This window comes from Terrapene carolina, unplaced genomic scaffold (genome assembly GCF_002925995.2).
Source record: "Terrapene carolina triunguis isolate 2854851 unplaced genomic scaffold, T_m_triunguis-2.0 Scaffold95, whole genome shotgun sequence".
Lineage (NCBI taxonomy): Eukaryota > Metazoa > Chordata > Testudines > Emydidae > Terrapene > Terrapene triunguis.
In genome coordinates this window covers 1,454,175-1,524,649 of record NW_020664446.1, presented here as the reverse complement: position 1 = coordinate 1,524,649, position 70,475 = coordinate 1,454,175, and the positions used below count along the sequence as shown (strand labels likewise).

The window sequence follows — 70,475 nt, the reverse complement described above, 5'->3', positions numbered from 1 at the left end:
ATACAGACCATGACTTGTTCATACTGCTCCATATACTAGACACTGAAATGTCCGTACAGTATTTATAGTCCAATCGATGTATGTAGAATTAGATGGTAAAAATGAGAAAGTCGGCAATGTTTCAGGAACAGTGCGCTGGACACTTGTATTTTTAGGTCTGGTTTTGTAAGCAGGTCGCTTTTAAGTGAGGTGAAACTTGGGGAGAAGCCAGATTCCTGAAAGGGGTACCATAGTCTGGAGAGGCTGAGAGGCCCTGCTCCAGAGTGTGAAACAGAAAGCTTCAGCCTCAGTCACCGCGGACACTGCAGGGCATTTGGGGGAATTTAGGAGATATTTCAGGTCTAGATTTTGAGCAGGGGGCGAGAGAAACCAGGCAGCACAGCGTGTGCAGTGAGTCAGGGGCAGCACGGCTGTCTCCAGCGCCAGGAACCATAAGGCATTCGTGCTGCTCAATCGTCCCTCCGACAGCCAGCGATTGAAGTGTGTGTGTGTGGGGGGGGTGTGTGTGATCTGCAAGGGGTCGCAGGCCCAGCCACAAACCCCGTGTTTTCCTCGAGCCGCGGCGCTGAGGGGCGTGCTGTCAGCACTGTCTTCCCAGACCTGTAGCTCCCACATGATGACAGATCCCCCCCATTTCTCCCAGACCACTTTAAGCATTTCCAGCCTCGTGCAGCAGCTACCACCCCGTTTGCAGCGTGTTCGGGGGCTGGGCCGTGCTCACAGCTGCACACTGACCTGACCATCATCCCACTGAACCGTCAGACTCCCCTCGCCTCTTTGTTCGGGGGAACGGCAGCCTTTGAGCCCAGAGGGGAATCAGCAGCAGGTGAAAGCGTGTTTCAAATGCTGCCAAGACAACAACGCTGCGATTTCACTTCACGCCACTTTCTCTCCCCCAGTGCCTCAGATACTAAATTACAGCCTGTCAGGCCCAGGCCTCTGAAATTCTTGCTGCTCGGTAGCTAACCCTTTGCCTTGCTGCCCTATTCCAGCAGAGTAAAAAATACCTCCTTGGCCGCGAACCATGCAGCTACCAGAGCTCACCGGCGCATCCCGAGGCCTGTGTGGGCACCTGCTCGAATCTCCTTGGCTGGGAAATAACAGCCAATAACTTGCTCTTCCTTGTCGTTCCTAGCGGTAAAGGCCAGAGGCAACCATTACGGGCCTCTTGCCTGACCTCCCCTATAACACAGCCCCAGTGCTTCCTGCCTTCAGGCCAGAACTGGCGGCTGAGCGAGGACACGGCTGAGACAGAAATGCCCAGGCTCCATGTGAAGACGTCAGGTGATGGCAAATCCCCCACATCCCTTGGTAAAATCAGTTCAAATGAATGAGCCCTTTGTTACCACGGTAGCAGGTCACACCCTGCGGTTTATTGGCTTACAGTTCCTTGTGGGTTTGCTGGATTTTGCCCCAGCCGCTTGGAGGGTTTGGGGGCTGGCTCACCCTGTAGCAACTGAATGGAATGGAAACGGTGAAGGATAATTAGACACGGTCACAATCAAATCTATTCCCTAGGGACTTGATGGATGGGGAAAGCGGCGCAAGGCAGGCACGGCGATCCGATCGTCCGTAATTCCTGGCAGTGCATGCCCGAAGCCCAGGAATGCCGAGTGTGCCCACCACGACAGGGGCTGGCACACACTTGGCTCTTGCCACCGTGTTGACCCATTTAGTTTTGCTTTCTTGCAGCAATGCCCGATCGATTTGGGGCTCTCGGGGCCACACATGCAGCCGGCCTTGATTCAGCCTCTGAAATTGCCCCAGATACGGGCGTGGAATGAAAAACCTGCCTTTGCAGGTGGAAGTGGTGTGACGTCTCACGACCCAATCGGCGCGTGCCAATGCAGAGTGCGAGCCCCAGCATACGGGGCTGCCATTTCAGAGGCATGTTGTGAAAGATCTGGTGCTTAATCCGTCACCCGTCAGACGTGATCACGTGGCTCTCGCTTCGACTGGGGCGGCAACGGCCCATCTGTCCGGCCAGTCCATTGTTACCGGGTGCTCCTCACCCCCAGCCACTCTCTACCTGCCTAGGACACCCTTCTGCTTACACTTCGATTGCAAGCTCCTCTCGTGAGATGTGCGTGCAGCGCCTGGCGCCCTGGGCCTAGTCCCTGCCTGAGGCTGGGTGACACCACGACTCGATGATGATGCCTGAGCAGCTGCAACTTCACAAACTCCTTCCATTGCATTCTGTAAACCTCCCCAAGCCCAGTCGGCTTCTGGAACGTCACTGCCTGCGTCGGCCCAGCCCTGCCCCATGCCGCCAGGGGAGCCCTGTGCCTATCCCGCACGGTGAGGAGGCGCCATCCCTAGCTAGTGCTGGCAAGGAGGAGCTTCCATGCAGCAGTTGGCCCCGCTCTCCCAGGGCACCCGCCTGCAGCTCCCATAGGCCCAGGGGATGAAGGCTGCCATCAGCGAAGGCCAGCCAGCCAGGTGCCTCCTGGGAGCACGCCAAGGAGCAGAGCCCTTTCCTGGGGCTCACAGTAGAGCGGCCGATGATAAACTAGCCCCTAGCAGAGGGCGGAGCAGCCAGTGAACGCTGGGGAGCAGAGGACAGGCCGGAAGAGAGTATTAAACCAGGCTGACACCACAATACACTTCTAAGCCTCACAAGCAGCCCGGCTTGGGAAACTAGTGCTGGGGAACAGGAGAGTTTTATGCTTTTCTCACTTACCTCTGGGGGGTTCGTGCCCCCGCTCTTAGCCCTTCCTCCCCCTGGGTGGGCTTTGCACAGACACAGAGGAGTTCTTTGTCATCCTCCGATTTCAAAGCCCTTGATTTAATACAATAATGGCTGAATGTCATTATCCCCATTCGAAAGATGGGGAAACTGAGGCACGGAGCAGGGAAATGACTTTGTCCAGCTGCACAATGACTGGCAGATAGGAACAGAACCCATGAGTCCTGACGACCAGCCCTGTGCTCCGTCCACTAGTCCAGCTGGACACACTAAAGATTTGAGTTCTGCAGTTACTGCCTTTGCCACGCCTGTTTCCCAGATACAGGGGAAGGATAGCCCAGTGGTTAGAGCACTACCATGGCACTCAGAGCTGGCTTCTGTTCTCAGCTCTGCCACAGACTGCCCGTGTGACCTTGGGCACATCACTTAGTCTCTCTGCCCCACCCCCCGTCGGCAAGGCGAGAGCAGCAGCACATCCCTGCCTCGCAGGGGGCGTCCGGAGAGCACACGGAAGATTAGGAGGTACTCAGTTGCTATGGCGATGGGGCGAAGCAGGACTCCTGTCACCCCCGGTTTAGGAGCGGCAGGGATCTGCGGCCCCAAAGGCTGCTGGGACAGACTCCTGCGGGAAGCCTCGGCACCCAGATATGGGGGTTCTTGAATGATCCACATCCCTTTGCTCTCCTGAATCCCCACATCTCCCAGCTTTGCCCCCTCCTCCCTGCCCCGGTTAGGGAACCAAGAGACCCCGTTTCTACTCCAGGCCCCAGCCTGGTGACGCATCCTCGCTTTGCCAAGCTCCGGCTCCATCGCTGCTCTTGCCGTCGGCGCGGTGAGCTTGTATTCCTCCGCTTTCAGAGCCCAGTGGCCTGAAAAATTCATTTCTCTTTTTCCTAGCAGCGCCTCTGTCCCCATGGGCACTGCCTCTGCTGTCTGGAGCTGCGTTTGCATCCAAAATTCACGCCGTGAAAGAGATTCTCAGCAAAGCCTCAGGAAGCCTGAAATGGCCCCGGCCACAGGCCAGGATCTGGGCCAGATCCTCAGGTGTTGTAACGCAGCCTGGCGGCAGCGGGTGCAAGGGAACTACCCTGATTTACACCACGAGGGGTCTCTGTCTCACACGATTTATCTGCTCATTTAAAACAACACCGTGAACTGAACAGCCACGTTCTCGACAAACCCCTGCCCCTGTCTGTGTTACCAATGGGCCCTCGACGTTAACGCTGGGAGAAATCCAACGCGTCACTTACAGCGTCTCTCCCGGCTGGGACAGAGGGATCCAGGGAGCCCATCGGCCCTTGCTTTAGAGTCAGTCGCACTTTCAGCTTCTTAGCAACAATCTGGGTTTCAGACCCTGCAGGGGAAGAGCCGCTTGCTGGCACTCAACCAGCTCTATTCCTTGTTCTTTGAATCCTTGGGAATGTTTCTATGGCCCCTTGGCTTTATGAAAGCTCGTTTACAGAGAGTTAAAAAGGCAGGACCCCATTTAAGCTGGCGGTGCTGAGCACCTCTCGGAAGGGCACAGAACCAGGCAGGATTGGGCCCCACTCGGGGATGCAGACTCTGTTCCAGCATTTCCATCTCGCCGTTCTCCCCCATCCACGCACATCCCCTTCCCCCTCACTTTACGCTCCTCTGCTCCTAGTGATGAGCCTGGCCCTGGCCAGACTAAACCCCTCCCAAAGGTGGGCTTCTCTTCCTTCGGGGAATACACTCTATACACTGCCCGCTCACCCAGGAACCTGCGCAGAGCTCTGTGATTTCCCACGTCGCATCGCACTCTCCGAACGCTCGCCTGCTCCATCCTGCGTGGCCTCCATGAGACGCTCCAGCCCTGACACTTCATTACACACCGGGCAGAGACTGCCTCGCCCCCCGCTGCTTCCCAGCTTCGGGGGAAACAGAAACGGAGCAAACGCTGAAGGAAAGGGAGCATGAAATTAGAAGTAAATGCAAATACTGTAATGAGCTGGCTGGAGTGTGTGTGTGTACGTGCATGAACCCCCTTGTCACATTTTCAAACAAGCACCTTTGTGTTTCCTCCCCGGCTGCCCCTCACACCTGGGAGAAGCTCCCTGTAAACATTGGCAAAGCCACCTCATTGTCCTCCTTCGAATCCCTCCTCAAAACTCTCCTTTGCCGCAATGTCTGCACAAAACTCAGCAACGGTTCGGCCGCCCGCACCAAGCCCCCTGCCTGCCCACCCGCGCCGAGCCCCCTGCCCACCTGCCCACGCCGAGCCCCCTGCCCGCACCGAGCCCCCTGCCCGCCCGCCCGCGCCGAGCCCCCTGCCTGCCCGCACCAAGCCCCAGCCCGCCCACCCGCGCCGAGCCCCGTCCACCTGCGCACGCCAAGCCCCCTGCCCGTACTGAGCCCGCCGCCCACCTGCCCACACCGAGCCCGCCGCCCACTCACCCGTGCCGAGCCCCCCGCCCCCCCCCCCCCCCCCACCGAGGCTCTCTCATTGTTTCCTGCTACTCCTCCATCTGATCCACTTGTCATCTCCCGTCTTACACTTAAATTGCCAGCTCTTTGGGGCAGGGACTTTCTGTTCTGTGTTTGTCCAGCGCACGGCCCAATGGGGTCCTACAAATACTAAACAATAACACCGCCTGCTGGACGGACTCTGAACTGTTCCACTGGACATCACTGCCCCTCTACTGCGGATGGGGAGTCTCTCTCAGCGCCTGTGCTTTTGGAGCCAGAGGGCCCGGGTGCTGCCACTGGTGAGAATTGCAGCGAGACCGTGCCAAGGGCTGGGCGTGCGGTATGGGGAAGTAGCAGACAGACAAGAGCCTAAATAACAGCCCCGTTTTGAAGTGATTGTACAGGCCAACCGATTCCAAGTGCAGACAATTCTCGCTCCCAGGCGCTGTATCGGCTCAGAGGAGCCGACGGCGGCAGAACAGCACCACTCCGGGGGAAACAACGCAGCAGCACATGTAAGACAAAAATATGTATCTGAAACGGTGCAATAAACCCGGGATGGATCAGACTTTCCCGGGAAACCACTGCTGCTTGGCGTGAAAAGTGGCCACCCGGGGCCAATCCGAGAGGCTTTAATGTCTCTTACCGGTGACTTTTCCCAACGTGGGGACAATAGATTCTCCGCTACCAGCCTCAGCTCCAGTCAAAACAAACACGACATAGTTTTTTAAACTAATATTTTTCCAGCTCGCAATTCCATGGGGAGAGAGGCCCAGCGTTGCCATGGCAATATATAGACAGCATCTGCCTTGGAAGGAGCTGAAGGGAGAAATTGGAATAGAATTGCAAATTTGCTCAATCCTGAGGAGGACTCCAAGGGAATCCACCGAGCAGCAGCCTGGCTTCCAGAGAGAGCCCTGCCCAGGGCAGAGCCTGGCACAGCCCGCGACCCTGGGGCTCCAGAGGGCAGCTCGGCCTGGGGAGCGGAGCCATGCTGGGCGCTCGCTCAGATGGAAGCTGCTCTCCTATTCTGTCCATCGAGCCACCTGAGGAGAGGCAGCTCCTTGCACTCCCACGAACAGCCACAGGGCTCCAGTCATCATCTGCATCTCCCTCTGTCCCCCCCTGGGCAGACACCACGCTGAGCGCCTCCATCCTCTTGGGTAGCAAATACCCCGGGGGCAATTCACTGCACTCACGCAGTGCATCCCCCTTTGTCCAGCGAGCGGGGCCAGCGCCAGCTCTCTCTGCACTTGCCTAGAGCAAGAGGATCCTTGGCAGCTGGCTACAAGCCCTTCACCGGGTCCCAGAGAGAAAGGGGAAATTTCCTCCTTCGAGCTCTCCTGCGCCAGCCCCGACGCTGCTGACGACAGCTCTCCCCAACCAGCCCGTGGAGACCCAACGCTAAGACTGGTGCTGCTGTCAGACTAACTTAACATCACTGAGTGATGAGGTTACAAGTCTGGCTGCCCAGGTAGCAGTGCTGCCGTACCGCGGTACCGCACAACGTCCCTGGCACGACACAGCACACACGGACTGGCTGAACAGCTGCCGGCTGAGAGGTCTCAAAACGGGGGATCCTCATCGAGCCCGTCAGGTTCCAGGGGGGTCCTGAAGGGTTCTTAGCCCCGGGCTCGTTAATAGTTTTATCAGTGACCCAGGCCTGAGGAAGTCTGCAGATGACACGACGACAGGGGAAGTGGTACATAACGCAGAGGTCACGGATACAATCCGGATCCCGTGGGAAGCTGGGTGCAAGCAAACAACGTGTGTTTTAATGGGGCTAAATGCAAAGTCATACATGTAGGAATGAGGAACGCAGGCCACACTTACAGGGTGGGAGTCTCTGTCCTGGGAAGCCGCGACTCTGACAAAGATTTGGGGTCATGGTGGAGAATCAGCTGAACAGTTCTGGTGTCCACAACTGAAGAAGAATTGAAAGAAGAGCGACAAGAATGATGAAAGGGTTGTGCAATCTGCCTTGCAGCGAGCGATTCACGGAGCTCAGTCTCGTTAGCTGAACAAAGAGAAGGCGAAGGGGTGACGTGGTCACACACTATAAATACCTACCTGGGGAACAGAAATGTGATCGTACAGGGCTCTTCAATCCAGCAGGAAAAGTTATAACAAGACCCAGTGGCTGAAAGCTCAGTAGACAATTTCAGACCGGAAATAAGGTGTGCGGGGGGGCATCACCCCAGGAAGAGCGGACCATGGGCTGGGGGGGCGTCTCCATCGCGGGAAAGGTTTAAATCAGGATCGGATGTTTTTCTAGAAGTTATGCTCTAGTTCAACCCCAGCGACTGGACTTGAAACAGGAATGGACTCAGGCAGGTCTCGGGCCTGCCCTCGGCAGGAGGCCAGCCTAGATTATCACAATGGGCCCTTCTGGCCTTAAGAGCGATCAATCTATGTCCTGCCCTCCCATGTAAGCGTCTGGCCGCCTCTGAGCCAACAGCTGAACACTTCCAAAGCAAAACCAAATCCAAAAATCAGGCAGACGCGATCAACAATCACCAGCAAATCCCAGCAGCAATGTGAGGGTGGGTCGGAACCCGCACGGATTCTCTGGCCAATGGTCAGCGCCCTGCTCGGACAGAAGCGGCGTGGCTTTCTGCAGAAGATCTCAAAGAACGAAAATTAAGAGGCCAGGAAAACGTCCCCATCTGTCCACAATGTTCTACAGCAGCCCAGACGCCGGGCAGCTCTCAAAGCGGTTAGACACGGTCATGCTGAGGCTGCCTGCCAGGCCCTTCGGCAAAGGCCGGGTCCTGCAGCCTGTCCTGCAGCGCTGCCAAAGGCCTGGCCAGAAGCCCAGGAGGCAGCCTTGCAAATCTCAATTCAAGATTCCGGGGCGTCCTTTCCTCCGCAATGGAAACCTCTCGCATTCATCTCCAGAGGCTGATTCACAGGCCACTTGGCCTTTCAGTCCTGGGGCAGGATGAAGAGGCTCTGAGGCTGCCTGAACTCTGCCATCCTGTCCAGGCGAGCTCCTACCCAGCACAGCACCGGTCAGTGCTGCCAGCGTACCCGGCTTGGAGCAGCCCTGCTTGTGGAGAGAGCAACGTGACACCCGAAAGTCAACTTGAGCCATTCTGGCCTTTCTAGCCCCCCTTTGTCTGATGCTCACAGACTGCGAGGGGACCATCAGGATCGTCTAGTCTGACCTCCTGCACATCACAGGCCTCCGGCGCCCAGGACTCTTATTTCCCAAGGTGTGCAGGTGACAACCCACCTTGCACCCGGCAAAGCCACTGCCGATCCGCAAGAGCCACACGCGCTCCTGGGCTGCGGACGCGAGGGGCCAGCAAACGGGAAGGATTTCACACACTCCGGAGGCACTGGACGGGGGCAGAGGGAATGGAACAGCGCAGCCGGGGCTGGGTGGAGGGGGGTCTGCTAGACACACATGGGGCTGATTCTCAGCGGTGCTGACCATCTGCAGCCCCCACTGAGCTCAGTATTTATGAGGATTTGTATCATGGTCGTGCCTAGGACCCTGCTGCGCTAGACTGCACAAACACAGAGTAGACCCTGGTCCCTGCCCCATGGGACGCTGGGGAAAGTTAGACAAGAAGCGCCCTGGGAAAGTAACTTTCTTTCCCCCGAAGGTGAGGGAGATGGAATAGAGCCACGCAGCGGCGGCGCTGGGCAGCTTAAATTAAATTAAATGGAGACATCCTAGCTCCTAGAACTGGAAGGGACCTTGAAAGGTCATCGAGTCCAGCCCCCTGCCTTCACTAGCAGGACCAAGTACTGATTTTGCCCCAGATCCTTAAGTGGCCCCCTCAAGGATTGAACTCACAACCCTGGGTTTAGCAGGCCAATGCTCAAACCACTGAGCTATCCCTCCCTCAATGAACGCCTGTCCCTGAGCCCCAATTAACATTACTAGGCGCACATGTCTCTACACAGCAGCGGGCAGGAGGCGCACACAGGGCTTAGAAACACACCTGCTCTCACAAGGCAGGCACGGCTCTCCACCCTCCCGCAGCCGCAGCTCCTGGCTCAGCTGGGTCCAAGAAAGAAAGCTCGGGAGAATTCACAACTCTGCTAGGGAAAAGGCAAGTCACCAGCCCAGATCTCCAGCTGGGCTAAACCCATGTGGCTCCGCTGCCTACAGCTGAGGATCAGTCCAGCGAGGCGGCTCCGGCATTAGATCCTAGAGCCAAGTGAGGCTAAGGGCTCCCCCAAGAGAACAAAGGGACCAACGGGCCATGAAATGCCAGGACACCAGGATAGGAGGCTGCAGACTGGCTCAGGACATGACAGCAGGGAAGCAATACCCGAAGGGCCTTCCTGGGAGAGGTGAGAAGGGTACCTGGGGAACACAGGGCTACTTGCCTGGAGCAAGGGTGGGGCAATCTGGCCTAGTTCGTTACCCGCTAATTAAACCCGAAGTGCCCATCGATTACGGGAAGCAGGCGCCAAATGAAAGTAGCCCCCTGACCTGAAGGTGCAGCGTGCTGGGTAGAGTGCTGATGGGGAGCGTGCCCCCCCAGACCCACACATCAGGGCCTCCCTGCCTCAACTTCCCCCTGCCACTCCCAGACCCGACAAGCAGAGCACCCCCGGGACTCTCCTCGAGCTGCAGCAGGCAGTGAGAGGGGCTCGCGGACCCCTCCAGACTCAGCCACAGCGGCCGGCTGCGACATGAACTGCCAACAGGGGTCCCCTCTGGGAGCTGGCAGGAGCCCCCAGCCCACAGGGCCGAATTCACAGCTGGCAAAAGCAGGCACAGCTCCACTGAGCCCAATGGGCTTTTCTACGCTCAGCCCAGCAATTAATGTGGCCCAAGGACTCGAGTCAGGGCTGGCTCCTGGTTTCTCTTGGCCCCGTTCGCTGGAAAACGTGTCGGGCGCCATCAGACCCCCACAGCCTATGCATCTGACGGGGGGGCGGGGGGGAGCCGGTCAGGTGGGGGAGTTTGGTGAAAAATTGGCATTTTCCCAGCATGCCCACTCTCTGCCCCCTCCCCACAAGGCTCCTGGGGGAGTTCAGGTGACCCCGCTGGGGGCAGAGAATGGGGGCAGGCCTGTTCCAGGTATAAATGCCATGTGCCCATGGCTCGTCAGGAATCAGGCCCCGTTGGGCTCGGCTGCCCCATGGAGTTTACAGGCTCCATGCAGCGTGTGAGCTGCCGCGCCAAGGAGTGACAGAGCAGAGGGAGAACCCCGGCTGCAGAGAGCCCCGAAGCCTAGCGCGTGGGGCTGGGAAAACCCCCAAACGGCACCTGCGAGAGACGAGAGCTCCCAGCCCAGCTCTGCCCAAGGGCCCCAAGTGTGCCAACGGGCTCAGTGCAAAGGAAGAACCCCCAGTACGAGACGCTGCACGTGGCAGGCTCCGGGGCACAAGTGGAGAGTCCAAGCTCTTGCCACCGGAGTCCATGGTAAGTGCCAGGGGTTCTCTGAAGTGGCTGGGGCTGGCTCCGGCCACAGCTGGGACGCTGGGCTGGATTCACTGCACCCGCGGGACTATTTCCAGCTCAGGAGTCAGAGCCCCGAGTAGGAGAACGTCTCTCGCCCCTGAGCAGCTGGGGGAAACGGCCGCAGGAGCAGCCGGAGAGGCGCTGAGACCAGCCGCTCCCAGAGATGCCAGCGGGCGCGTCTCTCGGGGCTGTCAGCTTCACGCGCTGCTCCGAGCGCACTGACGGGCGGGGGGCTAGAGAACAGACGCTGTGGGTCCTGCCAAGCTCCCAGAGGGACGAGCCTGGGGCTGTGGCAGACCTGAGTGTCTGTGCAAACCCAGCCCCGCGCCCCCTGCCCGAAGGTTTAGTAAAAGGTGGTTCGGTCATTAGAGTTTCCCTGTGTCCACAGCTCGCGGCAGACCTGTCACCGCGCGGTGTCATCATCACTGCTCCGAGGAGAAGAGAAAATCCCATTAAAGAGGCGCCCTGCAGGGCTGCTGACACGCTGGGCGCTGGCAGGGCCGCGGGGCTGCGCTCACACGGGGCAGGTGCAGAGGCTGGCTGCCATTCCTGACAGGCCCCTGACCTAATTAGGCTCAATCCCAGTAAATGACTTGGTCTGGAGAAGGACTGGTAATGAGGGCGCCAGTCCAGGATGGGTCTCTCACCGAGTGCGCTCCATGGGCCTGTGCAAGCCTCATCAGGCCGGCCGTGCTGAGCCCCGCTAGCCCAGGGTCCTGTCTTCTATCAGGGCGGTGCCAGGTGCCCCAGAGGAAATGAACAGAACAGGGAATCATCCAGTGATCCATCCCCCATCGCCCATTCCCAGCTTCTGGCAAACAGAGGCTAATGACACCCAGAGCAGGGGGCTGCATCCCTGTCCATTTTGGCTAATAGCCAGTGATGGACCTGCCCTCCAGGAACTGATTTCATTCTTTTCTGAACCCAGTTATACTTTTGGCCTTCAACACCCCCTGGCGAGGAGTTCCACAGGTTGACTGTGTGTTGTGTGAAGTACTTCCTTGTATTTGTTTTAAACCTGCTGCCTATTAATTTCATTGGGCGACTCCTGGTTCATGTGTTATGTGAAGGAGTAAATAACACTTCCCTAGTCACTTTCTCCACACCAGTCATGATTTTATAGACCTCAATCATGTCCCCCCTTAGTCGTCTCTTTTCCAAGCTGAACAGCCCCAGTCTTTTCAATCTCTCCTCATATCAGAGCTGTTCCATCCCCCTAAGCATTTTTGTTGCCCTGCTCTGTACTTTTTCCAATTCGAATATATCATGTTTGCGATGGAGCGACCAGAACTGCACGCAGTATTCACGGTGTGGGCATGCCCTGGATTTCTATAGTGGCATTATGATATTTTCTGTTTTATTCTCTATCCCTTTCCTAATGGTTCCCAACATTCTGTTCGCTTTGTTGACTGCTGCTGCACATTGAGCAGATGTTTTTAGAGAACAATCCATGATGATTCCAAGATCTCTTTCCTGAGTGGTAACAGCTAATTTAGACCTCTTCATTTTATATGTATAGTTGGGATTATGTTTTCCAATGTGCATTACTTTGCATTTATCAACATTAAATTTCATCTGCCATTTTGTTACCCAGTCACCCAGTTTTGTGAGATCCCTTTGTAACTCTTCCCAGTCTGCCTGGGACTTAACTATCTGGAGTAGTTTTGTATCATCTGTAAACTTTGCCACCTCACTGTTTCCCCGTTTCCCCAGATCATTTATGAATATGTTAAATAGGTCCCAGTACAGACCCCTGGGGGACACCACTATTGTCCTCTCTCCATTCTGAAAACTGACCATTTATTCCTACCCTTTGTTTCCTATCTTTTGACCAGTCACTGATCCATGGGAGCACCTTCCCTCTTATCCCATGACAGCTGACTTTGCTTAAGAGCCTTTGCTGAGGGACCTTGTCAAAGGCTTTCTGAAAATCTAAGTCCACTATATCCACTGGATCACCCTTGTTGACCCTCCTCAAAGAATTCTAGTAGATTGGTGAGGCATGATTTCCCTTTACAAAAACCATGTTGACTCTTCTCCAACAAATCCTGTTCATCTATGTGTCTGACAATTTTGTTTCAACCAGTTTTCCTGTCACTGAAGTTAGACTTACTGGCCTGTAATTGCTGGGATCACCTCTGGAGCCTTTTGTAAAAAGGTCCTGTAGCCACCCAGGGCATACTGGGGCAGCTCTCTGCAGCCATTCACACTCCAAGCCCCTCCGCACACAGCCCTTCCTTTGTTCCTGCCGCAGATCTGAGCCCATTAACAACAAAGCCCTGCACCCAGTGACAGAGCCAGCCTGTGATGCCCCTCACTGTGATGCCCCGGGGAGCTGGCTCTGCACCTGAGCTGGTGAGCTCCCAGACAGGTGCTGCCTCTGCAGACAGGTGGGAAGTCACGGGAAGAGCACACACCCCACCAAGGACTCACAGGGGCCACGCACACCTGAAAGAGTAACTAGACATTCCTGCTAAAATTTTAACAACCATGACACTTATGCCACTGCCATCATTAGGTTCCAGGGTTATCACTCCATTCTAAGGTGTGCAGGTAGCTCCCAGAACTGCTCTTTCCCACGGCCTGCAGACACCATGGCCCAGCCCTGTATCGGGATCAAGTGCCAAGGCTAGACATGTAATATGACTCTTACACCAAAGCTGTAATTCTGGGGCCAGAAACGTGCACCCCCCCAGCCCAGACTCTGTGCCAATGCGGCAGGACTGGCTGTGCATGGAGACAGAGAGCTGATAGGCCAGGGTGGTGTCTGCCTTGTGCAATGCAGAGAAGATTAACTAAAGCAGTCATGTCTCCCGTCACTTCCTGCTGGGTCAGTCGCAGGTGGCCAAGGAGCAGGGGGCAGCCCAGAGGAGCTGTGGAGACGCTGAGATGCCCCAAGACACCCATTTCCTGGGGGCCTGGCACCCGGAGCTGATGCACAAGAAACTAGGCGTCACCAAATGAAATTAGTAGGCAGCAGGTTTAAAACGAACACAAGGAAGTATTTCTTCACCCAGCACACTCACCGTCAGCCTACGGAGCTCTGCCAGAGGATGTTGTGAAGGCCAAGACTATAACAGGGTTCAAAAAAGAACTAGATAAGTTCCTGGAGGACAGGTCCATCAATGGCTATTAGCCAGGATGGACAGGGATGGTGTCCCTAGCCGCTGTTTGCCAGAAGCTGGGAATGGGTGACAGGGAATGGATCACTCGATAACTGCCTGGTTCTGTTCATTCCCTCTGGGGCACCTGGCATTGGCCGCTGTCGGTAGACAGGCTACTGGGCTAGATGGACCTTTGGTCTGACCCAGTCTGGCCGTTCTTATGTTTCACCCACTTTACAAATCTCCCGGCCACGCTTGCCAGAGTCATCCTCAGCAGAGCTGCATTGGCTCACCCCAGGGCAGGGCTTACCCTAGTGCATTCAATACAAATGACACCTCATCTCCGCCGGGAACAGACTGAGGTCCCCTGGTGGGGCTGCCTGGCCACCTGGCTAAGTGGGAGCAGCTGAGCAGGCCCCCAGCTGGAGACAGTCAGCAGCAACACTGCAGCACACCAGGTCTAGGATGGTAATAACTGGCCAAGCAGAGAATTCATGCTCCCGCCCCCGCCTCCCTCCCACTGGGGTTCAGATCCTGGCTAGGGGCCCAGGGCTGGAACCTCCAACAGACCGGCAGAGCTGCAGGAGCCTAGGGTGGAATTTGCACCGGTCAGGATGGGGGGGTCCCAGAGAGCAGGTGACTGGGGTGCAGACTCACAACCCCCAGCAGATCCAGCCCGGCCCCTTCTCTGCCGGGGCTCGCCCAGCGAACACCCCTCCAGAGAACCCAGCACTGTGCTGGAGAAGGGGGGGCGGCCCTCACGGGCTTCCCCCAGGGGCCGGGGGCGGGCCGGGCAGGCCGGACCGCCGGGGGGCGTCCTCCGGAGGTGCCGGGGAAACTCCCCGAGGACAGAGCGCGACGCTGGCTCGCTGGGGCTCGCCCCGCTCCCTCCGGACCCGAGCCCCACGTCCTGCCCCGCGGAGCCCGTTACAGGCCGGGCAGCCCCCCCGCCCCCGGCTCCGGGCCCGTCTAGACTGGGGGGCGGCCCCGCTCCGACGCAGCTATTGTCCCCAGCCGCTGCTGCGCCCGGCTGCCCTGTCACCGGGGCGGTCCCCAGGTCCCAGGCGGAGCCGCCCGGCCCGGGCTGGGGGTCCCTGGCGAAGCGAGCGAGGGGAACCGGCCGCCTCGGCCGTGCGCCCCGGAGCGGACAATGCGCCCCGCGCTGGGCCGCGGGGGTTTAATACGAGGAAAGTTGAATCGGAGCCGCGTGGGTCTGTGGGGAGCCCGTGACCCCGTCCCCCAGCCAGCCCCGTGGGAACGCGCGGGGAGGGAGCGTGGGACGGACCCCGGGGGGAGCCCCGAAAGCCAGACGTCCCAGGCGGGCTCCGCAGGACACAGCGGCCCGGGGGGCTGGCGCACGTGTGCGCGGCCGGAGAGAGTGCGGAGATCCACGCGTGTGCGCGGAGGGGTCCCGCTCCGATTCCATCCCACAGCCCCACGCGCGGAGCCACAGACGCAGCCCCCCCCCCCCCCCCCCCCCGTAACAAAGACAATTGGAGGCTGGCTCAGGAGCTTCAAGACAAAAATCCCTGTCTGGCTCCCCCCCCGCCCCCTTTTGTGCGCCCCGCGCCGGGACTGTCACCCCGCGGGGGTCCCTGCAAACCGCTGCACGGCGCCTTCCCCGGCCCGCCAGCCCGGCAACCGGCCCTACCCCACACCTGGGGGGGGGGGTGTTGATCCCGGCCCCAGCCCCTATCCCACACATGGGGGGAGCCCGGCCCTACCCCACACATGGGGGGGGGTCGATCCCAGCCCTACCCCACACATGGGGGGGCTCGATCCCAGCCCTACCCCACACATGGGGGGGCTCGATCCCGGCCCTACCCCACACATGGAGGGCCGGGTGAGTAGCTGTGACGCCAGCTACCAAAGCAAGAGCCCAGGCCCCCCGTCCCGGGGGCAGGGGGCAGCGCGGGGGTCTCTGCGGGGCGGGGCGGGGCGGGTCCGTACTCACAATCGCTCCGTGTTGCGGGGGATGTTTTTGGGGACGCCCCGGAGCCCGGTGCCGTGACAGTCCACGGTGGTGCCGCTGCAGGTGCAGAGCGCGGGGCAGCCGGTGGCCCGCACCCCGCACGCAGCCGCCCAGGCCAGCAGCCAGGCGCCGGCTCGCAGCCACCTGCCCTGCGGGGCCATGCCGGGGACCGCGCTCGCCGGGACGGGGACCGGGACCGGGACCGGGCTCGGAGCTGCGCCGCCGCCGAGCGCCCTCCCCAGCCAGCAGCCGGCTGCGTCTGAGCGCAGAGCTCCGCGCCCCCCACCCCCCATCCATCAATCGCAGACACAACCCCCAGCCCCGGCCGGCTCCTCCCCCAGCGCCGGCCCCTCGCCGCGGGGCGCAGCGCCCCGGCGCGCACACAAAGGAACTGCCCCCTCCGCCGGATCGGGCCCGGCCTGGGGCGCATGCGGCTGAGGGGGCTGCAGGAGGGGAGGGGGCACCCCGAGGCTCTAGTCGGAGCAGGGGGTTCAGCCCCCCCGCCCCACCACATGGGGGGTCATGGTGTGTGCAGAGCCTGGCCCTGCTGGGGACAGGGCGCCGGGTGCCAAAGGTCACGGCGGGCCTGGGAACAGCATCAGCTCTGCCATGAGCCACCTGGCAAAGCGCCTGGCGTGGCCCTGCCCGAGTCCAGCCTTCGGCCCCGCAGCTGCGCCCGCCGGGAACCCTGGTGCTGAGCAGAGCGGCTCCAGGGGGCTCCGGGAGGGCTGGGCTGTGGCCCTCTGGTGGCTCCGGAGTCCGCCCAGCCCAGCCCACGGCTCCGGGTCCACGATGTCAAGTTCCTCCGAGGGAAGAGCAAAGGGAGCCTCCCGCGGGCCTGGGCTGCAGCGGCTGCTCCTGGGAGCAGCGGAGGGGCCAGTGGCTCCCAGGGAGCTCAAGTCACTTCAGAAGCAGTTGGACTTGGACGGGCTCCAGCGGGGAGACGAGTCCAGCCTGCTTGGGACAAAAGGACTGAGCTGCCACACTGATCTCCGGCCCCTGAACTAGCCGGCTCAAGTCCTTATCTAGCCCCCATCAGCTCGGTATCTGAGCACTGCCCAACGCCCAACCATTAATGTATCTAGCCCCATGCCCCCAGCTGTGATCCTCACCGTACAGATGGCACCAAGGCACACACAGGTTCAGAGGCTCATAAGAACGGCCAGACTGGGTCAGACCAAAGGTCCATCTAGCCCCGTATCCCGTCTCTGACTGTGGCCAATGCCAGGTGCTCCAGAGGAAATTAACAGAACAGGTAATGATCAAGTGATCCATCCCCTGTCACCCATTCCCAGCTTCTGGCAAACAGAGGCTAGGGCCACCATCCCTGCCCATCCTGGCTAATAGCCATGAACTTATCTAGCTCTTTTTTGAACCCTGTTATAGTCTTGGCCTTCACATCCCCTGGCAAGGAGTTCCACAGATTGACTGTGCATTGTATGAAGAAATACTTCCTTTTGTTTGGTTTAAACCTGCTGCCTATTAATTTCATTGGATGACCCTGGTTCCTGTGTTAGTGAATAGGGAAGTGTTATTTACCCCTTCACATTTCTCCACACCAGTCATGATTTTATAGCCCTCTATCAAATCCCCCCGCCCCTCCTTAGGTGTCTCTTTTCCCAGCTGAACAGTCCCAGTCTTTTTAATCTCTCCTTGTACAGAAGCTGTTCCATCCCCCTCCTCATCTTTGTTGCCCTTCCGGGTGTCTTTCCCAATTCTCATAGATCTTTGTGAGATGGGGCGAGCAGAGCTGCGGGCCGTGTTCACGGCATGGGTGTACCAGGGATTCCTACACTGGCATTAGGATATTCACTAATGATCTAGCCCTTTCTGCCCGTTCCGTTAGCTCCGTTCACTCCCCCGAAGCTACACAGGAAGTCTGTGGTGGAGCAGGGATCGAACCCGGGTCTCTGGTTAGTGTCTGGATGTAGAAATTAGTCCGGGGGGGGTGAAGCTCCCAGAGGGGGATCATGTTAAGCCCACACTGGAACCCCAGATCTGAACACCCCAACTTTGGGGAGACTCAGGGCTGAATCAGAGCTCTGCAGCTGGCCTCAATAAACTGAACCAAAAGCCTGTCTCCTCCAATCAGGGAACAGAAACAGTGCCACATGACTGGTGCCCGGGGCCTGAGTTTCGAATCCATGCAGCAGCACCATCCACGCAGTATTTCCTGATGCAGTTACCTGGGGAATGATTTCAACAAACAAAAAACTCTCAGTTCATGAGAAAGGAGGCAAAAACCACCCAATGCCAGTGTGGCCAGTGCCGGTAATCCTGAGTCATAAGAACGGCCAGACTGGGTCAGGCCAAAGGTCCATCCAGCCCAGCATCCTGTCTGCCGACAGTGGCCAATGCCAGGTGCCCCAGAGGGAATGAACAGAACCGGGAATCATCAAGTGATCCATCCCCTGTCACCCATCCCCAGCTTCCAGCAAACAGAGGCTAGGGACGCCACCCCTGTCCATCCTGGCTAATAGCCATTGATGGACCTAGCCTCCATGAACTAATCTAGTTCTTTTTTGAACCCTGTTATAGTCTCGGTCTTCATAACATCCACAGGCAAGGAGTTCCACAGCTTGACTGTGTGTTGTGTGAAGAAATACTTCCTTTTGTTTGTTTTAATGCTGCTGCCTATTAATTTCATTTGGTGACCCCTAGTTCTTGTGTTATGAGAAGGAGTAAATAACACTTCCTGATTTACTTTCTCCACACCAGTCATGATTTTACAGACCTCGATCATATCCCCCCTTAGTCGTCTCTTTTGCAAGCTGAATAGGCCCAGCCTTATTAATCTCTCCTCATACAGAAGCTGCTCCATACCTCTCATCATTTTTATTGCCCATTTCTGAACCTTTTCCAATTCCAATATATCCTTTTTGAGATGGGGCGACCACATCTGCACGCAGCATTCGAGGTGTGGGCATCCCAGGGATTTATGTAGAGGCAATGTGATATTCTCTGTCTTCTTATCTCTCCCTTGCTTAATGGTTCCCAACATTCTGTTCGCTTTTTTGACTGCTGCCAGCCCTCCCAAAAGACTGGCTTCAAACTCATGAGATCTTACACAGTAAGCAATGGCGTTCTTTCTATCCACCTGCTGCTCTTAGAGCCTCTGGGATGTCACTTCCCAGCTTTTCTCCTCAAGTAGCAGGGCTGGAAACGTCCATTATTGCAGTGAAAGCTGAGAGTCTCACAGAACCCCAGGACCCCCGAAGCTGGGGTTGTAAGAAAAACACCCAACATTGTGAGGTTCATGATAAAATCAGGAGTGTTTGCTGCACCGAGATCAGCTGCTATGAATGATCCGCTCCGTTCTAAGCGTATCGCCCCAGAAAACAGATGCCACTAAAAGAGACAAGGCTGGGGCCCTGTTAGGCTCCATGCAAGCGCCTGGGGCCAGACGTGGATTCGGAGCAGGGCTCTGACAGCGTAGAGGGAGTGAGTTACAGCGACGGAGGGGCAGTACATTAACCCTCCCCGTGTACCATTCCGCCTGGACTAGCCCTTTCCTCGCTCCCCTGCTGGGGGGCTTCCTTCCCCTCTGGTTTCTTACCTAGGTCAGGGCGCTGCCTCTCGGGACTCTGCGGTCAGTGGTTATTTCCTGGCTGCTGCGTATTGCTAAACCCCAGGGACCGGCTCCTCACAGCAGTCTGGGCAGCACCTAGTGTGTATCAGAGGCACCCTGCCAGCTTCCCCCCCCCCCCCAACTCCTTCCCTCCAGACCCCACGAGAGCTCGGCCTTTTACCAACACACAGTCCCTGCCCCAAGATGGGCCTGATCCTGGTCCCATTGGAGTCGCACCATTAACTTCCAGGGGCGCAGGATGGAGCCCTGAAAGGGGCTCCTCTTTCTTCCTGCGTCTCTTCCCTCCCCCTGCTTTTCCTTTGCACCTGCTCCTTGTGCTGGGGGGCAGGAAGGCGGATACTCCGCAGAGGCTGAGCGGTGGGTGCTCCCCACGTAGCTCCCCAAGCCAGCGCTCCTCCACCAGACACACGTCTGCGCCAGCTCCGGGGAGGGCAGCCAGGACACACGCTTGGCCCACCAGAGCATCCTCCCCCCAGGCCTCGGTTACAGGCTCCTCATCTGTCTGTGTCTGTGACATCTCCTTCCTCTGGCCCCAGCGCTGGGAGGGAGCCGAGGCCCAGATGCATGAAAGGGGGGTTTCTTGTTGCTACTCAGAAGCCCTGACCTTAGGGAAGCAGCGCTTGTTCCCAGCCTCTGGGAGCTGCTCCGGTGCTGGCAGGGCCCCAGGCCGAGCTGGCCCCAGGGAGGAGGGAAGCCGAGCGGTGGCTCAAGGAAGTGTCCCAGCTGGCACAGAAGGGGACCCCAAGGAGGGCCGGGCGCTGGGGGAGCCCCACGGGCTCTACCTTCTCTCTCTGCTGAACGTATCCTCCGCGCCCCAGAGCCCCTGGCCTAGGGCCAGCCTGCCTGGGCCAGCCTTTGCTCAGACAGAGGGGTCCTGCCCCAGCAGGTGAGAGAGGGAAGCTAGCTCCCCCAGCCATTCGGGGCTCCCTGTCCAGGTGAACCTGGCAGCGGGACCAGGGTGGGAGCAGAGCCATTGCCAGAGTCACTCAGCCAGGGAGCACCCTCCCGATGTGTGGGTGAATGGGCCCCCAGCCAGCATGTCCCTGCAGCAACAGAGCGAGACCTGGCACATGGGTCCAGACGCTGCCATGCCAGGAGCTCAGGAAAGCACCGGGGCTGCAGCAACAGCCCAGGGAGCCGCTCAGCAGGAGCGGCTGGGGAAGAAGGGGTCAGGCGCTGGGCTGGGCCTCGTGTTCCCAGCTCTGTGACAGACTCCTGGGTGTCCTTGGGTGAGTCACTTAATCTCTGGGCCTCAGCTCCCTGCTGGAACTTGGGCTCACCGATGCTGGGAGGGTAAATGCACGGTATGCGCAGGCGCCCAGAGGCTCCGGTGATGGCACCCATGTAAGAACCTACTTACGTAGGGCTGGTAGCCATTGCCAGCTGCTACCTCAGCCTCAGCCTTGCCCCCTGGAGGGCAGGTGTTCTGAGTGGGCTGAAGGAGTGACTCCATAGCTAGGAGGGGTAGAAGGCTGTTATCCTATGTGGACAGACAATACACAAGTAGGAGTGTGTTGCTACAGCTGGTTATTTTGAGAAGAGCGAACACAGGAAGGGCCTGGTCTGGGAGCTGTAGTAGAAAGCGAGCCTGAGACATAAGCCCTCGTATCAGAGGCCCGGTGTGAGGCCTGAGGCCTGAACTAAAGTAGTGGTCATGCTTTGCTGATGTAAAGCAAAGTTGTAGCTCAGTGGTTTGAGCATTGGCTTGCTAAACCCAGGGTTGTGAGTTTAATCCTTGTGGGGGCCCATTTAGGGAACGGGGTAAAAATCTGTCTGGGGATTGGTCCTGCTTTGAACAGGGGGTTAGATTAGATACCTGCTGAGGTCCCTTCCAACCCTGATATTCTATGATCTCAATTTTAAAGTGAGCAGAAGTCAGGCTCTGCCTGCTTGCAAGGAACGGGGCTGGTATTGCAGAAACACAGGTGGCTACGAATTGCTAGGTACAGAACATTCACACAAACACGTTCCAGAAGGGCAGGACCAGCCCGCCCCGAGACCAGGAATGGTACAAGGGCGCTCCCCAGAGACAAGAGGGACCTGCTGACCCAGCTTAAAAGTGTCAGGGTGACAGTACGATGGGTAGAGGTGCTGGACAGGCAGCGAGCTCGGCCCTGGCAGTCCTGCAGGTCCCTCTGGAGGGAGACAGCAGCGTCCCCAGCTGCTCAGCACTGACCCCAGGAATCCAGCATCCCGCGGATGCTCCGGGAGAGCGTTAGACGCGGAAGTCATTGTCCAGTCAACCTGGACCAGGCCACTAGGGCCAAGGGCTCTTCGCTTGTGGGGGTGCTGGGGGCTGCGGTGCCCAGGAGCTGAGGCTCCTGCAACCAACCCAACAGGGCGCCAGCTGTGCAGAAGGCAGGTCCCATGCGCCCCAAAGGGATGCAACGGGGGGTGGACAGGAGCTGCCCTGTCGGCAGCAGCCTGGCCCGGGGTTCTAGCAGGCGGCGCTGGAGGGAGCTGACAAAGATCTAACATCTGGGCTCCCTGCAGAGCCCCGGGGACCAGCCAGCGGCCCCATCACTGGAGCCCCCTCCCCATGTGAGGATCTGTTCACTGGCTGAGCCTGCCACCGCGGAGCGGCCTTGGGACTCCTCTTGGCAGCAGCTGAGGTGGTAGCGTCACCGATGACCCTCGCTCCCGTTGTCCCCAGAGATCCCGTGGAGGGGAGCCAGGCGCGGCCAGGCTGCTGTGCTGAGCTCCGCTAGCCTGTGTCAGGCCCTGCTGCCGGGAGCCCAGGGCCGGAGCTGTGCAGGCGTCTGCATCGCCAAGGGGCAGAGCGGATGGCCGTTGAAAAGAGATTCGATTCGGGGGTCCAGACGGAGGAACTGCAGAGCCCCGGGCCCGCGGGAGCTGGGCTCCGCACCGCACGGGCAGTGGGCACGGACCATGCCAGCCTGTGTCTTTGCAGGAGTCAGGCAGGGTGAGCAGGGCACCAGCCAGGGGAAGGCTAGAGGTGAGGCCAGTGCAGGGTGAACAGGGAGCCAAGTGCCCAGTCTGGAGCCAGCAGCCTGCAGCATGGAGCTGCTGCTGTCGCCCGTGGACGGTCACCTCGAACCCGCCCCAGGGCAAGGGTCAGGATTTCCCTGCTCGCCATGGGACACCGTGCCAGGGACCCCGGGTACCAGCAGGGAGTGTGGGCTGGTGGACCCCCGGAGCCACCCAGGAAGCTCCCGATGGGAGGGGAGGTCTGGCCACGGCTCACTATTTAAGCCAGAAGGAGGCACAGGAAGTTGTCTTGACAACCATGTGAATCCTTGGCCGGCTGCTCCATTAGACCCTGCGTTCCTGCCTGAGTCCCGGGCCCTGCCTTGTCCAGATCCCTGCTCCTACACCCCACCCCTGCCTACGGACACCGTCTCCGACCCTTGGCTAGATTCCTGACCGGATCCCTCTCCGACCCCCGTCTCAATGCCTGCCTCCTGCTCTGACCCACAGGCCTGACTGCCCACGTCCCGCTCGACAAGCTGCACGGCCCAGCCAGCCACGAGCCTGTCGCTTGCCAGGCGGAGCCAGGGTCCCGGGGAGCTCCACTGCGGTCGCTAGGGGCATCAGGGACTCACCGGTTACAGCCGGGCCAGGCAGACTGCAGCAGAGAGGCCGGGGTTACATGCAGGGGCCTGTTCATCCAGCAGCAGCCTGGCCCAGGGCACTCGTGAGCTCCAGGGGTTGCTGAACTGGGTCCCCCTCCTGGAACCTGATCCGATTTCAGGCGTCTCGCTGTACTGGAGTGAGTGAGGCCAGCGCTGCTCAGCTGCCTTTGCAAAGCCCTGCGAGATCCGGGGGAACGGGCTGGAAATCAGCCAAGCCCCTGGACTCAGGTGGAGCCTGCAGGTTCACACCAGCGGGCTCTGAGCCAGGGAGCGAAGGGTTGGGATTTCCCCCAGCCCCGTTGTCCAACAAAGGTCCTGCCATGGCCCCCACCCCTCAGGCTGGTGCTACATTAGCCCAGAGTCCCCGGCTCCGGGGCGAATCAGAGAGGGGCCCGGCTAAGCCAGGCCCCTGGAGCCCTTTGCTAAGATCAGGGAGGATCCAGGCTGCAGCCCCTCGGGGGCAGCGATCCGCGCCCAGCCGCACTGCCCGTGCAGGGGAAAGCGGGGGTCCTCGCCTCCACGTGCTCTTTGCATTTCTGTTTTATTCACAGCCCAAACTCCCTCCCTCCCTGCCCTGCCGGGCCGGGCCCTCAGACACTAACCCACGTCAGAGCGAGCGGCTAGGGCCCGAGCCCTGCCCCTCGCATCCCCCCAGCCTGCCCCACGTGGGGCCGACCCTCTGGGCCCGGGGGGCTCGTTTGCTCTGCTCTAGCTCCCCCTGGTGGCCCCGCGGTAGAAAGGCCGTGTGATGGAGCGGTGTGGTCCAGCCGGGAGCAGATGGATTTTACACAGGTACCCTCCCGAGGAGGGCCCCTGGCTGCTCCCTCCCCGGGGCATGGTGAAGAACCGGCTCTGAATTTCGATTTCGTAAGGCAGCGTTTTGCAGAAAGTCAGGCTCATCCCCATAGGGAAGTGCGTGGGGTCTCGCTCGCTCTGTCACACCCGCGTACACATGTACAATCGCACACCCAGCCCTATTCAGGGTGACGGGAAGAAACGGTTACTCACAACAAGACGCGTTGCTCACGTCCAGTCCAATGAGCTGTATGCGCCACGTGCACACTCGTCGGAACGTTTCCCTTAGCAGCTCCCTCAGGTCAGCTGTGGAGCCTCTGGAGTGGCACCTTCACGGCACTGAACATAGGCCCCTGCCGACCCGGTCCCGCCTCAGTCCCTCCTTGCCGGCTACTCCGACGGGGGGAAGGGGGAGCAACACACCTCGAAGAACAAGAGTTATGAGAGGGGAGGAACTGTTTTCTCTTCTTCGAGGGATTGTTCATATCGATTCCAATTAAGTGACTCCCAAGCCCGACGCAGGCGGTGGGGTCGGAGTTATGGAATCGCTGATTGCAGCACCGCTCTGCTGGAAGCCGCGGCGTCTCTGGCGTGCCGGACGATGGCGTAGTGAGAGGTGAACGTATGCACTGAGGGCCAGGTCGTTGCCCTGCAGATTTCCTGTACTGGGGCCTGGGCCAGGAACGCCGCTGAGGCCTGGGCACTCGTGGCATGCGCAGTAAGAGCCGGGGTTGGGCCCTTGGCCAGCTCGTAGCACGTGCGGATGCAGGACGGGATCCAGGAGGATATTCTTTGAGATGAGACCGGGAGCCCTTCCATCCGGTCCGCCACCGCTACGAACAGCCGGTTCGACTTCCTGAACGGCCTAGTGCGCTCGATGTAGAAGGCTAGTGCCCGTCAAACATCCAGGGAGTGCAGCCTCTGCTCCTGGCTCCTCGCATGGGGCTTAGGATAAAAACAGGCAGGAAAATGTCTTGGCTAGTATGGAAAAGTGACACAACCTTAGGAAGAAAGGCCGGGTGAGGCCTGAGTTGCACCTTATCCCTGTGGAAAACCGCTGCGGCAGGAAGAGAAATCTCCATCAGAGTCAGACGAGACCGATCTCGACCGTGATGACCACGGTGGCACTGAAGGGTATTGTGCTGGGGACCAGTGTCGAAGTGATGATACGGGGGACCAGTGCTGAGGTGACCGTGCCGGGAATCCGGTGCCAGTGATCAGTGCCGAGGGTCCAGTGCTGCTCCTCCCGCGGTGCCGGGGAAGGGGAGCGTCGCCCTGCTGGTGCCATGCCCAGAACCCAGTGCCGGAGAACGGGGTCTTGCCAACAGTGATCGGGAGCAGCGTCGGGGCAAACGGTGCCGGACTGGCAATGGTGCTCTCCTCAGCATGGCTGGCTTGCCTCTAGACGGAGCCGGATAATGCGGTGCCGGAGAATTGTCCCTGACCGCTGGGGGCTGTGGTGCCATCATGGCAACAAGATCCCTGGCAGCCTCAAAAGTGTCCGGGGTGAAGGGCAGCTCTAGCTTCTCCACCTGGCACTGCTCCGGGGAGTTGCCGGGCACTGGACTCGACGGTCCCCTCAGGGGAACCGAACTCAACGGTGCCGACTCCTGCTGTTTTGGTGCCGAGTGCTCCTTTGCGGGACGCACTAGTGATGTGTCTGCTGGTCCCGCTGTCTTTGGCACCAAGGAGCGCCCCGTCGGTCTTCCTATGCCGCTTGTGAGGCACTGGTGAGTGGGAGCAGTGCCGGGCTAAGCTTGCAGTGCCAGGGAGCGCCAGTGCCGAGGGTGTCTTAGGTTAGAGTCCTTCCTCGGCACCATGTCACAGACCAGGGCGCTCCGTACAGACGCGCTCGGTGCCGGGTCCTGATGGTCCGCGGCAGGCTGTGGCCGAAGAAGAGCAGATTCCATCCGCAATTGTTTCAGTCGGAAGTCTCGCTCCTTTTTCGTCCTGGGGCGGGAAGCTCTGCAGATTTTGCACTTGTCTGTTTGGTGCGCTTCCCCCAGGCACTTCAGACACGAGTTGTGGGGGTCGCTCGTTGGCATAGGTTTGCTGCAGGCTCTGCAGGGTTTGAACCCCTGGGCTCGCGGCATGTCCCAGAGCCCAAGGGGGAAGGGGTTAGGGATTGGAGAAAAAAACCCCACTCCCCAACCTTATCTATCACTATAGCCACTAACTAAGAACTAAACTACAAGTATCAGAAAGTACACGAAGGGAAGCACTTGCTAGGCACGCGGCCGCAGTTCCAACGACTGTCACTGGCAGTACGAAGGAACTGAGGAGGGGCCAGGGCGGCAGGGTCGTATATTCAGCGCCATGAAGGCGCCACTCCAGAGGGCTCCACAGCCGACCGACAGGAGCTGCTAAGGGAAAACGTTCCAACGACCGTACACACAACACGCACACTCATTGGAATCGATATGAGCAATCACTCGAAGAACTCCACCTTCCCTCCCAGCATCACAACTCCAAACACGGCAACGAGCCCCAGAAAGGGAACTTTACGCCGTGACACATGGCGGGAGGCTGACTCCTGAGATGAGCCAGGCCAGACAGGAACAAGCTACCCCCAGAGGGGGCAGGAACGGTGGGTTTTAATTCTTCCCTTTTAATGCAGGAGGGTATTAGTGGGATAGGCACGGCGCCACCCCCTGTACATTACTTTTTAACTGGATCTTGTTCCCGTTTCCCCCCCTTATTCCCCCTCCATCTGCGCCTTGCTGGGACTGGCTGGGCTTCACGGGGCTATGGGGCAGTACAAGCAGTGTCTTCGCTGTTAACTGAAAGCCCTGGGAGAAGCAGAATCACAGACACTCTCCCTGGACATCTGGCAGTGGGAGGTTTGGAAACGCCACTCACTCAGCCAGCTCCTGCGACACCGTGCGAAATAGGACGGGGCAAAGTCCTTTGCAAGTTGCTCCATGATTCAGATGCACCCGGCTGGGGCAGTGCCAGCCTCAGACTGCCAGGCGGCTTCCTCCTCCCCCAGCAAGGCACAGACCAGTCTCTGACCCTGGAGGGAGACAGTCCCAAGCCATGGAAGAGAAAGAGAAATTAACCAGCGAGGCCAGAACTCTATCCTCATGACAAGCCTGCGCCTGCTCCCATTGACGCCAGTGGCAAAGCTAACATCGGGCCAGGCCCAGCCAGCTGCAGCTCTGCCTACTGCCAAACAGCGAGGGGCTCTGAGTCCCCTTCCCCCCAGCATGGCCCTGGGCCCCCAGGCGGGGAGGAGAGACCTGAGCACGCGAGGTAGGCCCAATGCCTGAGCGTCTGGGAGGAGGAAGCACTGACTGGCTGGCTAAGCGTCTCAGCCCACTCTGCTCCCCAGTCTGCATTTGACATTAATGGTTTGCACTAAAATCAGCCCCTGGGAAGTTCCCGCTGAGAGGTGCCACCATGGAGCCCAGCACCAGCTGAGCGCAATGCTGGGCACAGCTTCCAGCTGGCCTCCTCACAGAGATTAGCCCCGGAATTAAACTCCCAGAACCCCTGAACACCCCCTCCAGCTAAGAGAGGATCAAAGCAGGATGGAGACGGATGCAGCCTCAGAGATGGGGTCCCGCAGACGAGCTGCCAGCCAGACATCGGAATCTCAGACGAGGCTCCGAATTCCATGGGAACACAGCCCAGAGCTGTCTGCATCTATCTTCATACACAATTTAGCAGCCCCAGCACAAAATCTAATGCCCATTACCAAGGGGATGAGAAAAAAAAACTCTGGTCATTTATTCACCCAGCCAAAATTATCACTTGTTCCAGGCAAACTACACTGTAAAAATGATTTTATAGATATAATCTTGTCTCCAATCCACGCAATGCAGCCAGTGCTGGGGTGAAACATAGCAGCTGTTTGACAGCTTCCAGCAACACCACATGACCATAGAAGAGATTAAATGAAAACCACACGTCAAATTGAAACAAGAGGGTGAAGTGATTCAAGGCAATTTTAATCATTGATTTCAATGAGGTTGCGGTTTCATAAAACTAATTTGACAATTTGTGCTGTTAAAAATGTAGATTAAAATGTATTATGAAGTGGGTTTTTCCCCCCAGTGCAAGTACAGGCTGGGTATCTCATCTAAATTTACAAAACTACTATTGGCAAAAACCAAAATTTTGGAAACTAAGGCGGCAGTTCCTGTAACTTTCCTCACGCCCAGCCCCATCGACTTCAATGCCCCGGCTCGGCTGTGTAAGCGGAAGCACAGGCGTAAGTGTTTGCAGCATCAGCAGCTAAATCTGTATTTTTATTAAAAACTTCTCTTTGTGGCATAAAATCGCTGTCACTTTGAAACCAAAATGTGTCAGAGTTAACACTGCGAAGGGAGTTCGATTTCCAATACACGAATAAAGTCACGGGGGGCCTGTTTTTAAACACACAGGCTGTGAGGAAGTGGGACTGTTCTTAATGTTTCCTCTGAATACTGTGTGGGTGCCTCAGTTTCCCCTATGCATTTCTTAAGTCTCTAGGTGGTGGGGAAACGCCAGTGTGCATAACTCACTGACACTCCGTCTCCCTGGCAGCAAATGGCCAGGGCCCCTTCCCCCCCTGCAAGGAAATAGCTAAAGGTGAACAAAGAGATCAGGTGACCTCCTGGCCTGGGAAAGAGACAAAGCCCAGAGAAGGAGGGGCTGGAGGGGTTTTCAGAGTTGGAGCTGGCTGGGGACGAGGAGCGAGAGCAGACGTGGGTGTCTGGCTCTCTGAACCCCAGAATGGACCTGGCCGAGGGGTCCCGTTCGCCGCCGTACCTACAAGCTCTGTTTTAGACCGTGTTCCTGTCATCGAATAAACCTCTGTTTTACTGGCTGGCTGAGAGTCACGTCTGACTGCAAAGTGGGGGTGCGTGCAGGTCTTCTGGCTTCCCCAGGACCCCGCCGGGGCGGACTCACTGTGGGAAGCGCACGGAGGGGCATATGCTGAATGCTCCCAGGAGAGACCCAGGAGGTGAAGACATATGAGCTTCTTGCCCTGAAGACCGTCTGCTCCGAGGGAGAGGAGGCTCCCCAAAGTCCTGCCTGGCTTTGTGGGGAGCAGTTCCAGAGCATCGCCCGGGGACTCCGTGATACAGGCCATCTTTGGGTAGACGTTTCAGACTTAGGAGCACAGGACCCCTGATTCCAGACCGCCAGCTCCAATGAAGGAGGGCAGCCTGGGCGAAGCATTACAGCTCTCTTGCCTGGTAGAGACTCACTGTATGGGAAGGGAGTGTTGGTTGCAAATGGTCCACAGGCTGTCTGCTTCTCCAGTTTGTCTGAGCTCTTCTCACAACAAGGACATTAATGAGGCCCTGGGTTGGTCTTTTACAGCCCAGAGGAACATTTTAAGTGTGAAGGTTCTTGGCAGAAAAAGAGACTCTAGAATCCAAAATTCTACTAAGAATCAGGAAACGAATTAGAGAAACAGGCACAAAACATCCACTTCAGCTATTTAAGATGATGAAATGGGCAGAAAGCAAAGAATGAGCAGCGTACACATTTAAAAAAAAATAGTTTACATTTTTTAAAAAAAGATTTAAATAAAAAACTCTGATTTTCATCCACCCGGATTAAAAGTGGCGGGGTGCTTATGGAGGTCAGCTGAAGGAACACTCCATCAGCATGTGTGGGGGACCCCTGCCGCTTGCAGGAAACCTTTAAAGACCCCGAATGGGTAGGAGCGTGGCTTCACAGTGCCTCTAGGGATGGTGGCCCTAGCCTCTGTTTGCCAGAGGCTGGGAATGGGTGGCAGGAGATGGATCACTTGAGGATTCCCTGTTCTGTTCATTCCCTCTGGAGCACCTGGCATTGGTCGCTGTTGGAAGACAGGATACTGGGCTAGATGGACCTTTGGTCTGACCCAGTCTGGCCGTTCTGATATGCCTCCTCCCCTCCACCATCCCGCAGGATCAGTGCTGCCCAAGTTACCCCGCCCATGCCCAGCTGCTTGACTTGTCAGAGCTGACAAGACCAGATGAAGGGACTGGCTTGGTAAACAGCTATCCCCCCACCCCGTAGCAAACAAACCCACCCCCAAATCCTCACCGAACAGCAGGAGGTGACCCAGTGAAGCCGAGAATAAGCCACTGAGTGTAGAGCGCTAACAAGCCTTTAATATGGGAACTCCCCGTTAAGGCATGGAGAGGAGACGCCAGACTGACAATCATACACTGCACGTATAAATAAGGACAGAGATTAAAAATGACACCGAATGCCCGGGCTCCGGGGCCGGGCTCGCGAGGCCGCTTCGACAGCAGAGCTACTCCCAGCACAGCCCAGGCTAGGGGTGCTCCGTAGCTACTCCAGCCCGTGCCCATAAGTGACGAGTTGGCACCCAGTGGTTTCTGGCAGCTCCTGTGGGCTCTGCAGCTGGTCTGGCAATGCCCAGAGACACACCACGAGCCCCCTCTGCCCACAGAGCCCACAGGACAGAGGGTGCTGCCAGCGGGGCTCTGATCCCTTGTGTCCTGCACTGAAATCCCCACGGACAAAGTCCCGGTAGAACAAACAGTATTTCTGTGGAATCCAGAAACCCCGCACTGGGGCCAGCGAGAAGTAACCCAGTTAATAGCCAGGCCAGGCTGGGATCTGTCAGGGGCCTGAACTCTGCCCTCCTTCCCTGGGGAGCTAGGAGACGGGCAGTGCCCCTGCGCAAGCACTGAGGCTAGGAGCAGAGGCTGGAGGGAGGCACTAACCGGGCACCTGGCCTGTCCCTCACTGGGTAGTGGCCAACGACCTGGACCGGAGTAGCACCAGGCTCCAGTGAAGGGGCTGCCCCCAGCACAAGGACCACGCTGGCTGTTCAGTGGGTCTCTGGCTCCGTGGAGTGTTTGAATGGGGGGTGGGGGGCGCAGTCAGGAGGGTTGTGCTTTCCCAGGGTCACCATTCAGGGCAGGGGCACGCACACGTCTCTCCTCACAGGCCCTAGCGCCCCATCAGGCTTTCCAGCATCACTGCTAGTCTGGTTCTCTGGGGGAGCTCACCTGCCAGCAGCACCTGCTAGTGCTCGCTCCAGCACCCCACGCACACAATGCTGCTTGCTTGGTGCAATAACCGTTAGCTCATCTGCTGCTAGGCGGAGTTATCCGTCCGCCCAGCTGCGTATTTGGATACAGGCTATTTATAAAAGGGCTCCTGGCGGGGGTCTGTACGGGGCCCATTTACCCCGGCACGGCCTCGCAGCAATACGAGCCCCGGCTCTACGTGCTGGTGGACACTGCACTGGACACACAAGCCGTGTCCTTACTCCCTCTCTGGACTCTCCCTGGCCAGAGCGCTGGTCGAGAAACCCCTTCCTGGGCCTCAGCTGTTCCAAATAACGTCACGGGACAGAGGCAGCCCACGGCAGGGCTGGGGCAGGCCTGGCCCCCCGAGCAATGCCATGCAGTCCCATCTAGCTGAGGCAGAGAGAAGCAGGACAGGGCTCCAGCCCTGGTGGAACTGAGCCAGGCCAGTCGGGATCCCAAAGGGTTACCTGGCAAGTGCCCAGACTGTCCAGAGCCCCAAGGCCATACGTCAGCTGTCTCTGGGAGGGGCGGGCCATGGAGGATGAAGGATCCGATGGAGGAGAGCATGCTGGGACCCCAGTATTCATTGATTAGAAAGGAGGGCAGGCATGGGCCTCATCCTTCCCCAGGACCTCCAAGCCCCCCCACTTCGGTACCGCAGCCAGAGGGTGGGGGGTTTGTGAGCCATGCAGAATGCAGGGCTAATGCTGTTCAGCTGGGAAGGACAGAGACAAACCTCTCCTAGCTGGAAAACGAGGCTAAGCACAAAGACACAGCATGTCCTTGAGCCAGGTAAGGAGAGGCTGCTCCTCTCTGTATGCCAGACAGAGCCCCGTGCGTGGCACCGCTTCGGGGACATTTGAAGGGGAGCTAAAACCCCACTTTTCCTCGTAGCTGCCTGTGAACGTGAAGCAGTTTTGAGTCTTTATGAGTAAAGTGACTCACTGCTCCATTAAAAGGGGGGGGGGGCTGGAGGGGTGGAGTTATTTTAGATTAACACACAAATCCAGTACCTCCAATTGACTCTCTGTTGGCAGGGTTTAGGGATCCAAAGAGGGGACTGGGAGTCCGGCCATACCCACCTCTGCCACTGTGTGGGGTGTCCTGGGCAAGTCACGTGCCCGTTGGGTGGCAGCACCAGGAACAGAACTCTAGCTCAGTCCCCAACCTCCACTAGCAGTGCCTTTCCCACTGGGCCACGCTACTTCTCTGACACTGGACAAACCGGGGTTAGGGACCTGCACGCACAGCTCTGCCCCTTGCCTAGAGCTGGACTCACATCACTGCTCGGGTCTCTGTTCACACCTGATGTCACCACTCCTCAGACATGGAGAATCTGCCATGGATGGAGCTCTACCCCTGCTGACTCTTGAAGATTAGGAGACAATTATAATTGGATTGCAGTGATTATTTGCTCCATCTAGGAGGGCTGAGAAGTGTTTAGCTGGCTCCCCTACTGATTAAATCTTTACTTCACAGTGGTGATCTGGTGTATCTCCATATTCCACAGTGCTCGCAAACAGACATGTGGCCGAGGTATCGGCTTAGCAGAGCACTTCAGCTTAATGAGCCAGACAGCTGCCAGTGACCAGCTGCGACTGGGGCTTATTCTGCGTCTAGGTGATTTCATCCCGTTTCTGCAGCTCTGAGCCGAGATCCAGTCTCCTCCCGCACCTCAGGGGACAGCTTGCTAACTGATTGTGCAGGCAGTCTGAAGTCCCTGCCAGTCTTAAAGGTGTATGTGATCAGCATATTGGTTACAAAACACAGGCTGCAGGCCAGTCTTCGGTACCACTGGCAGAGGGAGGTACGTATCCCAGGGCACTGGGCCTGGCAAACCTACCTCCAGCCATCACTTGGAAAGCTGCCGCCAGCTTCCAGCACCCACCAAGCAACACCCTCGCCCCTGCACAGCTCCCATGTGGACTCTGCCTGGCTGCCATGGCCACCTACTTCTGAACCATGGGAGGTCACACCGCCATGTTAGCCCCAGACAACCTGTCTGCCCCCCTCCAACCCCATTTTACATTCGAGAACTTCTGCCTGGCTCAGCACCTCCTCGACAGAGACTGTGAAAGGCCATTAGCTGTCCCCTACTTGTCCTCCAGAGACCTCGACCATGGAAACAGCCGGGAGGTGACAAGCAATGCTGAATGCGTCAGGCAGCCGGCGGCTGATTAGAAAGGAGACAGACCTTCCAATGCCTCAACAGTCTTGGCAATCAGCCGTGATGGGAGAGGAAGCACAGCAAAGGGAGGTGACAGGTACATGGAAACACAATCCACTCCAGATGCAGTGAAACCTGCCTTCCAGCACGAGACACGGCCCTTGCTTAAACAAGCACTTTAAAGTATCCGTCTATAATTATGTCTGACCTTTAGTTAGAGACCACGCAGTCTGTTCCCAGGGCTGGTTTCACTGTGCGCTTTCTACAGACTATCCTGTAAGTAGCAGGGACTGCGGCTAAGGGGCTCTGTTAACATCAAGATGACGAGAGTTTATTCTGGAATCTGCTTCTTCGCCATTTGACATGAAGATGTCACCCCCCAATTCCCCTCCTCCCGCTGCCATTCCCCACATCCCTGCAGCTGCCCAGGGGCTGACATGGCCAAGCCAGCATGCAGCCTGTCAGGAAGGCAGAAATGACCCCTGGGGTTGGGGATCCCCCCTCATCGATACCCGCAAGGAGAGACCACTGCACAAGAGCTAGTAAGACAGGGTTAGCTGCCGGGACGTGGCTGACCGTTCTGGTTGTTGATGGGAGGCAGGGAGTTAAAAACAAGACAAACGTGTTAAAAGCTCAGAGAGCGAGAACCCGGAGCACTGAACAAAACCAGTGAATACAAAGCTCCTGCCTTCTTCCAATGGGCTCTCCGGCCCTTCCTCAGACCCAGGGTCAGATACCCTGCAGGTGCTTGGTTAGATAGTGGTTTGCCCATATTAACAGAAAGAAGTCAGAGTCCTCACTATGCTCACAGCAGGCCCCATTGCAAGCCAAGCCCCGGTGAGCTGGGTTAGAGGGATCGCTGGAGGCTGAGGCACTCGGTCCTCTCACAGCTTGAGATGCAGCAGGCATTATTCACAGCTTACAAGTCCAGATGTCTGCCGCACACACGGGCTGGTGCCTGGCTGCTCAGACGGACGGCTCCTTGGTGGAAGGCGCAAGGGCCTGCAGATGTTTACGGGAGTCCTGGGCCAGAGGAATTACAGCGGTTAATATGCCCGAAACACGGAGTATAACTGAGCATGAAGGGGTCGTGTTTCTCTCCCCACAAGCCCAGGTCTCGGGGCAGCCCCAGTGGTGGGTCTCTCAGCTATTCAGCGTCTCCTGCGAGCTGGCACACTGTATGAACAATCCCTACAGGGTCAGTAACTGGTCACCCTCCTTTCTCCTCCTCTAGGACCCGCCAAGCCAGCACCCATCTCCTAGCAGGCCTCATCTCTACCACCACCATGCTGCTGCTGCTGTCACTCTGTCCCTCCCTCGGACACCCGCTGCCAGCCCAGCAAGTTTCAGACAGCGTGTTTCCTGACAGCACAGTCCTGGGAAGTGCCTGGCTGGGGCTGACATTCGGTACTGGGAGCTGGGATGAACTCCCTTCCCAGGGGGCTTTTAACCAGGCCCTACAGCAGGCCCAGCACATTCCAAAGCACCACACCGGCTGCTCGCAGGCAGCCTGACAGCTGCACCTAGTCAATATGTTCAATCCTCCCCACTCATGCTGGGTGATGACGTTTGGAAGCCCAGCGTGAGACACCCCCGGCCTGACTTCCAAAGGGGCCAAGCACACACAGCAGGCCACAGCAACCCTCATCTTTAATACAGAGAGAAAGACCCAGGGCACTGCAGCTCCTGGGACGCAATGATCCAGGCACTGAAACCGAGATGCAGCATTGCGTGCTGGGATCGGTCATCCTGCAGGCCTCATGCCCATATTCAAGATGAAGGCAGGCACAGACCACAATTTAGAATGCAATGGGCTGCAGGGGTTTACAGGTACTGGAGTGGTGGGGAGGACAACATGTGTGCAGAATTTCTCACCTCTTTCCTGCCCTCAGACAATTTCAACTTTGCTCGGGTGCCATGACTTGCTGGAGATTCAGGCGGTCTCTGTAACTGGACACAGTTTAAATGGTGAGACAGAGGCAGAAGGGTCAGAGGGAGCAGGGACAGGCTGGGGGATGAACGGACACTCCAAGATCTTCCTTGCAGGCAGACCATGCTAAGTAGATGGTTAGTCTCTTACCCAAGTCCAAATTCACCCTGACTGGCACTGGACATGGTGTTACCGCACAAAGGACAACGATCTCCTGTACAGGGAGCAGATGCCTTTGCCTTTAACTGCTGGTTAGTCTAGATTAACCCACCAAACCGACCTGGGCCTGGCACTGACAGAGTGAGAGGAAAGATGCAGGGCTGGTCTGGAGGCCAATATGAAAATAATCTGAATTCAAATTGGAACGGTGCAGAGAAGGGCTCCTAGGATGATCAGGGGAACGGACAGCGAGCTTCCGAGAGGAGACTGGAAGACGGTGGCTTGTTCAGCCTAGCACAGTGCAGGCTGAGAGGGGATCAGTTACTCTCTATAAATACCCTGGGAGGGAGAAGAGCTGCTGCAGCTAAAGGACACTGCTGGCACCAGAACAAATGGAGCTAAGGCTGGAAATGAGAAGTGGTTTCCAACCCTCACAGGGAAGCAATCTGGAGCAGCCTCCCAGTAGGAGCAGTGGAGCAAACAACCTACTAGTTTGAAGATGGAGCTTGATAAGTCAATGATGGGGACAATCTGACAGGGCTTCCCTGCTTTATCAGGGACTGGACTCCATGGCCAGGAGGTCCTGTGCTCCTAACATGAATCTTCAGCTCAGTCCCTCAGAGAGCGCCATGGCAAAGATCCGGGGGAAGTGGGAGAAGCAGCTTTAGGAGGAGTGAGAGAGCGAGGCTGATATAATGGGATAAACTATGGAGGGCAGAGAAGCCAGGACAGAACTTCCACAGCATGACTGGAGTCAAAGGAGCACCGCCCAGGTGAGAACCAGCACTGAACTCCAGGGCTGTCGCCATTCCAAGCCTTGGGTTGCACAAAGGGCTGTCCCCAGAATGGCATCTTCTGGCCTCGTGTCTGATTGCAGACAGATCATCCACAGGCTCAGACTCCGGTAGAGCACAGCCAACACTCCCCCGGTGAAGCAAAGTCCCACGTACCACCTCCCCCCCAGGCAGCACACGCAGCCCCAGGCACAGCTCTTACCAGGTGAAGGTTCTCTTTGCTGGCTCGCTCTGATTCCGGTGTGGAATCCCTGCTTTTCCTTTCCAAGATCAGTGGGTTCCCCAGCATCCTCCTCTGAGTTAGAAAGAAGAGAGGGTTGTTGGTAAGTGCTGAGAGAGGCCTTAAGGGGGGAAGGGAGCGCTGGGACAGGATGAGGATTCTGGGTTGAAATCACAGCCTCACATGGCCAGCAGCTGGATGTTGGGAAAAGAAGCAAAAGACTCCCCGCAAACAGGACCAACCTGAAACCCGACCCAACAAGGTTTGCTCAAAGAAAGGTGTGGCAGGGCACCTCCTCCCAGCACTTCCCCCTCTGATGGTGGCAGGGCCTGGGGTAAAGCGGCCACACTTGGGACAGTGTTTCTCTTCCCCCCTGGGTTTACTTATCAGGATTTTGGAGATAGGCCTCGGGGCAGGCCCTAGGAGCGCTCCTCCACCAAACAAAGAGAAACCAATTTACAAACACAAACAAACCTTCCCCTGCCCCCTCGCTGGGGGGTGTTGTCCTGTTGTAGGCCCTGGGGTGTCAGTCCTTCCCCTAAACAGGCATTCAGCTCTCCTCTCCCTCTCTCACCAGAGGAGGGGTTTGTAAAGGTCTCCTGCAGCCCTTAATTGGACTCCGGTGTCCTGAACTGACCTGAGGTAACCCCTTCTCAGCTGGTAGGAAAAAGGGTCTTTATCATTCTAGGGCTAACATATCTCTCTGGCAGTCATCAGACTGACTTTGTCACAGAAGGATGAAAGACACTCGCTTCACTTTGCATAGGCACAAACACTGGGCCTGAGACCAGAATGGGCCCATTTAGCCCGATATCCTGTCCCTGACAGTGACTAACACAAGCTGTCCAGAGGAAGGTGTGAAACACCCCGGAGGGAACTGGGGAGTTAAACTTCCCTCGTGGTGGGTCTTTCCCAGCTGTCAAGTGGTGGCTGCCTCATGCCCTGGTGCAGGATGTTTCTATCCTCACAGCGACATTATTGTTACTCTTTCTAACGTACCTGCAGACGTGCTGATTATCTGGAGAAGCAGCTAGTCCCATCTCTTACTAGCTATGATAGCCTGGGGCAGTGAGTTCCCCAACTGGTTACGCATGGTGTAGAAAGGTCTTAGCAGTTTTACATTTAAATTAAAGCTCAGAAACGATAAGAGCAGTAGACCAATGGCACAGCCTGCCTAGGGAGGTCGTAGAAGCTGCTTCGCTGGAGGTTTCCGAAGGAGGCTAGACAGCCATCTCGCTGGGATGGGTTAGACACAACAAATCCTGAATCTCAGCTAGGGGTTAGACTAGCTCAGTGTTTCTCAACGACCAGTCTGTGGACCGGCGCCGGTCCCGGAGATCTCCCTGACACAGGTTGGGAAGGCAGCAAGCCGGTCCCTGGTATCACAAAGGTTGAGAACCACTGGACTAGATGACCCTTGCGGTCCCTTCTAACCCTATGATTTACATGTGTTGTCTCCTGATATCACTGCCCTGCCGTTACGCAGGGTAACTAGAGCACAGGCTGTTTTCTCTGCACCATTCAGTATTTCATATCCCTCTCCTGGCCCCTCTCTCCAGTACACGGTCCCAGGCTTTTCAGTCCCTCCAGAGCTTGTCGCCTGTTCCTGGACCCCTCTAGGCTGTTCTGGAGCCGGGGTGACCTGTTCGCACACGCGTACGCCCCGGGGCTGATGCAGAGGATTGGAACAGTCTCCGTTTTGTTTTCTACCCCTTTCCTCAGGCACCTCAACACTTGGTTTACTCTTCCGACCACTGCACTTGAGCAGGGGGCCTCACTAAGCCGGACCATCCCAACACGCTGCAAAGAGCCAGGCCTGAGAGAAGACTTGGGAGCTCCCCAAAGCATAGGAGAGGGCAGCGGGCAGGGCCAGAGAGGGACTTTGACCAGAGACCCGCAGCAGACAGCGCTCTGACGGGGAGCTGCAGTTACCTTAATGAGGCCGCTGAAGGAGCGGGAGCGGGTGCGCCTCTGGACCGGGGGTGTCGGCGCATCAGGCCCAGGAGTGAGAGTGCCAGGATGCTTATGGAACTAGAGAGAACACGCAGGGCACCATGTTAGGTGTTAAACCAACAACTACGCTATCTTCCAGTCACCCCCCACAGCTACCCGGCTCAGCTCCAGGGCAAAGCACTCCAACCCCCACACATGCTCAGGATCTGTGGGTGGCTTTGTGGGTGAGCCCTGCCTCTGGGAGCCTGCAGCCAGTGGTGTGCTCCCGCGGACTAGCCCCCGCTCCCTGAACACTACCTGCCGGATGAGCTTTTTCTTCTTCGCAGAGTCTGGCATGCTGTGGATGTGGTGGAAGAGCTCCTTCAGCGCCTCCTCCGTGCGCTGCTGCGTCTCCTCCCGGTGGGAAGGATCCAGCCTGCTCCGCTTCTGAGACTTCAGGGGCTGGAGTTCCTTGGACCCAGCAGATGTCAGCAAATCCAGGTCGTCCTGGGAAAGTTCAGAGGGGCACGGTCATGTTCCCATGTCACTCCCTGCCCTAGTGCCAGCCTGCTGCGCTCCACAGGGTGGGCATGCTGGCGATCCCAGGGAGCGACGCGACTCGTTACAAAACCCAAACCAGCCACTGTGTCTGAGGGCCCGCAGGAACAGCTGTGCCAGCTCCCGTGCAAGACTGGTCCCACTCCATTCCCACTGCTGTGCAGCAACGGTCCGAGCTGTGCCAAGCACGGGGGCGGCAGTGAGAAGGTGACTTCCACTGGCTCCTCCCGTCCCCTGGACGCCACAGGGCAGCAGCTCCCCCAGGCTGAGATGGGCTCGGTGCAGCTCTCCCTCCAGTGCATCATTCCACTTCCTTCAGCTAGACGGGAAGGACTGGTTTACTGGAGAGCGAGAGGAGAAATTCTCTTTCCCCATCTAGTGGAAGGTCTGATCTCCAAGCCCCCCTTGCTGCAGCAGCTTGTGCAGCTCCCGGACCAAGAATGGCCTGAGCCCAGTGGTTAATGTGAACGGCTCAGGTTGGTTTGAACGCAGCAGCCCAGTGAAGAAGTATCTAGTCACTACACATACTGTGCCTGGGGACAGAGAATAGGCCTGGTGTTCGATCTGGGGGCTGCCATGGTGTCTATGCTCCAGCTCCTCCCTCCAGTGCCATCACCCGGGTGATCCTGAGTCATGGTCCCATGGCAGCTCCCCCTCCCGTCTCTGGGCAGAGCCTGTTCTTGGCACTGTTTCAGTTTTCAGCTTCTCTCACTTGTAAAACCCTCTGCACAGCACCAGAGTGACACTTTCCTCCCAGCACCTGCCCCTTCCCCGTGGGCAGCCACTCATCTGCTGTCCTCACCTTTGAAGCGTGCACTCTGGACCCCAGGTAGTGCAGCCTGGCACATTCTCGAACGTATGCCGGAGCCTGGGCAGGAAGAGAAGGCAGGCAGTGAGCACAGACGAGAGCTGGCATTTCCCATGGGCCCTGCACCACACTGCACACCCCACCAGCCCCTCTGCACTCAAGGAGCCAGTGGCTTCACTAGCGCTTTTCTCTGTCCATGCAGTGACAGTGATTGTGGTACAATGCGCTTCTGCTGAGACACAAAACCAACCCCAGTGGAACAGAGAGAGTACGGCCAGCCCAACGTACCCTGAAAAGGGTCTCAAGTGCTTTCTCCATTTGCAAACAATTCCCCCAGCCGTGGGCACCCCGAGCCGGAGCCTGACTAAGAGAGGAGGAAATGCTCACCTAGAGATGGTGGGGCCTTGCAGAGAGAAAATGGGCATGCTGAGAACTGTTTTCCTGAAAACGGCAGCTCCAGGCCTTGGAGACCCTTAGCGTGACTGGCAAGTGTGCTGCATGGCCAAGACACAGGCTACCCTGCAAATGAACTCTATCCTCCCCGAGAGAACCTGGACTGGGGCAGAGAGCCCCTCAGCAATGTCCCACTAACCCACCCTGCACCTGGAGCGTGCAGTGCTGGGCCTCTCCTCCGCTCACAGCCTACCAGCTCAGCCCCACCCCAGCCCTGGGAGAGGCTTCGCCATGTGCATGAATATCTATGAGACCAAGGGCATCCCACCTGCATACAGATTCAACTCCTACCAGCACTCACCACGGGAGAGCCCCAGGAGATGTTCTCCTGTACACAGGGACCCTAAGATCCCCAGAAACGGCCTTTGTGAACGTCCCCTATGAAACAATCGTGCTTCAGAGCCTGCCAAAGCCAGTGCCTGAACTGGCCTGCAGAGGGTGCTGTCAACCAGCAAAGGAGGAAGAGGCCAAGTTCGGGCATCGCAGACCTGTGCACTTCGCTTCTGCTGGGTCACTGGCTTGGCACTTCTCAGCTACCCCCTCTCAGGAGAGCACAGGCAGCGTCACCAGCCAGCCACAGCACCCTGCGAGCCCCTCCAGGAAGGGCATGTGGAAGCGACAGGGAGAGCAGGGGTAGAGGCCCCTGTGGGGCGCACTGACCTTGAAGAGTTTCTGCGAGTGTTTGATCATGAAGGCCACGCCGTCATTCAGCTTTGTGATATTCTCCTGCAGGTCGTTTGCTGTCACCTGGCGAGGGGACGAAGGCCAAGCATGAGCATTAGAAGGGGAGGGGGCAGGATGTGCTGCCAGACTCCCCGGGGAAGTTCCTGTCCCTCTGCTCAGGCCTCTATTGCACTGGACACACAGCATGCCCATAGGCAGACTGCACAAGATCCAAAGCCTGCGCCAGGACAGCCTAAGCTCTCAGGCACCTACACTTCAGAGCAGATGTTTAGCAGCAGGCACAGGTGGCCCTGCAGAGAAAGGGCTGTGGTGCATCCCCCAGGCCACGTGCATCGCTCACAAGGCAATTCTTAGATACAGCAGGAGTCTGGTGACTTTTCAGACGTATTGAAAAAGAGGAAGCAATATACACGGCTGTCACTCATACGGCAGGCAGTGGCCATGGCACCAGCGTCCCCCAACACAGCTCTGCCAAGGCCCCTGAATCTTGACTGTCAGCCCCACCCACTCTCCCACTCCTGTGTCCCCCACACAGCCTGGCCAGCACCCTCCCGTCCTGGCCCACGGCCCCATCTATTGTTGTAATCCAGAGTCCCTCCCAGCTCCACTGTTCTGCCCTGCAGTATAACCCAGCTGCTGCTAAGCGTTGCTTACGTTTCTGGGCCACAGGATGTGGGGTGCAAACATGAGAGCCAGGTTGTGGGCAGACATCTTGTTCTTGTCCTGTTTCTTGGCCGTTTGGTAGAGCAGGTCCAGCAACAGCTTGAGCAGGTTGCGACTGGGCGGGGGGAGGATCAGGAAGAGCAGCTGCAGGGCTTCGATCTGCCGCTCCTTATCCGGCGTGCTGGTCTTGTTCCCCTTGTCATCAAACTGCATCAGGCCTGCAAGCCCGGGCGCAGGAGCTGAAGCCACTTGGAGCCCCACAGGTCTCCGTAACCAGGAAGCTAGGTCCACACTCGCCAGTTACCCAACCCTCCCCCCCATACATTGTACTTCTCCAGACATGCCTACCCTGGCTCCATCACCCCCGGGAACCCTCCACATCCCCCAGATGGGTATGGTTAACTCCTGCCGCCGGGGCTGAAACATACACAAGAAAAACATCCTCGGGGTCATTCCCTCCCCTGTCCCAAGCCCCAGGTGCTGAAAGAGACGAACATCCCAGGGTGTGGCCAGTTGACATAAGCTGCCCTGGAGGAGGCTCGCTCAGCTCCCATCCCTAGTGTCTATCACTGCCCCCTTGCCTACTCACCTGCAATTTTGAGGTGGGCTTGGAAGTGCTTGTGTGTCAGCAGGGGCTCTGGTAATTCACCCAGGAACATCTTCAGCAGAGAGGCCACATCGTTGGGGTGAAACTCCCCCGATTCCAGGTCAATATCCACCCCGCTGTTCAGGGCATCCTTCAGGATCTGCTGCCGGAGACTGTTCCCCGGCACGCGAAACAAGCCCTCCATTCGCAGATCTGCTCGGCAGGGAGTAGGAGAGAGATCACTCATCGTGAGGAGGGGGCTCCCGACCTTTGACACAAGGAGCCCTCTCCCAATTTCCCTTCTAGCCACCTGGATGGGATCCCATAGAGAAAACCTTACTCAGTGGGCTATATACAACCCCAAGGCCCCAGGATGTGCCCTACGGCTCTGGCAGAAGGAATGCTTGCAAAATCAGAGAGGTGAGAGAAGGGCTAGGAGCTGCCACAGGTGACTCTGGGTCACAGCACCAGCCCACAATCCAAGCAAAACACTCAAGTTTGGAGCCCAGTGTTCTGCCCTGTGCTACAAAGCAACCCCAGAGGCCCCAGCAGGATGCACCCTGGGAATGACAAGCTGGCAAGAGAGCTGAGAGTCACTTACGCTTGTGCAGGTATTCGATGAGCTGCGAGACCTGGGCGATGCCCTCCTCGGTCAGCGGGGAGCCAAACACCACCCCTTTATCTGGGGAACAAAGCGATCCAGTCAGCACACATGGGACAGGAGCAACTCAGGCATGGCACCTCGGGGTGCAGGAGCCACAGAGCTTAGCAGGCATTTTCCTACTGTGAGACCAGGATTTCCAGCAGGGGGTTCTGTTGCTGGGAAATTAGTGGCCAAGAGAGTTGGGGTAAAGGTCAGAGGAGAACCCCACTGCTCTGACATCACAAGTACCCCCAACCAATGGCTATGCTCCAAGGGGCTTTCATCAATTTGCTGTTTATATCAATGCAACTGCAGATTAATTCTCACCAATGTTCTAAATACAACGTATTACTGAGTCCCCATAAGGAAAGCCATGTCAGACCAGGGACACTTCCACCTTACAGGATGTGCTAGCTACAGCCCAGACCCACTGGGAGCAGGCTCCCTAGTGGAGCGGGAAAGTTAAACAAGACACAGCTTCCCCTCCAATTCCACGGGGAGCTTTAATGCAGGTAAGCAGGGGACTAGATTAGGCCCAACTGTGGCTTGTTTAACTCGACACGGTGAACTCATTAACTCTTTGGGACTCAGTTACAATGCAGCAGTCCCACAGTATGTTTTGCCGTGTGGCTAGGACCAAGGCGTTTTCACGGTTCCCCCAGGCAGTGCCCCTGTGCTAGAGCCCAAGGCTGTAACAGGCAGGGGGCACTGCTAAAGCACAGCCGCTCCTGATGGTGTCGCGGACTCTCATTTTGTAAGCAACACCCCCCCGGGGGCTGATTGGACAGTGCAGAGGAGAATGCTGCTGGGTGCCTGGGGAGAGTGAGGCTGGTGCACGTGCAGGGGGCAGTCGTGAGAGGTGGGGGGCAGGGAACAAACACTGAAGGTGAGCGGAGCTGTGGCCTGACTGGAGAACTCCCATTGCCGGCATTCTATAAGCTCCATTTCAGGGTGGCCAAAAGAAAACCAATCCTGGCCTCCTGCGTGTGTAAACAGAAGTGAAAAGTGCCAAAAGGCAGACAAGGACATCACCAGGAGAAGTGGGGAGCTCGGAGGTAGGTCCATAAGGAGGGGTGGCGTCTCCACAGCGAGGCTCTCATCTCACTCACTTGGGGCCACCAGCCAAAATGCAGGTGTAAGATGCCAGCCTGAATACCCAAGCCTCGCTCAGCAAGTCAGGAAAAGCGATGCGCACAGGCTGAACAGGGAGACGCCTGGATGGAAGGAAAGTCTTAGATGAGAAGCAAATTCAAGTGAAACACTCTTGCTTAACCAATACAGAAAATTGTTCCTATCTGAAGAGAGACTTTCCAGTGCGGGACAGTGTCAACAACAGACAGGACAGAAATCTGCCTAGAATTCCAAACAAAGGGAGAGCTGCTGGTGAATAACCTTGTTCATCAGAGAAATACATCTACAGATAACAAGAATGCTCTGTTCTCCGAGGGCTTGATCCAACTCCCATTGGCTATCGCAGCAACTGGATCAGGTCCTTGGTGAACAAGGACAGTCTAATAGATCAAAGGGAATTGATCACAGAACTAAAAGTTAGTGGTTGCTTAGGTGCAAGTGATCGTGACTTGATCACATTTATAATGTGCAAACAAAAAAGTCCTAACCAGCAAAATAAAAATTAAGGGTTTTTTTTTTTTTTTTATACATACACATACACACACACACACACGGTGCTTTAAAAGGGACAATTTCACAAAGCTGAAGACAATTGAGCCAAATCAACTGGGAGAAAAAAATTAAATAAAAGAATGTGACTACCTGGGCACTCGAAGAACATTTTATTACATGTTCAAAAAGCAACCACTGATAAAGAGGCTACATTAGTTAAACAAATGAACAATTTGAGTTAAAGGGGAAGTGAAAGCAAGTATAAATTTTTTTAAAAACAATATATAAACAAATGGAAAAAAGGAGAGGTTCATAGTAATGAATATAAATTGGAAGCTAGGAAAGGTAGAAAATTGAAAAGGGAATCAAAAAGACACAAGAAGAAACCTACGGCCAGCAGAGTTCAGAATGATAAGGAGGACTTTTAAAAGTATATTAGGAGCAAAAGAAATCCTAACAATGGTATTGAATAATGAAAGAATGGCACAAGCATTCAATAAATATTTCTGTTCTGTTTTTGGGAAAAAGCCAGATGATATATTCATAAATGATGATGATGATGATTGATGAAATACTTTCCATTCCAACAGTAACTAAGAAGGATTTTAAAAGGCAGCTACTAAAGTTTGATATTTGTAAAAAAGCAGGTTCAGATCAAGAGTTTTAAAAGAGCTGGCCAAGGAGCACTCTGGACTGCTAATGCTGATTTTTAATAAGTCTTGAAACACTGGGCAAGTCTCATGAGACATCTAAGTACTAGGCTGAGGTCCCAAGTTGCAGTAGGGATCCTTAACTTGAGTGTAGAGGTTCTCCAAACCCTTAATAAACCTTGAAGACATAGGGTTAGCAAATATAGAAAACTCGAGAGGATGAAAAGCTGATACTGTAGCCAAGTGAACCTTAAATCGAGCTAATTGATAACCCTGGTTTCTTTAGGTCTAACAGGTAAGTCCAGGATAGCTGAAAGTGATGAAGATTCAGACATGAGCCAGTGGTGTTGACACCAATGACTGAATCTGTTCCACTTCTGCAGGTAAATAATTCAGTTTTACTTCCTTCTACTGTTGAGTAACACTTGTACTTTCACAGAGCAGGTAGATTCTAACCCCACGAACCATCGAGGAACCATGCCCTGATGCGAAGTAAATGATCTGGATCTTGGAAGAGCTGAGGAATGATCAGAAGCTTGATCATCGGGTGGACACATAGGTGAAGCAGGTCAGGATGCCAACCTTGTCTCGGCCAGGTTGGTACTATAAGGATAACCCTGACTTTGTTGTGTCTGATCTTGTATGTCACTCAATACTAGCAGTGTTAGAGGAAATGCACAAAATAGTCCCTTCATCCAAAATAGGAGAAAGGCGTCTCCCAGAGAGTGACGGCCTAGACCTCCTCTTGAGCACAACTGATGACATTTCTTGTCCTGGAGTTAGAGCAGAGGTTCATTTTTGGAAATCCCCAATTTTGGAATATACCATGGAGAATTTGAGAGTCCAGCTCCCATTCATAATCCTGGGAGAAGCGCCTGCTGAGAGTATCGGCTGTGGGGCCCTGAACACCAGGGAGGTAGATGGCTGAAATTTGGATCTGATGGACTATACACCAGATTCACAACATTATTGCTTTGGTGCATCTTGTTTCTTCTTGTTTGCTGATACAGAACATGCAGGCCATATTGTCAGTCAGGAGCCTGATAGATTTGCCCCTGATGAGGGGTAAGAAATGAAGGCAAATTCACAGCTGTGAATCCCAAGCAGAGATAAATGCCTCCCTTCAGCCCTGAGTTAGGAACCTAATTACCTTGTCAGGATGGGACTGAGGCTTCACCCGTCTCCTTGGCATTCCCTACTGGCTAGGGTAGGCTGAGGTCCTCAGCTTGCTGGCGTCTGAGAATCCCATTCTTAGGCACTTAAATCTCCCCATGCATTGTATAAGTGCAAAGTAATGCACACTGAAAAACATAATCCCAACTCTACATGCAAAATGATGGGGTCTAAGTCAGCTGTTACCATTCAAGAAAGATCTTGGTGTCATTGTGGATAGTTCTCTGAAAACATCTGCTCAGTGTGCAGTTTCAGTCCAAAAAAACTTAACAGAATGTTAGAAACCATTAGGAAAGGGATAAATAATAAAACAGAAAATATCACAATGCCACTGTATAAATCCCTGGTATGCCCACACCTTGAATACTGCAGTTCTGGTCACCTATCTCAAAAAAGACATTAGAGCTGGAAAAGGTAGATTAGGGGATGGAACAGCTGCCATCTGAGAGATTAAAAAGGCTGCGACCGTTCAGCTTGGAAAAGAGACGACTAAGGGTGTTGATATGGTAGAGGTCTATAAAATCATGAATGGTGTGGAGAAAGCTACTAAAGAAGTGTTACTGTCCTATTTATATAATTCAAGAATTAGGGGTCACCTAACTAATGAAATTAATAGGCAGCAGGTTTAAAATAAACACAAGGAAGTATTTCTTCACACCACACACAGTCAACCTGTGGAATTTGTTGCCAGAGGATGTTGGGAAGGTCAAAAATATAACTGGGCTCAAAAAGAATTAGATACGTTCATGGAGGACAGGTCCATCAACGGCTATTAGCCAAAATGGTCAGGGAGGCAACCCTATGCATCAGGTGTCCCTAAACCTCCAACTGCCAGAAGCTGGGACTGGACAACAGGGGATGGATCATTTGAAATTTCCCTGTTCTGTTCATTCCCTCTGAAGCACCTGGCACTGGCCACTGCCAGAAGACAGGATACTGGGCTAGATGGACCATTGGTCTGACCCAGTATGGCCTTTCTTATGGTCTTATTGTATAAGGAGCCTGGGCACCTAACTCAGAACTGAGTTTTCCCAGAGCGGTGCTTGCTAGTGTCGGGAAAGGCTAGATATCTTAACATGAAGAGACTTCTCCTCTAGCCTAGAGTTGCAGCTCTGAAACACCTGCCAACACAGCTGTAATATGGATGTGATGCATAGCTGTGAAAACACTTCTAGATTGTATCAAGAGAGGTCAAGCTCTCTGGGCTATTCTTAATGGAACCTGGGCTGGTGGAGACATCAGTTCTGAAAGCCATTAAAAAAACCGGTTACCTACCTTTCGTAACGGTTGTTCCTCGAAATATGTTGCTCATGTCCATTCCAGTTAGGTGTGCACGCACCGCGTGCCTGGCAGCCGGAAGGTTTTTCCCCTAGCAGTACCCGTCGGTCAGTCCAAGCCCCCCCTGGAGTCATGCCTCCATGACGCCAAATATAGGGCCCTGCCAACCCGACACCACCTCAGTTCCTTCTTGGCAGTTTGCTCTGACAGAGGGGTAGGTGGGTGGGTATTGGAAAAGTAGCTAACCGTTTTTTCTTCTTTGAGTGATTGCTCATGGTAATTCCAATTAGGTGATTACCAAGCCTAAATTTGGGAGGCGGGGTCAGAGCTCAAAGGTTTGCTGACTGTAGCACCGCTCTGCCAAAGGCTGCATTATTTCTAGCCTGCTGGGTAATGGCGTAATGTGAGGTGAACGTGTGGATTGAGGACCAGGTCGCAGCTCTGCAGATTTCCTGGGTCGGAACCTGGGCCAGGAATGCCCTCATGGAGTGCGCTGTAAACAGAGAGGCAGGTATCGTCGCCCGATTGTAACATGCCCAGATACAGGACGTGATCCATGGTGAAATTCTGTGGGAGGAGACTAGAAGCCCTTTCATTCCATCTGCTACTGCGACAAACAGCTGAATGGACTTCCAGAATGGTTTCATCCGTTTGATATAGAAGACTAACGACCGGCAAACGTCCAATGAGTGAAGTTTTTGCTCCACGCTGCTTGCGTACGGCTTAGGGTAGAAAACGAAGATATCCTGGTTACCATGAAACTGGGAGACAACCTGTCACGTTATTGATTTGAACTGGGACCATATAGAACATGGTTGCAACCAAAGTCCTGTAGTGGCACCAAATCTAGTATAAAGGGGGTCAAAGGAGGTGTCTAAGACAAGGTGATGGTTTGCTGGTTATAATTATGCTGTCTATATGTGTGTATCAATTTTGTAGTTGAAGTTATGAATATTGGCTCTATACTGTCTGTATTTCAAACTTATGCTATGCTTCTGGGAAACATCCCAGACAAGTTGGTGTTAGCTCTGCCTAGCCTGCTTGATGGCCCATTAAGGACCATCAGTTATACAATTGACCCATTGAGAGAAGGCAAATACGCCTTGCAACTCAGCAAAGTATGCAGGAACTGGCCCATGTGACTACAGACCCCATTTTGCTGTAATTTTCCACAGTAAGGACAAAGAGGTTTTCTTACACCTGGAAAAGACTATAAAAAGGCTGATGCCTCTCCTCCATCTTGTCTTCAATCCTGCTTCATACCTCTGGAGGGACTTTGCTACAAACTGAAGCTGTGAACAAAGGACTGAATGACCCATCCCAGCTGGGGATGTATTCCAGAGACTTGATTTGAACCTGCAGTTTATTCTATCACTGCTACAAGCCTGAACCAAGAACTTTGCCATTACTGTATGTAATTGATTCCTTTTAACCAAGTTTAGCTCTAATCTCTATCTTTTTCCTTTTATGAATAAACCTTTAGATTTTAGATTCTAAAGGATTGGCAACAGCGTGATTTGTGGGTAAGATCTGATTTGTATATTGACCTGGGTCTGGGGCTTGATCCTTTGGGATCAGGAGAACCTTTTTTCTTTTAATGGGGTATTGGTTTTCATAACCATTTGTCCCCATAACGAGTGGCACTGGCGGTGATACTGGGAAACTGGAGTGTCTAAGGGAATTGCTTGTGTGATTTGTGGTTAGCCAGTGGGGTGAGACCAAAGTCCTCTTTGTCTGGCTGGTTTGGTTTGGCTTAGAGGTGGAAAACCCCCAGGCTAGGGCTGTAACTGCCCTGTTTTAAGCGATATGTCCTGAATTGGCACTCTCAGTTGGGTCCTGCCAGAACCGCATCGTTACACAACCTTAGGAAGAAAAGCCGGATGTGATCTAGGTTGAACCTTGTCCTTATTGTTGTGAAATGAGAGCTCCGCTTGGGACCAGATACCCTGAGTCCTGCAGTCTCCCAGGTGCGCGCCCCAACCCAACACTGACGTGTCTGTCACCAGCGAAAGGGATGGCTGTGGTCTGGCAAATGGGACACCCGCACACACCGCCTGCGGGTCGAGCCACCGTAGGAGGGACTCGAGGACCGGTCGAGGTAAAGTGACGATTTTGTCTAGACCGTCCCGAATAGGCTGAAGAGGTCAGAGTCTCAGTCTGGCGTGCTATACTACATAGGTACAAGCAGCTAAGTGGCCCAGAAGCTTTAGGCAATTCCTTGCTGTGATGGTAGGGAACTGCCTGAGACTTCGTATGATGTCACACAGGGACCAGAAACGCGACTCCAGGAGGTACACCCTCGCCTGTGTAGAATCCAGTACTGCCCCTATGAACTCTGTCCACTGAACGGGGGATAGGGTTGACTTCTGTACATTCAGTAGAAGGCCCAGGTTGTCAAAAGTAGCCCTTATGAAGCTCAATTGCACCTCCACTCGCGCCCTGGAGCCGCCCTTGATTAGCCAGTCGTCGAGGTACAGGAACACCTGCACCTTATGCTAGCGTAAGAACGCAGCCACAACTGCCATGCACTTAGTAAACATTCAAGGAGCTGCTGACAGGCCGAATGGAAGGACTGTGAACTGATAATGATTGTGGTTCACCACGAACCTGAAGTACCTCCAGTGGGACGGCGTTATTGAGATCTGAAAGTAAGCATCCTTCAAGTCAAGGGCAGCGTACCAGTCCCCCGGATCCAAGGGATAATGGAAGCTAAAGAGCCCATGCAGTTCAGTTTCTTTATGAACCTGTTGAGCTCTCGCAGGCTTAGGATGGGCCTGAGGCCACATTTGGCTTTCGGTATTAGGAAATACTGGGAATAGAAGCCCCTGCCCTTCAGCTCCTGAGGAACCAATTCCACTGTCCCCAGCGTTAGGAGCATATGCACCTCCTGGGTGAGGAGTTGCTCGTGAGAAGGGTCATAGAATCATAGAATATCAGGGTTGGAAGGGACCTCAGGAGGTCATCTAGTCCAACCCCCTGCTCAAAGCAGGACCAATTCCCAACTAAATCATCCCAGCCAGGGCTTTGTCAATCCTGACCTTAAAAACTTCTAAGGAAGGAGATTCCACCACCTCCCTAGGTAACCCATTCCAGTGCTTCACCACCCTCCTAGTGAAAAAGTTTTTCCTAATATCCAACCTAAACCTCCCCAACTGCAACTTGAGACCATTACTCCTTGGTTCTGTCATCAGGTACCACTGAGAACAGTCTAGATCCATCCTCTTTGGAACCCCCTTTCAGGTAGTTGAAAGCAGCGATCAAATCCCCCCTCATTCTTCTCTTCTGCAGACTAAACAATCCCAGTTCCCTCAGCCTCTCCTCATAAGTCATATGCTCCAGCCCCCTAATCATTTTTGTTGCCCTCCGCTGGACTCTTTCCAATTTTTCCACATCCTTCTTGTAGTGTAGGGCCCAAAACTGGACACAGTACTCCAGATGAGGCCTCACCAATGTCGAATAGAGGGGAACGATCACATCCCTCGATCTGCTGGCAATGCCCCTACTTATACAGCCCAGAATGCCATTAGCCTTCTTGGCAACAAGGGCACACTGTTGACTCATATCCAGCTTCTCGTCCACTGTAACCCCTAGGTCCTTTTCTGCAGAACTGCTTCCTAGCCATTCGGTCCCTAGTCTGTAACAGTGCATGAGATTCTTCCGTCCTAAGTGCAGGACTCTGCACTTGTCCTTGTCGAACCTCATCAGGTTTCTTTTGGCCCAATCCCCTAATTTGTCTAGGTCCCTCTGTATCCTGTCCCTACCCTCCAGCGTATCTACCACTCCTCCCAGTTTAGTGTCATCTGCAAACTTGCTGAGAGTGCAGTCCACGCCATCCTCCATCTGAAGAGGGATGGAAGGGAGTATACCCTTTCTACCGTGCGGAGTACCCAGCGATCCAATATAATTTGGGCCCATGCAGAACAGTCGGCACAAGAAGGTAAGGGGGGAATGGATCCAGAGTCCAGACTGGTGTGTTGCCCCAGGGCGCACCTTCAAAAGTTCTGCTTCTGGCCTGAGGACTGTTTTGCCTGCCCAGAGCTGAAGGGGGAGGCCTCTTTCTGTTGTTTCTATTATGCCTCCGAGAAAAATCCTGCCTGTTTTGTGGGTGGTAAAAACAAGGCGGGGGTTGCGACTTAAAGTGCCTCCATTGTGTAGCCAGAGCGTGCAGGCCCAGGGACTTGAGGGTGGCCCTCGAATCCTTGAGGCTATGAAGCCGAGAGTCAGTCTTTTCTGAAAAGAGGGCCAAGCCCTCAAAGGGGAGGTCCTGTATAGTCTGCTGGACCTCATATGAGAGCCCCGAGACATGCAGCCAGGAGCTCCTCCTCATGGCTACCCCAGAGGCCATGGTGTGGGTGGCCGAATCAGCCACATCGAGGACTGCTTGGAGCAAGGCGCGGGCAATGAGCTTACCCTCTTCTACCAAGGAGAACTCTGCCCTGGAGTCCTCCGGGAGAAGCGCCATAATCTTCACCATCGCTCTGCACAAGTTGTGGCTGTACCTACTGAGGACAGCCTGGTGATTAGAAATTCGGAGCTGGAGCCCCACGGTGGAAAAAATTTTCCTCCCAAAGAGGTCCAGCTTTTTAGTCTCCCGTTTTTTTGTGGAAGGGCCCTGGTATTTTTGGTGCTCCCGCTCATTCGCCACGGCTACCACTGGCGGAGGATGATGTACAAATGCTTGAACCCCTTAGAGGGAACGAAGTATTTCCGCTCATTCCTCTTCGCCATTGCTGGTAAGGAGGCGGGGATCTTAGTGGAGTCCTGTATGGTTTTAATAAGTGGCAGGGTGATACGGGAGTGACCAGAGGGGGCGAGAATGTCCACCACGGAATCTGATGTCTCAGCAACCTCCTCCGCCTGGATCCCCAGGTTCTGCGCCGCCCCTGCTGTCCTCCACGGCCGGGGCCGTCGACGTTCCCGCCATCGCCTCATCAGGCGAGGATGAGGACAAGGGCCTAGCTGGGAGCAGGTCCTGTTCTCTGCCCTCGGCACCCAGGGGATCCCGCAGTGCCTGGTCTTCCAGTGCGATCGTGCTGGCGTGGCAAATGATTGGTCCTGTCCCGGGTGAGGTGTCAGAGGCACGTATGATGCTGAGGCCACCGACTGACCTCGAATGGGACCTCTGGCTCTGATGGAACACCCAGGGGGTCCAGAAAGGCCACTGGGCGGGAGCCTGCCACTGACCAGGCTCCAGCCCTGGATGAAGCTGCTGGACCGCCTGCTTCTCCTGGACCTATAGGACTCCACTTCTGACTCCGAGGACTCACTGTAAGATAACCATGGAGAAGCGGTGCCCAGTGGTGCCGGAGAGTGGTGCCTGGAACTCGGGGACCAGTGCGGCTCCCCATCCGTCCACTGGTGGATGGTACTAATGATTGGTGCCATGGGGATAGTGACTGGCGTAGTACAATCACCGGCTTGCCTCTGGACGGCACTGAGGGTCTCACAGGTGCTGCTGAGATGGAGCTCGGTGTCCTGTCTCGCCTAGGAGGGGAAGTCGGTGATGTGAAGGCAATGAGGTCCTTGGCAGCCTCAAATGCCTCCGGCGTGGAAGGTAACTGTAGATTGCGGCCTTCTCGGAGAGGGGAGCGTTGGGGGCCCAGACTCGACTGGTCCTGTGCTGGGGCAGGAGTCGATGGGACCCTAGTTGGAGGACTCAAACTCACGTGGCCTGCCATGGTTCTCACGGTGGCGGACTTCTGCGCCGGTTTGGGTGTGGGGGAGTGGCCCCTTTTGGGTCTCCTCTTCTTGTGGGGCACCGGGGATTGCGAACGGTGCTGCCCACTGCCCTGCATGGATCCCCTATGTGGGGAACTGTGCTGGTGCCGAGGGTCTCTGGCAGAGTCCTACCTCGATGCCAACTCATGTATCGGTGGTGCCAGCACACTGCGCACCAATGTCGAGGTGCTCAGCGTCGGCTTGGCTGACCTGGGGCTCAAGTGGGGACGGAAGGCAGCCTCCATCAGAAGGATCTTGAGGCCCTGATCCCTCTCCTTCTGAGTCGTAGGACGAAATCCCCTGCAGATCTTGCGGCGTTCCTTTTGGTGGCTCTCCCCCAAACATTTCAAGCAGGAAGTGTGTGGGTCACTCCTGGGCATAGACTTGCCACACGCTGCACAGGGTTCAAACCCTGGGGAGAGGCGGGCAGTGGGCGTACCCCCAAACAAAAACTACTACAGTTAACACTATCTAACTATTTACAGAAAAAGTTCAAGACTGCTAAAGAAGCGCTTGCCGAAGCAAGAGATAACGAGCGTTCCGGCTAACCGTCACAGGTGGTAAGCAGGACCTGAGGTGGCGGCGGGTCGGCAGGGCCCTGTATTCAGCAGCGTGTCTCCAGGGGGCACCTGGACCGACCCGACGGGTACTGCTAGGGGAAAAACCTTCCGGCTGCCATGCACGCGGCACACGCACGCCTAGTTGGAATTGACATGAGCAATCACTCGAAGAAGAATCAATGCTCTAGACCAGGCATGGCCAAGCTGTGGCTCATGAGCCACATGCGGCTCTTTTACAGTTAAAGTGCAGCTCCCAGAGCCCCCCACGTACCCCCCCCATTCTCCACTTACAAGACTGGGCAGAGGGGAGCTCGGGGCTTCTGCCCTGCAGTGGGATGATGGGACTAGAGGCTTCTGCACTGCAGGGAGGGGGGCCTCAGGGCTTTAGACCAGCAGGTGGGCATCGGGGCAGAAGCCCCACACCCCAGCAGGCACCACCCTACGGGGCAGGTTGTGTGCGTCTTGCAGCTCTCGAACATCTGAAGATTATTGTATGCGGCTCAGAGGGTCAGTAAGTTTGGCCACTCCTGCTCTAGGTGAATACAATGAATAAAACCACCAAACAAATGAAGGAGGAAGCCTCATAAGACCTCCTTCAAAGGCTGACAACTCTCCTCTCAAGAGATCATCATAAGAGCTTTAAAGAGGCAGCACTGCCTTCAAAGGAAGGTTACTTGAGAGCAGCAGCCCACAGCTATGCCTGTTCAGTAGGCAGCTGGTCTAAATGGGACGCCATGGCTGATGGTAAGTGGGTATCAGGGGTGCACAGATTGAGTTAATTAGTTTCTGCCCAGCTGGGTGGAGAGAGAAAACTTATGAGGAATGTCTGGGCCTGCCTTGACGCGTGGGAAGGTGACGTGGGCAACAGAGAAATACTTCTGGAAAGGCTGGCAAGTCCAGTAGGGCATAGTGCCAAGACTGTGCTGTGGGTGCCAACTAGCAATGAGAAGAAAAGGCAGAGCATTTAAATAGATCTCAGAACATTTGAAGACTAAGGGCTAGATTCACAAAGGGACTTGGGCATCTACCTGCCTCTTAGGCATGTAAGTCCAACATTTTGGCCCTACTGGCATTCACAAAACCCCAGCTCAGCTGCCACTTAACCTGTAGGTCCCTCTATTTCCCAGGCACCTATGTTTCTGCCAGTAAAGTCCCCTACATGCTTGAGTTTCCACTGCTGGGTACGAGCAAAACCACCTAAGTCCTGATGCTGCCGAGCTGCCCGGAGCCCTAGCTCACGCCTAAGCTGTGATGGGATTCTCAAAGTAGACATTCCCCCATCTGTGGGCCTGATCCAAAAGGTATGCGCTGAGCATGACTAACCCACCCAAAAGACAGCAGGGACGAGAGTTTGGGGAGCATGTATTTTCCCCCTTTACTCAACTGTACAGTGGTTAGGGCACTCACCTCAGATGTAATACCCCCAGGTTTGATATCTCCACTCTGCCTGACTTGGAGCAGGGACTCAAACCTGCCTTATCCCCACCCCGGGGCAGTCAGTCCCCTGACCATGGGATATGGGGTCAATCTCTCTCACTTTCTCTCTCACCCAACGAATGTTTAATTACATATACAAAATGGAACACCGTCAACAGGAGAGCTCCAGCCCAGAATGCTCAATAGCCAGATGGTTAGGACCCTTTCCTGGGGTGTGAAAGAGCTGGGTTCAAGTCCCTGCAGCTACTGGTTATAAAGGGATGGTCTCTCTTTCACTCTGGTTGGTTGTGTTCTGCCAGAAAGCGCTGATCTGGCTTAGGCGCCTAACTCCAGGAATCCTGAGTGGAAACGGGCCCTTCCCTTCAGCCCAGAGTTTGGCACCTGGGTAAAGGCCTGGTGAGTCTGAGCATTATTGTTTCTCAGCAAAGCTGGTCCTCTGGCTTTCTATTTTCTCAGCCTGTAGTAATGCCCGGTTGTTAATATGAAAGGCCTACTGCGCCTGGGAAACTAAACCAAGGAAAACTCTGCAAGTTCTGAATGGAAGCTCAGAACCCTGAGAGGCAGAAGCAAGGCGCTTGGACCCCTTCAATTTGACTGATTGCATAGACCTGTCCAAGTCTGATATAACCCATCCAGTTAGACTGACCTCGTTCTCAGAATGCCACTGTGACGTTCCCCTCTGGTGTTATCTGGACCGGTGATCTGCTAGGTCACTCCAACCCTCGACTCTGGGAGCCAGCCATACCCTGCTCTGCTGTGAGAACCCTCACCCCTGGGCTGTTCACGCACAGCCTCTGGCGTGTAAACTGCTCCTTGGATTGTGCAACCGAATGACACTAGCCAATATCTCCAGTCCCAGACACAACCCTAGGAACCTCTGTCTTGCAGTGTCCAGTTGTGCCCGCTGGACGCTGCAAGCTTATATGAGTTTGTCAATTTAACAAGGAAATTGATATGTGCCAGGCATGGTATCCCAAGGGGAGTCTGACACGCTTCAAACCAAACGCACTGCTTCAGGTAGAATAAACCAACAGATTTATTAACGACAAAGACAGATTTAGTGATTATAAGTCAAAGCACAAGTCGGATTTGGTCAAATGAAATAAAGCAAAACACGTTCTAAGCTGCTCTTAACACTTTCAGTGCCCTTACAAACTTAGATGCTTCTCACCACAGGCTGGCTGGTTGCCCTTCAGCCAGGCTCTCCCCTTTGATCAGCGCTTCAGTCGCTTGGTGGTGGTGTCTGTAGATGGAGGTGGAAGAGAGAGGAAGAGCATGGCAAACGTCTCTCCCTTTTATCATGTTCTTTCTTCCCTCTTGGCTTTGCCCCCCCTCCCCCCTTCAGGGTCAGGTGAGCATTACCTCATCGTAGTCCCAAACTGACCAAGGGAAGGGGAGTGACTCACTCGAGAGTCCAACAGATCCTTTGTTGCTGCCTACGGGCTAGTCTGCCATGGCAGCGCTAACATGCCTTGTGTGGTCGCAGTGCCACCTCAACAAGGGGTGTCGCTCCCAGCGCTGGGGCACTGTTTACACTGATGTTTTACTGCGCTGCAACTTGCTGTGCTCAGGGGGGTGTTTTTTCATACCCCTGGCTGTTAATTGCCAGTGTAGACAAGCCCTAGGCCAGTGTCCTTTGTTCCTTTGAGGCTGGGCTGGGCTTGTCCCATACATGCCCTGATGAGGTGTGGACTGCCCCTCTGCTCTTGGAGAGTTTTTGCCTGGGCTGGTTTTAAGCCAGGAGGACACATTTTCAGCCTCATAACTATATATAGGAAATTACAACCTATAACCTTACTAACACATTGCTGTAGCAACAATTACTATAACATCACTATAACAATGCTCAGAGCATCACGAGCCTTCCGAAGACACCCGACGTGACAAACTTTGCATTAGACACCACACAGTCATATTATAAAGATGAACATGGGGGTGCAGGGTATTCTCCCGAGGTACACAACGTCACACTGGTCCTCTGGCTTTCTATTTTCTCAGCCTTTAGTAACGCCTGGTTGTTAATATGAAAGGCCTACTGCGCCTGGGAAACCAAACCAAGGAAAACTCTGCAAGTTCTGAATGGAAGCTCAGAACCCTGAGAGGCAGAAGCAAGGCGCTTGGACCCCTTCAATTTGACTGATTGCATAGACCTGTCCAAGTCTGATATAACCCATCCAGTTAGAGACTGACTTCATTCATTCTCAGACTGTCAGCTCTTCAGGGCAGGGAGCATGTCTTCACACATGTTTGTACTGACTCTGGCACAATGGGGCTGCCTTCTCACGAGGGCTTGGGGGAGCAACAGGAATCTGAATACTCAATAAGACGACTTCCCCAAGAAAGGCTGATGCTTTGGGAATGACGCGAACAGATGCAACGATCTCCCCGCAGCTACCCTGGGGGTCAGACACCACAAATCAAGCAGAAACAAAAGAAGGGGCGACCTTGTATTCACTGACTGCTAATTAGATGCCCTCTTGGTTTGGCTCCTTCCTTCAGGCTAGGGCCCTAGTCTGGGATGACAGCCCCAGGGTGCCAGGCAATGAATAAACAGAGAGACAGGCCCAGTCCTGAAGAGCTTACAATCAGAAGAGGCGACACAACAGGTGGATGCAACAAGGAGCACATGCAACATGCCTGGCTCCCAAGAGTGCTTAGAGAGAGTGTGTGGTATGTGGTATAGCTAATGGAATCGGATTCAGTACCTCCATGGTCCACATCAAACTATGGAGACAGCTGCCAGGCAGAGCACAGTGCCTACCTTTACGCTTCAGAGACATTAGGGACCGAAAGAATCCAGAGGCTGTGCCAATGCCACCAGGCAGCTTGGGCTCCTCCTCCCCCATCAGCTGGGCCAACTCTGCTCCTGGCAGGTCGATGAGCCTGGTGATGTTGCTGACAACCAGCTCTGTGAAGACTTCAGGCTTCTCATGCCGCAACTTCTCCACAAAGAAGTCAGGGTTGAAGATGACTGTTTGCCCACGGAGGGAGGAGTCATTGCAGATGACAAACCTGCAGATGGCATCGCTGGGAAAGAAAAGGAGACAGGTTGTAAAACATTTCCTCCGGAATTCACTCGTACAGCCAGTGTCCCCCCAAATCCCAGGCCTCCTGAGCAACCTCACGCGGGAAAAGACATCTACTCGCACTGGAGCTGCCAGGGTGTTCTTCAGAACCACTGCCTATCCCATGCTTGCTATTAGTCAACAGCATGCGTAGCTCCAGCGGAGCCGGGACAACAGCTCTTCTTGGTTTTGGTTTTTAACGTTCTAATTAACAACTGTACCCAACACAAGATGCACAAAACAGTATAACTGTCTCACAACTCTGTCTAATAAACCTTGCCAGCAAGATTTCAGATCACTAAATGCCTCAGGGTAGAAATCTCAGAGAAAGGGAAAAAGCCCCAAAAGCAGCTATTTTAATCATTAACCAAACTTTAAACCTGAAGGCTCTAGTCACACTACCAGAGCAACTATCACTTGTGACAGTGAGCATATCCCCAAAGAATATATACCAGGTAACAAAAGCACAGCCACACATGGAATGCTACAATGCAGCCTGCAACTACCTTTATCTTTAATACAAAGGCCCACAGAAACTGCGTGCCCAAATGTACTCAGATCAAGATTAGGAACTAAACACTGGGACTGGATTCTCCACTAGCTGCACCTCTTACCAAAGACAAGGGCAGTTGGAATTGGCTTGATTTTATCTCAGGCGCTGCTTACATGCTCATGGGAAATTACTAGAGGGGCCCTACATTTAGGCAAAGGCGGGGTGTCTGCAAGGTACACATACACCACTGACAGTCAGCATCCAGACAAATATCAAGACTTTCCTCTAGCTTTCACAAAGGTTCAAACTGGTAGCACAGCACCAAATGTGCACAGACATTTAATTCCCCAGTGGGGAGTGTTAAACATATTTTTTTCTGCTGTAAACCAATAATTACAAATAGCAACGAATGGAGAAGACAGAAAAAAAATCCCATACTACACATAGAAAGGTAACCTCAATCTACAATCTATTGTCTCCCTGTTATTTGTGAGCTTCAATAACTATGTGAACTATATGCATCTGTGACGTTACTGACATGAACTGTGACCGTATAGATCATTGTTACAACCAAGGTCCTATAGTGGCACCAAATCTTGTACAAAGGAGGTCGAGTGGGGTGTCTATGGAAAGGTTATGATTTGCTGGTTATGATTATGATATCTGTATGCAGGTATCATTTTGTATCTAATGTTATAAGTATTGGCTCTATCCTGTCTGTATTTCAAACTTGTGCTATACTTCTGGGTGACACCCCAGACAGGCTGGCATCAGTACGGCCTCGCCTGCTTGATGGCCCATTAAGAACCATCAGCTACACAACTGACCTATTGAAAGAAGGCAGATACACCTTATGACTCAGCAAGGCATGCAGGGACAGGCCTATGGACAGAACTCTGAAGCTTTCAAGCCATGTGCTGGGCAGCTTGTGTTTGAAACAAAGGAAACACAGGCCACATGACAAGAGGCTATAAAAGGCAGCTGCATCTTCTCCATTTTGTCTTCAATCCTGCTTCTGACCTCTGGAGGGACTATGCTTGAAACTGAAGCTCTGAACAAAGGACTGAACAACCCATCCAAGCTGGGATGTTTGTATTCCAGAGACTTAATTGGTTTAAAATCAGCAGTAATCCCATCAAGCCTAAACTAAGAACTTTGCAATTGTTGTATGTATTTGATTCCATTTAACCAGTTTTAACTCTCATCTATATTTCTTTCTTTTTATGAATAAACCTTTAGGTTTTAGATTCTAAAGGATTGGCAACAGCATGATTTGTGGGTAAGATCTGACCTGGGTCTGGGGCTTGGTCCTTTGGGATCAGGAGAACCTTTTTTCTTTTACTGGGGTATTGGTTTTCATAACCATCCATCCCCATAAGGAGCAGTGCTGGTGGTGATACTGGGAAACTGGAGTGTCTAAGGGAATTGCATGTATGACTTCTGGTTAGCCAGTGGGGTAAAACTGAAGTCCTCTCTGTTTGGCTGATTTGGTGTGCCTCAGCTAGTAAAGGAACCCCAGCCTTGGGATGTAACTGCCCTGCTCTAAGCAATTTGTCCTGAATTGATACTCTCAGTAGTGTCCTGCCAAAGGCAGTTTCGTTACAGCATTTTTGACCTAAAAAGCAGAAAAGACGGTTACCCACCTTTTCAATAACTGTTGTTCTTCAAGATGTGTTGCTCATGTCCATTCCATTCTAGGTGTGCACGCGCCTACGTGTGTGGTCAGCAGAGATTTTTGCCTTAGCGATATCTGTAGGGCCAGCCATGGCGCCCCCATGAGTGCCACTCTCATGTGCTGGTGTATCAGGCACTGCCGGCCCTATGCCTTTTCGGTTCCTTCTTGCTGACAACCCTGACAGAGGGGCAAGAGAGTGGGTAATGGAATGGACATGAGCAACACATCTCGAAGAACAACAGTTATAAAAGGTAGGTAACCGGGTTTTTTTGGGGTCTTGCTCATGTTGATTCCATTCTAGGCGACTCACAAGCAGCATCAATCAAGGTGGGCTCAGAGTTCACAGTCTTGCAGCACTGCTCTGCCAAAGCTAGCGTCATCTCGAGCTTGCTGGGTCAGTGCATAATGAGACGCGAACGTGTGGACGGCCGACCAGGTAGCGTCTCAACAGATTTCTTGGCTCGGTACCTGTGCCAGGAAGGCTGCCATTGATGCCTGTGCCCTAGTTGAGCGTGCCGTCACTATCACTGGCGGATGCAGGCTGAAACCTGTGATCCAGGATGAGATCCTCTGAGCAGACATTGGGCAACCCTTCATCCTGTCTGCCACTGCAACGAACAACTGCATTGACTTATGAAACGGCTTTGTTCTATCTATGTAGAAGGCCAGCGCCCTCCGGATGTCCAGGGTGTGTAGCCTGCATTCCTCATCTGACGCATGAGGCATTGGAATTAAGACTGGTAAGTATATGTCCTGGCCAGTATGAAATTGGGATATGACCTTGGGCAGAAACGCCAGGTGCGGGCACAGCTGGACCTTGTCCTTGTAGAAAACCATACAGGGTGGCTCTGAGGCAAGCGCCCTGATCTCAGACACCCTACGGGCCAACGTTATCGTGACCAGGAATGAAACCTTCCAGGAGAGAAGCAGGAGAGAGCAGGGAGCCAAAGGCTCAAAGGGAGATCCCATGAGCCTTGACAGCACAAGATTCAGGCCCCAGGATGTGAGGATAGAGCCACTCCAGACTCTTCAAAAACCACGCCGTCATATGGTGGGCGAAGATAGACCTGCCTTGGAAGGGAGGCTGGAACGCTGAAATGGCAGCCAGGTGGACCTTGATCGAAGAGAGGGACAAGTCTTGGAGCTTGAGGTGCAGCAAATAATCCAGGATATCCTGCAGCGGGGCCTCCGAGGCCCGAATACACCACTCCAAGGTCCAACATGTGAACCTTTTCCACTTCGCCAGGTAGGTCATCCTGGTGGAGGGTTTCCTGCTGCCTAGCAAGATCTGCTGAACACGGGTCGAGCGTGCCCGTTCGTCCGTGCTTAGCCACGCAGTAGCCAAGCCGTCAAGTGCAGCGCTGCCAGGTTCAGGTGCAACAGACTGCCGTGGCTCTGGGACAGCAGATCTGGCCGACGTGGCAGTTGTAGTGGGGCAGCTGCTGAAAGGCTCAGCAACGTGCCGAACCAGTGCTGGCGAGGCCACGCGGGGGCCACCAGGATAATCTTTGCTCTGTCTTGCTTGACTTTCACAAGGACCCTGTGAATCAATGGCACTGGCAGGAAGGTGTACATCAGCAAGGTATAGCCCTGAGATACTAATGTCCAGTACCCAGCAGTCCGAGGTGACCCGCAACCAGGCCGAATGGTAGGGGTGAAGGCAGTTGAAGAAAGAAAACGGTGGAGCTGGGGAATTGACTGGGGCCTCGCACGCTCGCTTCTGACTTCTAGAATGCTTTGCCGGGCCAGGCTGTTCAGGTGAGCGGGAGGTGGAAAGGCAGTGACGACCAAACCCAGACAAGGCTGCCAAGACCTTGGCGGCGGAGGTGGCCGGAACTGCTTGCACACCGACTGTGGCGTATGCATGCCCAGTGAGCGAAGGGTGGACCTGGTATCTTTCAGCCCATGGAGTCTCACATCCATCTGGTCAGAAAAGAGACCATTCCCATCGAATAGGAGGTCTTGCATGGAGGTCTGCATCTCCTGGGAGACTCCAGTGGTCTGAAGCCAGGAGCTGCACCTCATTACCACCGCAGACGCTACCACCCTGGCTGCCGAGTCCGCCGCATCCCACGCCATCTGGAAGGAGCACCTGGCCATCGCGGTGCCCTCCTCCACCAGAGTATCAAACTCTTAGGAGTGGGTACTGCCTCCTCTGCCTCCGGGCGCGCCTCTCGCACCGAGCTTGGTGCCGTCGGTGCCATCACCTGCTGCTCCGAGGTGGAGGCAGACAAGCGGAGCGAAGGGGCATTGCCATGACCGGCACTCCCCACATGTTCCAACAAGGCCACTGGCCGGGCTGCTACTGCGCCGATGCAGCCTCGGGTGCCCATTTACGCCATTGGGGTCTAGGTGAGGGGCTAACTCTCCCTTCTGTGCCAGAGGAACTGCCTTTCGGAGACCACGGTGGGGCCGTGAATGCCTGGGTCTGTTTAGAGACCACTGTCATCGGAGCCTGGTGCCCAGAACGAGGGGACCAATGTCAGAGCCGGGGGGGACTGGAGATGGAATGGAGAGTGCTCCCACGTCGTAGGCGACCGAGATCAACGTCGAGAGGGCGACTGGCAGGAGGGTGACTGGTACCGGTAGTAAGGAGACCGGCGCCTCCCTCTATGCAGTCCACATCAAGATGACGGGGACTGTGATCGTGGTGCTGGTGACCGAGGGTGAGCCCCAGACAATCTGGGCAGTGGCTCCAGTTACCTGCGGCGCGGAGGTGGAGAGCACGTCATTGTCTCAGGGGATTGGTGGCACTCCACCGCTCCCTGAGGAGCTTTAGCGGCTGGCTCTTGGGGAGCCTTTGCCGAAACCTGCGGCACTTGCTGTGTCGGCGGTGCGGGTGGAGGCCTTTGCTCTCTCGGCGGTGCGGGAGCACGCAAGGACATTGGTGTCGGCAGGAGTGTTGGTACGATACCATTCACAGGAGTCGGAGGAGAACCTTTCATGGGGATAACGGCTCTGACGGGAGAAGGCCGACTGCGTGGCACCGGGGTAGACGGGAGGCCTGAGGTGGATCCTTTGCCCAATGAAACCTGGCTCTTCTTTCCTGGCGCTGGGGAACCATGCTTCCTCACCTTCTTTTTAGGCACGGTGCTGGGCAGAGGTCGGTGCTGGCAGTGCACTTCGCACTGATGCCGAGGTGCTCGGCCAATCCTGCCGGGATGGCTCGGCGGCCAGACGGAGGGTGGACTCCGTGAGGAGAGCCCGTAATTGAATATCCTGCTCCTTCTGTGTGCGGAGCTGAAAGTTCTTACAGATACGGCACTTGTCTTTCGTGTGTGCCTCCTCCAAGCACTTGAGACAGCTGCTGTGGGGGTCACTCACAGGCATAGACCTGTTACAGTCTGCGCAGGGCTTAAACCTGGGAGACTGAGGCATGCTCCCTCCGAGGCAAAGTCCCCACTGGGACTCTACTACCAACTATGAACATGCAACAGCTACTGAACACTAACTACTAAAGAATTAACTATTTACAAGGCCCAAAGGCACAAAGTCCGAAGACGAAAACTGCTAGCCCTTGGTAAGCAAGGAAAGGCGCTCTGACTAACCACCATGGGCGGTAAGAAAGAACTGAGAGGGCGTAGGGCTGGCGGGCCTGATATACTGGCGCATGAGCATGGCATCAAAGGGGCGTCACAGCAGGCCCTACGAACACCACTAGAGGCAAAAATCTCCGATGACCGCGCACACCTAGAATGGAATCGACATGAGCAAGCACTCGAAGGAGGACTGTGGTGTCATAACTAGGCTACGTGACCAGAATAAGTGACAAGAGAACTTGGGACTTAGACTCCACAGTGGAAAACACTTGCTGGAATCACTGTAAACCACGGACTTGCAGCCAGCACTCTGCAATTTGTGCTGAGTGAGAATCCCAACAGAAACCCTCTCTGCTGTCACTACTACACAGGTGTGATGGGGGCTATTTTGAGAGAATAGTGGAGACTGAAAGGATGCCAGGCAGATGAGACTGGCAGAATCATCTCAGAGTAACAAGCTGTGAGGGGTTCACAGCTGCATTCTGTAGGGTAGCCTAGGCAGCATGCTACTGATTCCAGTATCACTTGATGGGTCTCTCAGCCGTTTGTTGCACCTAAGGACTTAAGACCAAGATGGAGCAATTCAGTACCAACTGCCAAAGACACCTGCTGATTGATCTCCCCATACTCACAATGTTACAAGGGTTTAAAAACCACACACAAGTGCCAATTCTTCCCAACAATGTGCAGCCAGAGCTCTGTCCTGAAATCCGTAACAACCCACTTTGATCCAACACAAGTCCTCCTGCTGACTGTGAAGAGTTACAAAGGGATCTCACAAAACTAGGTGACTGGGCAACAAAACGGCAGAGGAAATTCAATGTTGAGAAATGCAAAGTAATGCACATTGGAAAACACAATCCCAACATACGAAATGGTGGGATCTAAATTAGCTGTTCCCACTTGAGAAAGATCTTGGAATCATCATGGATAGTTCTCTGAAAACATCTACTCAATGTGCAGTGGCAGTCAAAAAAAGCTAAGAGAATGGTAGGAACCATTAGGAAAAAGATAGATAATAAGACAGAAAATGTCATAATGCCACTATATGAATCCACGGTATGCCCACATCTTGAATACTGCATGCAGTTCTGGTCGCTCCATCTCAAAAAATATATTAGAATTGGGAAAAGTACAGAGAAAGGCAACAAAAATGATCAGGGTATGGAACAGCTTCCATGGGAGGAGAGATTAAAAAGATTGGGACTGTTAAGTTTGGAAAAGAGACGACTGAGGGGGGAATATGATAGTGGTCTATAAAATCATGAATGAGGTGGAGAAAAAGTGTTATTTACCCCTTCACATAACACAAGAGCTGGGAATCAACCAATGAAATTAATAGGCAGCAGGTTTAAAAACAAACATAAGGAAGTACTTCTTCACATAACACACAGTCAACCTGAGGAACTTATTACCAAGGGATGTTAAAGACCAAAAGTGTAAGTGGGTTCAAAAAAGAATTAGATAAGTTAATGGAGGATAGATCCATCAATTGCTATTAGCCAAGATGGTCAGGGATACAAACCCACGCTCTGGGTGTCCTTAAATCTCTGGCTATCAGAAGATGGGACTGGATGACAGGGGATAGATAATTCAAATGTCCTGTTTTGTTCATTCCCTCTGAAGTGTCTGGCACTAGCCACTGTTGGAAGACAGGATGTTGGGCTAACTGGACCATTGATCTGACCCAGTCCGGCCATCCTTATGAGGTGGTTTATTATTTAGACCCAGCTACCCGGCCTGCAATGATCCTTGCTCTGTTATTCACTCACTAGCAGTTTTTGTTCCCCACACAGTAGATATGCAAATACTTTCTAACAGCTACATCAAGCCGCACAAACTATCTGCTCCCTCCACTGCTAATTACGTCTCTAGATTCGCAGAGAGAAAACCCACTGCACTAAAATCAAATCTCTCCAACCTAGAACCACCGACAGGATCACCAGGCATATTCCAGAGGTTAGTTTCAGTAAATTCAATAATGCCTAAAGCAAAAACAGATAGAAAACCAAATCTCTTACATGAATGCCGAGAGCTTTTGGAGAGGCATTGGGAAGCAAAGACACTGAGAAAAGAACTTGCTCCTTGTTTCCAACAACAAAGACACCCGCCTGCCCCAGCACAGCCTATGCAAATTCCACGCATGCTACAAGACACAAGGGCGCATTATTGGGTCTGAAGGGCCCCCTTGGCACACACTGGGCATCAGCCGTCACGCAGAGACAAAAAAGTGAAAAGAAAAGCTGGACAAACTGATTATGTCACTTCCCAAAGGTCAGTGTAGCCGGAGTCTCATGGCAAACAATTCCATCTGCACGGAAACTAGGGATATGAATTAGGGATACTTTGGGCTTAAGTAATGTAACTAACAGGAACCTACCAAATGGTCCCCAGTTTAACCCATCTATACGACAAGTGAAGCCATGTCACTAGGTCCCCTGTCTGGGTTGAAGCATGGTTCCATTTTGTAGTGATTACAGAGCCGTCACCATGTCTCTCAATCATGCTAAAGCCATATCCTTGGACAAGTGGTGGACAACCTGCGGGCCGCACGCGTCCCGTCAGGGTAATCTGCAGGTGGGGCACGAGACAGTTTGTTTACATTGACTGTCCGCAGGCACGGCCGCTCGCAACTCCAAGTGGCCGCAGTTCGCCACTTACAAATGTAGATTTTTGTTTTGTTTCAGAAACAAAACAATGTAAAACTTTAGAGCCTACAAATCCACTCAGTCCTACTTCTTGTTCAGCCAATCGCTAAGACAAACAAGTTTACTTACATTTACGTGAGATAATGCTGCCTTCTTCTTATTTACAATGTCACCAGAGGGTGAGAACAGGCATTTGCATGGCACTTTTGTAGCTGGCATTGCAAGGTATTTATGTGCCAGATACGCTAAACATTCAGTAGGCCCCTTCATGCTTCGGCCACCATTCCAGAGGACATGCTTCCATGCTGACGATGCATGTTAACTCTGTTAACTCAATATTAATAATATTAATGCCCAATGTAAATTAGAGTAATTTCTAATGTTTCCATAATAAATGGATTTAGGGAAGCCCTAATGAACTTTCTTAAATAGAGGAGACACATTTAGGTACCAAAGGATGTGAAATACATTATCTTCTAGTCATTCCACTATAGGTTCCTCCATTTTTTTTTGTCCCTCTTCCCCACGCCCCGAAATCTGGGATGAAACCTGTCTGACCCTGGAACTTTGTCTCCGGACATTCTCGTTCCTTGATTCTTGTTCTGGCACAATCTCCATTTTCTGAGATATTTCTTCTTCTTCCTCCCTGAAGAAAAATATGCCTTTGTGGCATCTGTGCCCCCATCTTCCTTTGTGAGGACCCAGGCAAAGAATCCATTACATTTTTCTATTTAGTATTGTCTGCGTCTCTCTCAACCCTTGATATCTCCTAGTGACTTCACCGTTTCCTTCATTAGCCTTTGTCTTCTATGTTCTAAACGTTTCTAATTTATTATTACATGTGGAGTCTTTCTTCCATTTTCTGCCTAATTGTGTCATAAACTTTAACCCTTTTACTGCTGAATGTTATGGCATTCCCACTGTGCAATGACTCTGATGGAACCTTGGCACTTCATTAAGAACCTAGGTAGGAGGTACACAGCATAGCACTGGAGATGAACTTTTCCCCATCTGCCAGGTACATCAGATAGCACTCAAGTGGTTAACTTCCTTCTGGCCTTCCAGCATCCCAGTTTTTACCCCTCTCCCAGCCAGGAGGGTCTGTGCTCCATGCCTTCCATCACTGCTTGCAAATGGTTCCTCTCACTCAATTCCTGATTTACCCATGTTGACGTTCTGCTCTGGCTTTACATTATGAAGTTAGAAGCAAGCCCAGACAAACACAGATTTTACACTCATGTAACTCCATTAAGTCAATAGAACTTACTTCTCGTGTATCCCACTATAATGGCAATGCTCAGTCGCACATCCCATCTCTTTCCTGGAGACATTATCCCATTTGTTTGCTTCTCAAACTTTCTTTCCACAAACTCAGTAACCATAGTTTAGGTCTCACTTTAGTCCTGATCTTCAAAGACCTCCATAGGATTGACTCAGGCTTCACAAGGGATCAACTCATCCTGCATGATTGTGACCTCTGACAGCTGCTGCTCTCCACTGAAATAATGGAACCGTTACCCCTAGAGTGAGACTTATGTGCCTGATAGCTTTTTCTGCAACTTGTCCATAATTGTGGGACTCACTCCCAGGAGGTGCTGGGCTCACCATGAATCTTCTGAGCAAAATTAGAGCCTACTGCTTTGTCCAAGCTTTCTCCATAATAACAAAACCACCCCCCCAACCAAACATTAAAACCTTGGGCTAATTAGGGGGAGGGGAGTGGGAAAGAAGAACAAGCCATTTGTTCCTTTATTGTGTACTTTGAGATGATGTAAGGCACTCAGATACCATGGTGATGAGTGGTCTATAAAAGCAGAGATGAAAGAAATCCTAATTACAAACAAGACAGAAAATAGAAATAACATGTCTGAGCAAATGCCTGTCTCCCCTTTGCTGCTGTTCTGTGAACTGTGTGTAGGTGGGGCACATCCAGTCGCCCCGTTTACCCTGGGTATAGCAGGCAGGAGCGCTGGGCTTTGTCTGAAGGTTACACACGCTGCGGTGCTGCAGATTAACAGGATTATTGTGTGCAATGCCTGTGGGGGCTTTATTTCTGTGCAGAAATGGGGTCCTGCTTTACATTTGCATTTTGATTAGCAATAACGATACCCAGGCATCTGTGTGCGCGAGGAAGGGTCACTAATAAAGTGACCTTTATAAATTAAAAGGCCCATTGAAGTGCAGGAATAGGAAATTGGAGGCGGTTTCCAGCTGTGCCAGTCAGAGATGGACAGGCATCCAGGGAAACATGGAACGGGGAGCAGAAAATGGAAGAACTGCAGAGGGGTTCATAGGAATAGGTAATAGGTTACTGCAAGGGTGTTTTGGGGAGGCCTCAAAAATATGCTGTGATGGGGTATGCAAACCCCACACTGGACAAAGGGTCAAGGAGTTGCTCTGGGCTCAGCCAGCCCTGCCACACCTGCAAGAGATGCTCAGGGAGCCGAGCAGCGCAGCGCAGCTCAGCTGGGGGTAGGTCTGGGAAGAGAGCCCACCTGCAACTCGCAGCCCCTGAGGGAAGGGAGCACCTGCTTGAGATACCCCCTGGGAGGGAGGCATTTCCTTCTCTCTCTCTCTCACACATTGACTCCCTTTGTTTGTGTTAATTCCCCTTGTGTTGTTTATGGACAATGCCGGATCACTAGGCCAGGCTCCACACGAGCGCAAACCGCCACCTATGCCAAAAGCCCAACTGGCCACTATGAAAGCTGGCACTAGGGGAGTGCACTAGCAAAGTCCAAGGCAATGGTGGGCAACCTGCGGCCCATGGGCCGCACGCAGCCCATCAGGGTAATCCACTGGCGGGGCCCAAGACAGTTTGTTTACATTGATCATCCGCAGGCACGGCTTCTATAGAGCAGGGGTGGCCAACCTGTGGCTCCGGAGCCACATGCAGCTCTTCAGAAGTTAATATACGGCTCTTTGTATAGGCACCAACTCTAGGGCTGGAGCTACAGGAGCCAACTGTCCAATGTGCCGGGGGGTGCTCACTGCTCAACTCCTGGCTCTGCCACAGGCCCGGACCCCACTCCACCCCTTCCTGCCCCTGGGCCTGCCCTGCCCTCGCTCCTCCCCCTCCAGAACCTCCTGCACACAACGAAACAGCTGATCGGGAGTCTGGGGAGGGAGGGGGAGGCGCTGATTGGCGGGGCTGCCGGTGGGCGTGAGGCGCTGGGAGCAGGGGAGGAGTTTATAGGGGGGGTTGCTGATGTATTTCTGTGGCTCTTTAGCAATGTACATTGGTACATTCTGGCTCCTTCTCCAGCTCAGGTTGGCCACCCCTGCTATAGAATATCTTATTTTTCTATATACACATTTAAAATATAAATATTTAGTAATGTTTACATAGATTATATTTATAAATTCCTTGGGACAGGGACAAGCTTTCTGTTGTGTGTCCCAGATGCCTTGCACAATGGGGTGCCAATCCCTGACTTGTATTTCTAGAGTCTACCACAATATAAATAATAAATCATAATGGAAAATGCTTCCTTGCCCTGCTTTCCTCACATTTATTTAGGATACTCTAATTTAAAAGATAAAATGTTGTACAGGCTTCAGATTTCACCAATAACTCATCTTAGCCAATACCCAAAAGCTTACAAAGTCCCAGAATTTAGAATATTCAAGTTATTGCTATAATCGGTCATAATCAATCAAATTGAGTTTCATCAGTTAAAGCAAACAGACCTGACAAGCATCATTGACCACACTCTGCTGTGGATCTAGAGACGTAAAGAAAAGTGCCCTTACTTGGGAAAGTCAAATTGTCTGTTGCTTTAATCTGCGCTTTAACTACAACAACGCGGGGTATCAACTAACACTGCAATGGCAAGACTGGTTACGGCTGACATGGCATTTTCACCGACCTCCGCTATTCAGGTGCTTAGAACTTTCTGAACGAAATTTACATTTTAGAGTGAAGTTGCTCAGGTTTGGTCTGAGCCCAGAAGTTAATTAGTTCTTGAAAAAAGTTACTAAAAGTCCATCTGTCCCCAGAGGGACATCCCCACATCCCTCGCCTGTGCCGCTTCTCGCCACCCCCATTGGCCCGGGACGGCGAACCGCGGCCAGTGGGGGCCGCGATCGGCCGAACCTGCCGCGTCAGCAGGTAAATAAACTGGCCCGGCCCGCCAGGATGCTTACCCTGGAGAGCCGCGTGCCAAACGTTGCCGACCCCTGCCCTAGATTGTTGTGCAATTAAAGTCTCACCCTTCATACCACAGTGGTGCAACATTTTGCATTTAAAAATGAAAAACAACAGCATCAATTTCCTCAGCTTTCAGGGCTGCACAATCTTTGTAACTGGCTCTAATTAAAACCCTTAGAGAGGCAGAGCTGGGAGGCAGGTTTGGGCCCAATCCTGCTTTCACAGACATCCATCCAAACCGTCTCTTTCCATGGAACGGTAGCATTCACTCTCTCTCATTGTCTAATTC

At 54.3% G+C, this 70,475-nt stretch overlaps 2 protein-coding genes across 2 annotated transcripts in view; both read right to left on the bottom strand.

Annotated features, from left to right (window-relative positions):
• Positions 1 to 15,778, bottom strand: part of SLIT1 (slit guidance ligand 1) — a 126,726-nt gene extending 110,948 nt beyond the window's left edge. Inside the window, exon 1 of the mRNA XM_029911358.1 lies at positions 15,600 to 15,778. Coding sequence (XP_029767218.1) covers positions 15,600 to 15,778 — 179 coding nt within the window. The remainder of the gene's footprint in view (positions 1 to 15,599) is intronic.
• Positions 15,779 to 29,459: 13,681 nt separating this feature from the next.
• Positions 29,460 to 61,104, bottom strand: ARHGAP19 (Rho GTPase activating protein 19). Its single transcript, XM_029911357.1, has 12 exons — positions 60,917 to 61,104; positions 57,378 to 57,643; positions 42,136 to 42,216; positions 41,538 to 41,747; positions 40,940 to 41,166; positions 40,262 to 40,348; positions 39,143 to 39,208; positions 38,101 to 38,289; positions 37,783 to 37,881; positions 35,833 to 35,925; positions 34,623 to 34,697; positions 29,460 to 33,770 (listed from the first exon to the last, which is right to left on the bottom strand). Exons 1-12 carry the CDS (start codon positions 61,102 to 61,104, stop codon positions 33,714 to 33,716), a joined length of 1,638 nt encoding a protein of 545 aa, XP_029767217.1. The 3' UTR covers positions 29,460 to 33,713.
• Between the last annotated feature and the right edge of the window lie 9,371 nt (positions 61,105 to 70,475).

Coding starts and splice junctions, on each gene's coding strand:
- ARHGAP19 (XM_029911357.1), bottom strand. CDS start 61,104: ATGACCTACCTGGCGAAGTGGAAAAGGTTCACATGTTGGACCTTGGAG. Junction 41,748..42,135: donor CATCGAATACCTGCACAAGC/GTAAGTGACTCT, acceptor CCTGCCGAGCAG/ATCTGCGAATGGAGGGCTTG. Junction 35,926..37,782: donor CCTTCAGCGGCCTCATTAAG/GTAACTGCAGCT, acceptor TTTCTAACTCAG/AGGAGGATGCTGGGGAACCC.